The sequence below is a fragment of the Erinaceus europaeus genome, chromosome 12 (genome assembly GCF_950295315.1).
Source record: "Erinaceus europaeus chromosome 12, mEriEur2.1, whole genome shotgun sequence".
NCBI classification, from domain to species: domain Eukaryota; kingdom Metazoa; phylum Chordata; class Mammalia; order Eulipotyphla; family Erinaceidae; genus Erinaceus; species Erinaceus europaeus.
This window is the reverse complement of record NC_080173.1, coordinates 51,931,469-52,001,612: the sequence shown is the minus strand read 5'-3', so window position 1 is coordinate 52,001,612 and position 70,144 is coordinate 51,931,469. Positions and strand designations below refer to the sequence as shown.

Here is a 70,144-nt window from a genome sequence, read left to right as displayed (position 1 = left end):
TTTATTTGCACACACTGACTCTCACCATAGTTTGCTTCCTGAGTAAGGGGATCAAAACCAAAACCACCACCACCACCCCAGGTAATTCTTAATAGTTCTTCATGCCTCAGACCCTGAACCCTGGTCTGGCCTCAGCCTTCCTCCCCCCCTACAGACCCATCTTCTCTATTGTGACTTTTTTTTTAATTATTTATTAATGAGAGAAGGAGAAAGAGAGGAAAAGCCAGGGCACCTCACGCAGGTGATACTGGGGATCAAACTCCAGACCTCATGTGTGAAGGGTCATCACACCACCTCCAGTGTAGCTCTACTGTGACTTTCACAGCAACAACACACTCCTGTCCCAATGCACCAGCCCTCTGAGGCCCTTCTTGCCCCAGCCTCCAGGGTAGCCTGCTCCACTCCTAGACTTTGAGAGTAGTTGTAGATGGACAGGAGCTTCCCATCTACTTAAAAGAGAACTCTAGGGTGGTGGCGGCAGGGGAGTGGGGTGGTCGATAGTATACTGGATATGCAGAGACTCATGCCCAAGGCTCCAAAGTCCCAAGTTCAGTCCCCCACATTACCATAAACCAGAGCAGAGCAGAGCTCTGTATAAAATAATAATAATAATAAAGTGTAAAGATCTGTGGATCCAGGCAGAAACACACCTGGTTAAACGTACTACAGTGTGTAAGGACCTGGGTTCAAACCCCTGGTCCTCACCTGCAGGGGGAAAGCTTCAGGAGTGGTGAAGCAGCACTACAGGTGTCTCTCTGTCTCTCTCCTCCACCCTCTCAATTTCTCTTTGTATCTAGCCAATAATAAATAAACTTTTATTTTAAAGAGAACTCTATCAAATCAGCCCTCATGCTCAAAGTCCTGGTTCCCAGGGACAGTGGAGAAAGCTGGAGGTAGGATGTTGTACTGTCCCCACTGTGTCATCGATTCAGAGAAAGAAGCACACCCACACCACGACCATGTCCACCGCCTCCACCACCTCCACCAGCACCTTCACCACCACCACCCTCATCATCTGTCACCACAAGCATCCCCTCCACCATCACAACTACCACCGACACGAATAGCCACCATCTCCACTGTCACCAGTACTGTCACAGTCCCTAGCAGCACAGCCAGCACCAGAGCCATCACCATCACTTATGGTGGTTCTACTAACCCAATAATTGAAAGCAGAGCTTTTCAGGATGGCAAAATCAAACCCTCATCCGAATCATTCTTCATTCCCACACATTACTCCCCTCCTCCTTTGAGAAGTCCTGAAAAATAGAGGGGAAAAAAGGAGGGAAGGAAGGAAGGAAGGAAGGAAGGAAAGAAAGAAAGAAAGAAAGAAAGAAAGAAAGAAAGAAAGAAAGAAAGAAAGAAAAAAAAAAAAGAGAGAAAGCCACTGCTCCGTGGGAAGGGAGGGTTCCAGGAGCCTATCAACACTTTTGAATGGACCCTAGTCCCAAGAAGATTCCAGAGCAGCACCCTTGGGAAGGTCTCCTGGGCCTTCTGCCACATTCCTGTCTTTCCCAAGCTTCTATGCATGGTACAGTGGTGCCATGGGATTCTCCTCTCTATATATCTGTCTCTCCCTCTTTCTCTCTCTTTCTGCCTCAAAAAGATAGAAGGAATGCAAAAGTTGGGACAGGAAAGCTGCTTAACAGTGGAGTAGTATCCTGAATATCTGAGGTCTTGGTTTCATTATTATGCTGCATACGTTTTTTTCTTTTTTTCCAAATATTTATTTATTTATTCCCTTTTGTTGCCCTTGTTTTATTGATGTAGTTATTATTGTTGTTGTTATTGATGTCGTCATTGTTGAATAGGACAGAGAAAAATCAAGGGAGGAGGGGAAGACAGAGAGGGAGGGAGAAAGACAGACACCTGCAGACCTGCTTCACCGCCTGTGAAGTGACTCCCCTGCAGGTGGGGAGCCGGGGGCTCGAACCGGGATCCTTATGCTGGTCCTTGGGCTTTGCGCCACCTGCATTTAACCCGCTGCGCTACTGCCTGACTCCCAAGTTTTTCCTACAAGATGTGAAACTTAGTCCCATCTTCTCTCAGGCCCAAAGCTGTCCATGGGCTTTGAACTGGCTGATGCACCCTGAGCAAGAGTCTAGAACTTTACTTCCCAGGGGCTGAGCAAGCCAGTTGGCTTGAGAAATCAAACATTAGCAATGAGGCCTCCAGCACTTAACGGCAGGAAAATATTTTCAACTTGTGTCTACCGTGAAATCACTCTACAGCGGAGATCAGGTAACTAATACTTCCTATGTTGTAGCCAGTTCCTCTCAAAACTTGTAAGAACGAAGGAGAAAAGATCGTTATGAATCTTTGCATAGGCAGCAGCCAGTCCATCGAGCCAGCCCTCTGAGATATAAAATACTGTTTTCAGTTTTATATTTGAAGAATCTGAGACTTGGAGATGTTTGGAGGTAGCTCCTAGGTGGGGAAGCAGATGAGGTCAGAGCACCTGCTGTGATCTCCAGCTCTGTTTTTATTGCTGGCAGAGGGACTTTTTACCTTAAAAGTCTAGAATCACCATCAGCTGGATACCCCAAATAGTCCCTGATTAACATGACACTTTGCTGGGGAGAGACAAGGCGTAGAGATGGGTCTGGCCCCCAAAGACGACTGACCACTCTAGCCTCAGAGGATAAGGTTCACAACTCCAAATTCTTCTGCTGCTCCTAACATCCAACCCTGATATATATTTATTTATTTATTTATTTATTTATTTATTTATTTATTGCCTCCAGGGTTATTGCTGGGGCTCAGTGCCTGCACTATAAATCCACTGCTCCTTGAAATCATTTTTTCCCCATTTTTTGTTGCCCTTGTTGTAGCTATTATTGTTGTTGTTATTACTGTTGTTGTTGGATAGGACAAAGAGAAATGGAGAGAGGAAGGGAAGACAGAGGGGGAGAGAAAGATAGACACCTGCAGACCTGCTTCACTGCCTGTGAAGCAACCCCTCTGCAGGTGGAGAGCCGGGGACTCAAACCAGGATCCTTATTCAGGTCCTTGCATTTCATACCATGTGCACTTAACCTACTGCACTACCGCCTCGCCCTCTATTTTTATTTATTTTATTGGTGCCAGGGTTATTGTTGGGGCTCAGTGCTTGCTCAGTGAATTCACCACTCTCGGTAGCTTCCTTTCTCTCTCTCTCTCTCTCTCTCTCTCTCTCTGTTTCTTTCTTTTTTGCCTCCAGGGATATCACTAGGGGTGCCAACAACTGCAAATCCACTGCTCCTGGGGCCATTTTTTCCCCATTTTTATTGGATAGAAGAGAGAATTGAGAGAGGAGGGGAGAGATAGGGAGGAGAGAAAAAGATAGTCGCCTGCAAACCTGCTTCACTGCTTATGAAGCATCCCCCCTGCAGGTGGGGAGCCGGGGACTCAAACCTGGATCCTTGCTCTGGTCCTTGCACTTAGTATTTATTATGTGTGCTTAAGGTGTGCCAGAGCCCAGACCCCTTCTTCCTCCTTCCTTCCTTCCTTCCTTCCTTCCTTCCTTCCTTCCTTCCTTCCTTCCTTCCTTCCTTCGTACCTTTATTTATTCCTCTCTCCTGTTTTTTCTTTTGCCACCAGGGTTACTTCTGTAGCTTGGTGCTGGCACTACAAATGCACCAGTCCCGAGTCCATTTTTTCCTTGTTTTTTTTTCTTTCTGTTTTGATAGTACAGTGAGAAATTGGGGAAGAGGGATAAGGAGCGAGGCAGAGAGACACCTGCTTCACTACTTATGAAGTGTCCCCCCATTGGTGAGGTTTGTGTAAGTCCACTGCTCCCAGCGGACCCTTCTTCTACTTTTTTTTCCTTTTTCCAGATCAAGGGTGAAAGACATCTAGAGAAGGAGAGAGAGGTGCCACAGCCCTATTTCACTGCTCATGAAGCTTCCCCTTTGCATGGTGCTCTCATGCAAGGACTGAAAACTGAAATCTCTCGCCCGCCCCCCGACCCCACCTCAGCACACCCACCATGAATTGAGTTTCACCCTCAGCATGTACAAACTAAAAGGAAATGGTTTTGCCAGTCAGTTGGCAAGACCTTGAAAGATTATTAATACCTAATACCGACGAACCTGTGGGCCAACAGGCCCTCTCAGACCTGATTGGTGGGCATCACCAAGATTGGTACCACCTTGAGAAGAGGACTCTACCCATCAGAATGCAAGATACTTGCCGACACCTGGGGTTCTCCACCGCCACCCCACCCCCATCCCTGCCAAGCTCAGATCCACTTCATAGAAAGCGGACACGCACAAACAGCTGAACAGAAAGTACAGCTTCCCCAAGAGAGGAAGCCCATCATCCTCAGTCAAACTCAAAATCGTCAGCTAGAACTCCAAAATGTTTGGGGCCAGGAACATGGAGAGGAATGGCTGTGAGGCCAGCACACAAGGGTGAGCATACAGGACTGAAACTGTTTTGTCAACCCCCAATGTCACAACGCTAATAGAGCCACTTAACAACACAGCTACCCAAAGTTAACTTAATTATAATAATCAACTAATCACACCCAGAAAAGTGGGGATTGCCAGCAATGAATGCACACCCACACATCCAGACACCCAGACACAGTCTCGCTCTTCCTCTACTGAGAACATCCACCACCAGTGGCTACATGCTCCCCAGCACACCCGGGGCTGTCTCTCTCTCTCTCACACACACACACAGGCACACAGAAATACAAATCAGGGGTGGGCACCTCAAGTCTCCATTCTTGGTGCACCAAGAATCTCTAGTAGGTGAACTGTGCCTTCGTCCTCAACTTCCCCTCCCCGCCCATCAGTCTCTGGGCCTGATAATCACTCCACTACCCGTCCCATTCTTGTGTTGGGATCAGCACCATGGTCCACCCTGACAGGTGGGTCCAGGGTGTGAAGGAGAGGAGAGTGCAGGAGGCAGTGAGTCAGACCAGGGTGAAAGGCTGCGAGACCATGTGTGGGCTTAGGGTGGAAGGATTTTTCAAAAAGGAAGAAGGAAGTGGGTGATGAAGTAGTGCCTGACAGGTCACTCGATGCCACAGAGGGACAGGCCAGCTCTCCAGAGGAGGAGGTTAGAGATAGAGCTGTCCTCTGAGCCCAAGTCTGGCTTTTCAGAAGTCAGCAGTGAAGGCCAAGCTAATCTATCATGGTGATCAAAATGGGGACAAGTATCCTCTGTCCCTTTCACCCCACTCCGAAGATCTGTTCCAAGGGGGGCATCAAAGAAAGTGGTGAGTAGTCACTACTCCTCCCGACAAAGCTCCGAGGTGGGTGAAGCAGTCCCTTAGATGGATGGAAAGTGGAAAAATTGTAACACACATGTACTCAGGCTAGGGAGACAGCATAATAATTATATGTAAGACTTTCATGCCTAAAGTTCCAAAGTCCCAGGTTTAATTCCCACTACGACCACTACCATAAGCCTTAGCTGTGCAGTGTTCTGGGGAAAAAAAAAAAGAACAGGGGGTAGGGCGGTAGAGCAGGAGGTTAAGTGCACCTGGCGTGAAGCACAAGGACTGGCATAAGGATCCCAGTTCAAGCCCCCAGCTCCCCACCTGCAGGGGGATCTCTTCACGAGCAGTGAAGCAGGTCTGCAGGTGTCTATCTTTCTCTCCCCTCTCTGTCTTCCCCTCCTCTCTCCATTTCTCTCTGTCCTGTCCAACAATGACGACAGCAACAACAACAACAATAATAATAATAACAATGATAAAACAAAAAGGGGGGGAGTCTCCAGGAGCAGTGGCGCAGGTACTGAGCCCCAGCAATAACCCCGGAAGCAAAAAAAAAAAAATAGACTAGAATAGAATAGGTAACACATGTACACACTTACAAAGCAGGGAAATTTGGATAACAGAGGTTACTTTTCACATTTATCTTTAAAGTCATTTTTAGAACTAAATAGAGAAATAAGGGTGAAATAACATAGTGCCTAGAATTTGTCTACTAATTACTTATAACTAAAAATCAATACTGAACCCTTTTGCCTTCAGCAGGTAGAGTGAGGATAGGAAGAAATAAGACTGTACCAGCATGCGGTCCCAAGTTTGAGCCTTGGCACTGCATATGCCAAAGTGATGCTCTGGCTTACTCTTTCTCACTTGTTAGTAAACTTGAATGGCTGGGAGCTCGCTTATGGGTTAGGTGAGTGCTTGCCTTGAATGAGGCCCAAGGTTGAGCCCTGGTACCACATGGGACGTACTCTGCTACTGGAAGAAGCTCTAGTGCTGTGGAATTTCTCTGTCTCTGTCTCTCTCTCTCTCTCAATGAGAAAAGTGGCCTGGGAGCAGTGAAACTGAGACCCTAACTCCACCAAAAACAAATAAACTTTAAAATAAAAGAAAGAAGACTATTGAAGTTGAATGAAGGTAGATGGAGGCACATTGCACTTTTCTCTTTACTTGTATGTGTGTTGGAATTTTTCATAGTAAAAGTAAGTAAGTATATGATTCTAAAAAGAAATGGCAAATTTGCCTAGAGAGGGTTAGGTGGATAATAGTGGTTATGCAAGAAGACCTTCATGCCTGAGGCTCCAAAGGCCTTGGATTCAATTCCCAGAACTACCAGAAGACAGAGCTGTTAAGTGCTCTGGAAATTTTTTTTTCCTCAGAGAGAATTACTCAGCAGGAATGAAAGAGGCCCAGGGGTAGGGGCAACAACCTCCCCCCACCCCACCCACCTTGCCCCACCCACCCACTCAGAGCCCCAGACCCCTGAGTCACCTCCCAGCTGTGAGGACAAACCCACAGCACCAGGCACTGGCAGAAGCTGAAGTTCTGACTAGTGCTCCATGCACCCCCTCACTCAACACAGGAGAGGTGGAGAGGCAGGGGCTGGCAGCAAGATATGTGGGAGAGCCTACTCAAACCCCAGGCTGGAAGGCTTCCTGGCCACACAACAGAGGAGAGGGTTGAGTTCACATCCATAGGGTGGTAGAGGGCAGGTTATGAGCTAACCCTGTACTTCATTGTCCTCAGCTGTAAAATGGAGAGAGCACTTGACCTGTCTTGAATGCAGAGAAATACTAGAAGTGAAAGCACTCTGAATGCATCGAGGCCTTCGGTCAGTGTGGGCGGCTGTTTTTACCCCTGGCTGGGGGCAGTGTGTGTATGGGGGGGGGCAGAGAAGGAAACCCAAGCAGATACCACGTCGGTTCTGGTACCACTTCTGTCAGCGGTAGGTGTGTTGTGTGACTTCAGGAAAGTCTTCTACTATCTCTGGGCTAGTTTCCCTATCTGCAGAAAGAAGACTGGGCAGGAACTTTTGGGTCCCCTCCGAGTCATTCACAGTGGGACTAGTAGCCTGAGTTGTACCTGAGAGCACTGAGGGGGGGTCTCTGCTGGGAGAGGGGTTGGTCAGAGAAAAATTTGCAGCAGGCTTAGAAGATGAAGACTGAGTCTTAAATAAAACACCAACGGTTTACCCCAGGGATAAATTGTGATTGGTGAACAGGTCCTTCACTGCAGACCACCCTACTGAAATCATCAAGAAGGAAGAATGATCCAGCAGTATCCAAACTGAATGCCAACTCCCAAGCCCACCTTGGCATCTTCTCCCTCCCTGAACCTGCACCTGTTATCTGCTCTTCAAAGCCTCCTAGATGCAGTGATGACAAATCAACAGCCCCCCAACCAACCCCCCCCACATAGACGTCCTCCCTGGTCCCCTACCCACATGGGCTGCCCCCTCCCCAGAAGGTTGGGTGCAACATCCCACACGCCAGACACAGAGCAGGCCCGCTCAGTGGTTCTTAACTAAACAAACAGCGTACAGGCTACAAGTTTCTCTTTCCCCCATGAAGGAGGCTCTCTCCAGAAGCAGCAGTCTCAAAGCCTGTCCCTTACACGGTGGGGGAGGGGGGATGGGCAAGCTTTTGGGGACAGATCTCAAAGGCCACTGGGTGTAGGTCTGGTTGCCAGCTAGGACCCATGGGTGAGGTTTACTTGTTCAAACCCATGGGCACTGGTGCCCTGGAGCAGGGCCCTGTGGCTGCAACAGGTCTGTGCCCACATACACTTTACCAGCCTACACACACACACACACACACACACACACACACACACACACCAGACATATGATCTCAAAGTACTACCGGAAAGGAAACTTGGCGACTGCTACTCCATGTCACTGAATCCCAGTTTTACGCCTCCCCCCCCCCCAGCTGACCTGGGCTCCATAGCAGCAAGGGGACTGCAAGAGGTGGGTACAGGGCAGGGGTGGTGGTGAGGACTAGGGTAAGACTGAAGGCAGGGGAGTGAGGCATCAGACCCACCCATGCCAGCCTCCTCTGCCCATCACAACACCGTCGCCAGTTGAAAGCAAATAGTGACGCAGGCCAAAAAGATTAGTTTTCTTAGCTCTGGTTGATAGCGGTGCTGGGAATTGAACCTGGGATCTCAGAGCCTCAGACATGAAGGTCTTTTACATAATCATTGTGCTCTCTCCTCAGCCCTTCCATACCAATTCCACCTGACACTACAGGCACCTTCCCCTAAATCAACATCAACCTCTCTCTGCACCTACTCTGCTCCACCTCCCTTGCGAATCCTCTGCCTGTTGCTGTAAGGCCTTAAGAGCCAACGCTGCCCCCCCCCCGCCCCCCCCCACCCCGGCTGCCTAGTCCTCACTACAACTCCCTCCTGCTCCTCCTCCCAGCCCGCCCACCCCTCACCCCCAAAGCTGAACCCCAAACCGTGAGGGAGACACTAGCAGTCTAGACAGAAAGAAAAACCTGGTGCTTGTTCCGGCGCGGGCAGGACCGAGCCGCTCCTCCGCTCAGCTCGCCCGCGCCCGACTCACCGGCCCTGCTTGGTGATGATCATCTCCGTCTGGTGCTGGTTGAACTTGGACCACAACAGGTGGTTGTTGAGCGCGACTCTCAGCTTCCCCGACACCTCGAGCCCGGCGGGCAGCGCGTAGTCCTCGCGCGGCCCCGCGTAGAGCCCGGCCCGCGGGTCGGGGGCGGCGAAGCTGTCGGCGGCCGGGTAGCCCTCGGCGCCCGCGGCGGGCGGGAAGGGCTCGGCCGGGCCGGGGAAGCCGGCCGCCTGTGGCCGCGGCGGGTAGCTGTAGGCTCCGAGGAAGCGGCCGGGCGCGGCGGGCACCAGGGCGCCCCCGGTGTAGGGCGCCCCCAGGCCCGCGGCCCCGCGACGGTCGTCCTGCGCGCCGGGCTCCGGGTAGAAGTAGCGGTTGTGCGGGTCGGCGCCCGGCGCCCGGCCCTCGTCGCTCGCCGGCATCGGCTCGGTGCCCGTCAGCATGTCTCCGCAGTCCGGCTCCACGATGCCCATCCGGGGAGGGCTGGCACCTTCCAGCAGCCGTCGAGGACCGGCCTCTGTCCGCGCGGGGTCGGGCGGGGTGGAGGGGCGGCGGGGGGGCTGGCGGGGGCGGGAGGGCGCCGGGGCGGGGGCCCCTCAGTGCGGGGACGCCTGGGTCCTGCGCGGCTCCCGGGTTCCCTTTCCAGCCGGCCGCTGTCACTAGCCTCGCGGCGCCTTTGCTGTGGTTTTATGAAGCTCGCCAAATCGCGCCCCCCTCCCACCTCCCGGCACCTCGGCCCCGCCCCGCCTCACCCCGCCCCCTCGTGGCTAATACTCTACAAATTCTGTGCGGTCGGTGCGGACTGGAGGGCCCCACTCTGTAGAGAGGTAGAGATCGGGGAGTCCCCATGCGGCTCCCACTTGGCGCATAAAAACTGCCTTCTGGAGAGCCAGCTTTCCACCTGAAACTTCATCCTGTTCTCTGGACCCTCCTGGAAATCCCATCCGTCCTTGAAGACTCAGTTCCAAAGGCCCCCTCCTACCGGAAGCCTTCAGAGATATCCCAGAAGAGACTCACAGGGCCTTCTTGCATCAGTAACAGACTGGGAGAACAGACAGGGCTGTAGTCACTTCAACCCTGAGCATTCAACAGGTATTGAGTGATGCCCCCCTGTCTCCAGGCATTCTTCTAGTGGTTTTGCAAAGAGTCTGTGCTTGCTCCTGACCAGAGGCACAGGTAGGCTGTGGATGCATCTTGTACCCCCAGGCCCAGGGCAGATCTGGCACCCAGAGGGCAGCAGTTGTGATTTGCAGGACGAGGATCCAGGTGGGGCCCACATAAGCTCCCCCCTCACCTTGAGGACAGGCAGCCAGGCTCCCTGGAAATCTCACCCGGTTGCCAGTGCTCAGAGTCCCAGGGCTGTTCGTGCTTCAGGTACGTGTGACCTAGCAAGTCACACACTTCCCCTGCCTGAAAAGTCAGCTTTGAGTGTTTACAGACTGGAGGCATTGCCCTGCTTTCTAAAGGCTGTGTGCAAGGGTGAGCCCAAATTGAGCTTCCTAGTGGTACACCTGCATGGAGAAGCTGCTGAGACAGACAAGAGTGGGCTGCTAGGAAGGAGCCCACCACATGCTCTGAAGGGCCGTCTGAGCCATAGAGCTCTGGAGGCCTTTTTCTTTCTACCTTTCCTGGTGACTGATGTCTCTAGACACGATGATGGGAACAACCCTCCCCAATGAAAACTGCATCCTTAGGAGTGGTCCTATGTATAAAGATCAAATGGACTCAGAGAAAATTTAAGCAGGACAGAAAAGTAGAAATCCGACTTGTAGCCTGAGAAGTGGCTCAGTGGATGGGGCCTTAGACTCTCAAGCATGAGGCCCAAATTCAATTGCTGGCATTGTATGTGCCACAGTTATGCTCTGGTTTCTCCTCCCACCACCTCCTTATTGATTAATAAATAAGTAAATAAATCTTAAAAGGAAAAATAAAGGGTGGTGGTTGGTAGCACAACAGGGTTAAGTGCACATGGCACAAAGCACAAGGACTAGCTTAAGGATTCCTGCTCAAGGCCCCAGCTCCCCACCTACAGGGGGGTCACCTTACAAGCGGTGAAGCAGTTCTGCAGGTGTCTTTCTCTCCTCCACTCTGACCAGCTTAAGGATCCCGGTTCAAGGCCCCAGCTCCCCACCTGCAGGGGAGTCACTTCACAAGAGGTGAAGCAGGTCTGCAGGTGTCTGTCTTTCTCTCCTCCACTCTGTCTTCCCCTCCTCTCTCCATTTCTCTGTCCTATCCAACCAACAGCAGCAATGGCAACAACAATAACAACGAGGGCAATAAATTGGGAAAAAAATGGCCTCCAGGAGCGGTGGATTTGTAGTGCAGGCACTGAGCCCCAGTGATAACCTTGGAGGCAGAAAAGAAAAGAAGAAAGAAAGAAAGAAAGAAAGAAAGAAAGAAAGAAAGAAAAAAAAAGACACTATAAGACTCACCCCAGAAGCAAACAGAATTAACTTGATGAATATCCTTTCAAACATCACTCTTTGTACACCACCTCTCTATCTTTATTTTTTGCATACACACACACACACACACACACAATTTTATATAAATAACACATGAATTACTTTTTTTTTATTCAACAAAATGTCATGGAGGCTTTTGCATATCAATAATATAAATAAAATTCTACACTTTCAGAGCATTTTGAGACAACACTTATACATTTCTGTCTTGCTTAAGGTTAACCTCTCCTCTCTGGCTCCTTCTTGAGTCCTCCCCTGGGGGCTGGCCCCATCTCTCCCTCTCTGTGCCAGCCTGACAGGGCTTTACCCTTAGGGCCCCAAGGGGACTCTCTGCTCCCAAATAGAGCTGAACCAAGAGGCAGAGTGGCAGGAGGGTGAAGCTGGAGACCCCAGGAGGCAGGCATGAGCCAGGGAGGGTATGGGAGGGAGGATCAGTGCATTCCTCTCCTCCCACCATTGAAGATGGCACACAGGTACATGGCAGCCAGAACAGGCACTGTCCTAGCACCCCTGGATCCACCATAGCCCCAAGTCTTCAGGAAAGAGGATGTTTCTATCTGTGCTTTCCAAGAGGGTCAGCACTGCTTGAAAGAAAGGATGGTCTTGGAGAACCTTCACAACTCTGGGGGGAAGCATGAGAAATTTCAGTTAAGGCTTCTCTGTTGTTTCCCAGGAGACATGAGATTATTTAATGCTGACACCTCTTTAAGGGGACATTTTTGTTAAGTGTTTGGTTGTGGAAGGCCAAATGGAGTCTTGGTCCTCTTTTTCTCTTTCTTCTTTTCCACACTAATTCTCAGGTCAAGCAATCCATCCTCCTGCCTGTGAACAGGATGATCTAAGCTCCGAAGCAGCTTTCTGGAGCAGGAGGGACTGTGAATCTAGAAACCAATGGGCTTGGGGACATGTCTGTGCAGGCAAACAGTCACTGGGGCAGCACTCTATAACCTGATAGCTGTTCTAGGGTCTTATAGTCTGCCTCACCAACCCAGATTCCTCACCTACCCCACCTCCCTCCAGTTTCTTCCACCCAAAAAAGAAAGTGCTTGTGAAAAAGTGGGGGCTGAGTGGCCCTGCCAGTCCCGCCCCTCTGCCAGCTTGGGTGAGAAGAAGAACCCTGGCAGTGACACCTCCTCCTTCTGTTGTCACTTCACCCTCTTCCCAGACCTCAGGGCTGGAGAGGTGGGAAAGGAGTAAGAGACAGGCCTCCTGGGATCCCCTCATTTCCCATCACTGCTCCCCCAACCCCTCTCACAGTTCATCAACACACTAAGCATCCAGAAGGCTGGTGAGGCCCAGACAAAAACACACAGGTTATGTGTTCAGGACGGAAGGGACACACCTTCTGGTGGCTGGGCCAGGAATCAGGCCTCTTGATAATCGGTCTAGCGCTCTTCCCACAAGTACTTGCCTTCCCTTTTTGAGGGAGAGCAGTAATAAATTTAAAAGTGAGATGGTAACAGAGATGGTAACATTAAAATGGATGTGGCAAACAGGAAAGAAAAAAACTGTCCTGTGGTTGGGAGGCGGCACGGTGGATAGAGCACGGAACTCTCAAGATCGAGGTCCTCAGTTCAGTCCCTGGTAGCACATGTGCCAGAGTGATAGCTGGTTCTTTCACTCTCTCTCTCTCTCTCCTCCTTTCTTCTTCATGAACAAATAAAATCTTTCTAAAAAGAAAAAGAAAATTTCCCTTAACATACCAGTCTCGATACTAGTTGTTTAAGATTCATCTACTTAGGGGCTGGGGAGACAGCCTAATAGCTACGCATTTCTTAATGGTTTATTTTTAAAGAGAGACTAGAGCACTGCTTCATCTCTGCAGCACCAGGGACTGACCCACGGACTTCAAGCCAGCAAGGCATGTGCTTTACCTGCGGAGCTCTGCCCAACTCCCCAGCAGCTGAACATGGCTTTTCTTTTTTTAAAATATTTTTTAAATATTGATCTTTATTTATTTATTATTGCATAGAGACAGACAGTAATTGAGAAGGGAGATTGAAAGAAAGAGAGACAGAGAGACACCTGCAACCCTGCTTCACCACTCATGAAGCTTCCCCCTACAGGTGGGAGCTAGGGGTTTGAACCCAGGTCCTTGTGCACTGTAATATGTGTACCTAACTAGGTGCACCACTACTGTCTGGCCCAACACTGCTTGCTTCATTCTCTTCTCTGCACATACTCAAGCCTTATAAAATTTTCTTTCTTTCTTTCTAATATTTTATTTTCATACTTTTATTTATTATTGGATAGAGACAGAGACATATTGGAAGGGGGGAGGGAAAGAGGCAGAGAGACACCTGCAGCCCTGCTTCAGCACTTGTGAAGCTTTCCCCCTGAAGGTGGGTACCAGAGGCTTGAACCTGGGTCTTTATGCACTGTAATGTGAGTGCTTAACCAGGTACACCACTGCCTGGCCCTAAATTTCTTTTTTAAATATATATATATATATATATATTTGTTTGTTTATTATTGGATAAAGACAGTGAGAAACTAAGAAGAGCAGTGGAAATAGAGAGGAAAAGAGACACCTGAAGACCTGCTTTACTAGTCATGAAACTTCCCTCCTACAGGAGGGGACCAGGGACTTGAGCCTGAGTCCTTATGCACTGTAACGTGCGCTTAACCGGATGAACCACCATCTGGCCCCCTTTTTAAATTTCTTTATTGGGGGATTAATATTTTACAGTCAACAGTAAATACAGTAGTTTGTACATGCATAACACTTCCCAGTATTCCACATAACAATACAACCCCCACTAGGTCCTCTGCCATCCTGTTCCAGGACCCGAACCCTCCCCCGACACAAACACCCCTAAGTCTTTTACTTTGGAGCAATATACCAATTCCAGTCCAGGTTCTGCTTAGTATTCTCTCTTCTGATCTTGGTTTTCAACTTCTGCCTATGAGTGAGATCATCCCATACTCATCCTTCTGCTTCCGACTTATCTCACTTAACATGATTCTTTTTTTGTATGTCTTTTTTTTCCTTACTAGGGGATTAATGTTTTACATTTGACAGTAAATATAATAGTTTGTACATGCATAACATTTCTCAGTTTTCCACATAACAATACATACCCTACTAGGTCCTCTGCCAGCCTTTTTGGACCTGTACTTTCCCCCACCACCCACCCCAGAGTCTTTTACTTAGACGCCAACTCCAGTTCAGGTTCTACTTGTGTTTTCTCTTCTTATCTTGCTTTTCAACTTCTACCTGAGAGTGAGATCATCCCATACTCATCCTTTTGTTTCTGACTTATTTCATTTAACATGATTCTTTAAGTTCCATCCAAGATGGGCTGAAAATGGTGAAATTACCATTTTTTATTTTTATTTATTTGTTTATTTTTATTTGTAAAAAGGAAAAGTTGACAAAACCATAGGATAAGAAGGGTACATCTCCACTCAATTCCCACCATCAGAACTCTGCATCTCATCCCCTCCCCTGAAAGGTTCCCTATTCTTTAACTCTCTGGGAGTATGGGCAATGGGTCATTATGGGATGCAGATGGTGGAAGGTCTGGCTTCTGTAATTGCTTCCCCACTGAACATGGGTGTTGACAGGTCAATTCATACTCCCAACCTGTCTCTCTCTTTCCCTAGTGGGGCAAGGTTCTGGGGAAGCAAGGCTCTAGGACACACTAGTGGGTTTGTCTGTCCAGGGAAGTCTGGTTGGCATCATGGTATCTGGAACCTGGTGGCTGAAAAGAGAGTTAACATATAAAGCCAAACAAGTTGTTGATTAATCATGAACCTAAAGGCTGGAATAGTGCAGATGAAGAGTTGGGGGGTCTCTGTTTTGTAGATAGCTAGTAGGCCTATTTTAGTTCTATTCGAAAGGGCCTGTGACTATACTAGTTTGTTTGTTTTTTTCCGAGCTTGAAATCTGATATGCAGGTGAATCCAAGTTATTTTCTGGGGAGATGATGTCATGGCTGGAAAAGGACCAGAAAGCTGTATCAGGCAAGAGAGTAGCTCCCAAATATGGGAGAGGGGTATAAATATTATTGACTGTAAACCCCATTGATTTGATCTGATCTGGGGCCCATATTCAGTTTAAGATCCTATGTGTTAGGCATTTTTCAAAATTAACTCAATTGCCAAACAGTATGATTATTGCAATAGCTATCTATTGTCTTCTTAAACCCTAAGACAACAGGAATCTCCCACTTCCTCTATAGAGCCTATGTTTCTCCCAATCCTGGAACCTCTGGGGTGGGGCTCACTTCCCTGCATGCTTCTCTCAAGTCAGGCCAAATGATATTGCATCTGCTGATTCCAACCTAATCAGTGCAATGAGTACCATCTCAGCATGCTTCACCTCAGACTGTGTAAAGACTTCAAGCATGGATTGCCAACCCTTTACCCTCATCTCTCGGGTAAGACCTTTCCTTTCATGGAAAAAAAAAAAAGAGCCTATGTGACCTCTGCATCCCTATAGATCTGAGCTCACATTCTGTGGTCATGAGTAGGAACGTTCCAAGCTGCCCCGATTTCAGGACCCTTCTTCCTCAGGTTTAGCATAGAGTATGTTGTTTATCCTCCCTTCAGAGGATAGAACATTCTCTACCATTGTTGATCCAAGTTGAAGGCAAGGTCCTGTGGGGGTCCAGAAATCACCATTTTTAATAACTGAGTAGTATTTCATGGAAGCCTTTTTGTTTTTAACCAAAGTATCAAATCCTTATGTATTCGAGTCTTTTTGCATAAAAACTGCTATCTCCCCCAGCCATATATATATCTATATAATTTATTTTGGAGACGAAGAAAAATCAAGAAGGAAAGGGGAGATAGAGAGAATGAGAACCTGCAACACTGCTTATGAAGTTTCTCCCCTCAGGTGGGGACTGGGAGCTTGAACCCAGATCCTTGTGCACTGTAACATGTGCACTCAACCAGGTTCCCCCCACCCATGTGGCCCCCTCCAAGGCTCCTTTACAAGCTGTTCCTCATCAAGACTCAATGAGCAAGGCTGGCCTGATGTCACACAGCACCTGCCACACCTATAGGTTGTAGGCCACCAGGAAGCTATCACAATATAGAGTACTAGAAACACTCTAAATTGTGGTTCCCCAGGCCTTTGGCTGGTCTCCAGAAACTGCACTTAAGAAGGACTCCGGGTGACGCTATGCCTTAGGGAATTAATGCATCCACTCTCAGGCCCCCTCTCAGTGCTCTTCCATCTCCAAGTCATACCCCAGCCTAAAGTCAGTGCAGCAGTCAGAAGGTAGCTCAATGTCTAGAGCACTGGACCCTTTGAAGTATGAAGTCCTGGGTTTAATCCCTGGCCATTGCATGTGCCAGGGTGATGCTCTCATTTTCCCTATCATTCTCTCTGATGTAAATAAATACATTTTGGGCTTGGGTGGTGGCGCACCTGGTTGAGCGCACATATTACAATGAGCAAGCACCCGGGTTCAATCCCCTGGTCTGTCTGCAAGGGGGAAGCTTTGTGAGTGGTAAAGCAGGGCTGTAGGTGTCTCTCTGTCTCTCTCCCTATCTATCACCCCCTCCCTTCTAGATTTCTCTCTGTCTTTATCCAAAAAATAAAGATAATGAAAAATTTAAATAAATAAATACATTTTGTTTGAATAAGGTTAGTATAACATGGCCTTGCTTCACATGCCCTTCTTGGGGCATGGGAGGAGCTTTGCTGTGCAAGGAGGGCTGCTATGGGCAGGGCACAAAAAAGAAAATCTTTTCTCTATTTTTCCTCCAGGGTTATGGCTGGGGCTCAGTGTCTACACTATGAATCCACTGCTCCTGGTGGCCATCTTTTTTCCATTGTTGTTGCTGCTGCTATTGTTGTTGGATAGGACAGAGAGAAATTGAGAGAGGGGAGAAGACAGAGAAGGGGAGAGAAAGATGCACACCTGCACACTTGCTTCACCACTTGTGAAGTGACCCCCTGTAGCTGGGGAGCCAGGGGCTTGAACTGGGATCCTTGTGCCAGTCCCTGTGCTTCGCATTATGTGCACTTAACCTGCTGCACTACCACCCAGCCCCCCAGAAGATTTTTTTTTTCTAACCAGAGCACTGCTCAGCTCTGGCTTATGGTGGTGCAGCGGATTGAACCTGGGACTTCAGAGCCTCAGGTATCAAAGTCTTTTTGCATAGCCATTATGTTATATACCCTTGTTTTGATTTTTTTTTTAAGAGAAGATACACTTATCAGAACTCTAGGACCAGGCAGCTCTCAGCCCTCAACCTGACAGCAATCTGCATCCTCTCCTTAAAATTATGTGGAGGGAGTCGGGCGGTAGCACAGCGGGTTAAGCGCAGGTGGCACTAAGCACAAGGACCAGTGTAAGGATCCCGGTTCGTGCCCCCGGCTCCCCACCTGCAGGGGAATCGCTTCACAAGCGGTGAAACAGGACTGCAGGTGTCTATCTTTCTCTCCCCTTCTTTGTCTTCCCCTCCTCTCTCCATTTCTGTCTGTCCTATCCAACAACAACAAGATCAATAACAACTACAACAATAAAACAACAAGGGCAACAAAAAAGGGAATAAATAAAAAATAAATAAATAAAAAATAAAATTATGTGGAGTAAGTAGCCCAGGAGGTGGTGAAGTAGATAAAACATTCAGCTCTCAAGTATGAGGCCCCAAGTTTGATCCCCAGCATCACATATAACATATTGATTATCTAGTTCTCTCTCTTTCTCATTAATAAATGAATAAATCTTTTTTCCCCCTCTAATGCTGTGCTCACCCAGGGGTCTGGAAGGTTCTGGGAAGCATTGATCCTGTACAGACCATGCTGGGGAGGGGGATCTGTAAGAACAGCCTCAGAGCACAGGGGCTGCAAGACCCAGAATTTCTGCCCTCTTATTGGAGGACACCACCTGAGAGGCTGGCAGAGGGGAAGTGAGGGAAAGAATGGGGATGCTATAGGGGAGCCATGAAATGAAAGAACAAAGTGTGGGGCCTGGGATGCTTTTTTGAAAGTCTCAGTGAATGGGGCAGGGACACAAGGTCAGACACCCAGGATGTAGCTCAGGGAGAGTCTGTGAATGGCAGGTTGGTGGGTTCTACAGAAAGGAAAGGGAAGGGAAGGGAAGGGAAGGGAAGGGAAGGGAAGGGAAGGGAAGGGAAGGGAAGGGAAGGGAAGGGAAGGGAAGGAAAGGAAAGGAAAGGAAAGGAAAGGAAAGGAAAGGAAAGGAAAGGAAAGGAAAGGAAAGGAAAGGAAAGGAAAGGAGAAGGAGATGGATGGGCATGCAGGAAGACTAACAGATGTGGAGTGCTGGAAGCTGGGGCAGAGGGTAACTGGGTAGTTGACTTGGAACCTCAATCCCAAACCTTCCCCCCTCCCGCAACCCCAGCTGTGTGGTCTCCCAACTCTGTATAGCCTCTTCAAGGATCTTAAACTCTCTGGCTTCCTTGCTAGCCAATGGAGTTAACAGACCTTATGTCATGACCAACCATCTCAGGTGAAGTCAGGAAGAGTCCAAAGGGTATTTTCTCAAAGTGAGAACAATGTAGAAGCACAAGCAATCCTGAAACTCCCCTCTCCCTTTCCTCTCTTCCAAGCTGCCAGTACCTTCTCTCTCCTCTTTCTGCTGCCCAACTAAAGGGAACTTTATCCACTGCAGCACTTCCCACTGCTACAACTATAGGGATCTTAAACCTGTCCCCAACTAGGGTCAAAAGAGAGCCTTTCCTTTCATCTGTCAAAGTCCACCTTAGCAAGGCCACTCTCCCTCTAGAGTCTCAGTCTCGATGCCTGTTGCCTTTCCTTGGGGACTTGGGAAGGGTTGAGGGACAGACAGACCCTGGCAACTCCTCGCTGGCCTGAGCCCACACACACTGCCCACAGAGCCATGTCACAAGCATCACTAACACCCGTATCCACGCCCCTTTCTCATCCCACATCTAGTCTTCCTGCACTCCTTGGGCACCCAACTCTGCCCACACCATTTGTCCTGAACCCCACCCTGTCTTAGGCCAGTTCCTCAGAAAGCATGGCCGGAACTATAGGCTTAGCGGTCAGAGAGGGCAGAGGGAGAATGAGGGCACCTGGGTAGCCCGTGACAGCTGCAAGAGCTCCCAATCCCCAGCACCCAGTACGCAGCACCCAGCACCAGGTGGTCACTGTGGGTTCCTTCCAAGGTCAAGGCTAGGTCACCCTTCCAAGGGCTGGGTTGCCCTTACATTTTGGCTCCAGGCCACATGGGGCCCTTCTGCCTGTTAGTGTGTCTTCCTCAGTGGGCATCCTGGGTCAGATTGTGTCTTTTTTCTGGGTTTCTAACAGCTCTCACTCCTCCCAGCTCTACACATAAGACACACACACACACACACACACACACACACACACACACACACGCATTCCCTTCTTGTGCTAGTTTCTGTGTCCTCTTAAAGAGACATTAAGATGGTGAGTACTTGAGCCACTCTGCCATGATGGGAACATGCCAAGTTTGGGCTGGACAGACTTCAGGGAGGCCCTGGGGAGAGGTGGTGCCCCCTCCCTCCTGGGGAATCTCAGTGGACAGGCCCTTAATCTCAGGCAGGAAGCAGGGTCAGGTTACCAGGACTTGGCGGGGAGGGGTCGATACCCAGGGCTTTGGGTAAAGGGAGCTGGGGGAGGAGGGAAGAAAAAGAAGAGCTGAGTGAGCTAAAGGCCAAAGTCTTAACCCTTCCTTAGCCAGGTGTCCCCTGCCTCCCATCCTACCCTCCTGGAGGCTCCTTAGAACTGGCAGGCCTATCGTGTTAGGGTGCCCACCCCAGTCCCTGCTCACAAACCCCCCCACCACACACACACACCCTCTCCTGACTGCCTATGAGCCTTGTATATCCCTGATTGCCCTTTGACTCTGCCACTCTCTGGGGCCTGAGTCTCTGACTAGCTCCATTAGATTTAGCATCTGTTTGGGCCAGGGTGTGTGTGTGTGTGTGGGGGTATCTTTATGCCATTTCTATCTCTGAGCCTTGTAAGATCTCTGTGTGCTGGTCCTGAGTGGAGATTCTGTACCTATTTCTCTGCCTATCTGCCTGCTATCTCTATATGTCCCTGTTATCAGTGCCCTGAGGACTCTCTAGGTCTCAGTGTGCCTGCTGTTTGTCTGTCTGTCTGGGGGCTGGGACTCCATCTGTGAGTTTTTCCATCTAGTTAACTCCATCCTCTGGTTTTTCTATCTAGTTAACATGAGGTAGGGACAAGAAGGGGCAGATTTTTTTTATTATTATTATTCTGTTTGTTTATTCACTTACTTATTAGATAGAGACAGACAGAAATTGAGAGGGAAAGGGGAGACAAAGGGATGAGAAAGAAAGACACCTGCAGCACTGCTTCATCACTCATAAAAATATTCCCCCTTGGGAGTTGGGTGGTAGTGTAGTGGGTTAAGCGCATGTGGCGCAAAGCGCAAGGACTGGCATAAGGATCTCGGTTTGAGCCCCCGGCTCCCCACCTGCAGGGAAGTTGTTTCACAGGCGGTGAAGCAGGTCTACACGTGTCTATCTTTCTCTCCCCCCTGTCTTGCCCTCCTCTCTCTATTTCTCTCTGTCCTAACAATGATGACAACAATAACAACAATAAAAAAGCAACAAGAGCAACAAGAGGGAAAATAAATACAGTATAAAAAAAAGATATATAAAAAACAGCTATTCCCCCTTACAGGTGGGGATTGAGGGCTTGAACCCAGTTCTTTGTGCACTGTAATACATTTGCTCTTCTAGATGTACCACTACCCAGCCCCTGGAATAGAGGGGGGAAAAAAAACCCACTATATTGGGGAAAATAATGACTTAAAGTTGTTGTCACATGAGCACTGACTCTTACATCCCCTTAATACATGTCTGCATACCACAGTCACCACCAGTGGAAGCTTCTTCTACCATGTGCACTGAGTCCCCAATGCCCTCTCAACCCTCTCTTGCCTTCTCCTGCTAATCCTTGGCTCTACTCCCATTTATTATAGCTCAGGGCTGGGTGAGAAAGGATGTGGGGAGGGGGCGGGAGGGAGATGAGGGATAAATCTTATTCCTGAGTGATAAGGACAGGACAGGCCGAAACTCTGCCAGGCATGGCAGGTAACAGGCCTAGTCAGAGGCAAAGGGACACAGAAACTGAAACAAAGACCAAATGAGGAGGACCCCAAAGTCAGTGGAGAAGCAGGCAGGGAGCTAGGATTCTGATGCTGGCTCCAACACTCATGGCTGCTGCTCACAATGCCTCAGTGTTCCGCTCTGTAAAATGAGAACGTTGGCAGAGGCCATTCCCTGGGACTCTGTGAGACAGCTAGGGCACCAACCATCATCTCTAGACCTAGGATGGGACTGGCTGCCCCTTCCAGTTCTTTTATGGGGTGTCCCAAAGTCCCTTCCAATATCCTCTGTGTCTGCAGTTCAGCTGGGACAGGACAGAAGGAGGAAGAGAGGTTCGATAGCAGGAGGGAGAGGAGGCCCCAGATTCTCTTGCCAGCAGTCCAGGGATACCACTGTGGGGCCTGGGGGAGGAGCACGGTGGGGCAGGGGGTTCAGCAGCTGGGTAATTAGCCATCGCTCTCAGGCCCTGGGGGAGGGGCCGGCTGGCCCAAGAAACCAACACAAAGTGACAGGGCCAGTTTTGACACGTGGGAGAGTTGACGGGCCCAGGGGGCCAGGGCTTTGGTTTGGGGGGTGTAGGATCCCATCAGATGATTAAAAAATAGGTCAGAGGGAAGAAGCGGCAGCCGGCACTGGGTTCGTGGTGAGAACGCCATGTAGTTTCCACAGGGCTTCGGGCCAAAATGGGGTGGGGGAAGCTGATGAGTGATTGCAGGAGGCGGGGGAGCCAGAGTGGGGACAAGAAGGCTGCAGGGCCAGCAGCTGACCGTTGGCCTCCCTCAGCCCTGTCTCATGGGGACTCTGGAATCTACCTTCTAGTCACCCTGCTAGAACATCTTTCTCCCCAAATGCAGGCAGAAGCAGGACCACCTCTGTCCACCTGGACCCCATATGTTCAAGTTCAATTCCAGAACACTGAGTGTATTGCCCATTCTGGGTCTTCAGACACACAAACTGGTTCCGTACACAGCTGACTACTTACTGTCCAATCTAGGCAACTTCCCAGTCTCTCTCCTCACCTTTTAGCTCCAGAATGTGGTGCTGCAAAGGCAGCTGTCTAGAGTTCTTGCCCGTCTGAACAAACTCACCCACCCCTGCATTCCCCTTTTCGCCCTGCCAACTCTGCATCCTGTTTGGAGTTCATCTTGTCCCTCCAGCTTGTTGTCAGAGCTTCTTTTTTCCCTCCTTCCCAAGTCAATAAACACAGCAGTAACCTGGGAAAAGCACAAGGCAGAGAACAAGGAGTAGAGTAAAAGATCCAAGAAGCTGGAACACACTGATGACTTCCAGACATTTAATAGATGGAGGCGAAGTTGCTGTATTGTGTGTCATGCTGAAATGCTTGGTAGTGTTCCTTACATTTAAGCAATTGAGAGCTATGTCCCCCCCCCCTTAATTAAAGTTGAGAGTTCTTTCTGTTGTCTTCCCATAGCCCCTCATACTACAGCTCAATTTCATTTCCTTTATGGAGATCCCTGAAACCCACGGAGAGATTAGCACCTGCAAGTTGGAAGTGAAATGGAGTCCTAGGATCCACATACCACACCTCCCTTCCTCATAAGTCCCAGAGCAGGCAGAGTTCAGACCAGCGAAAAGCATGCAGCACCAAGGGACGAGTCAGGCACTAGCAGTGCCGTCTCCAGCTGAGCAGGCACGTGGGCCCCAGCCAATAATGTGGAGGGCACCCAAGGCCATGTTGGCTCAGAGATGGGTTGGCTTGGCTTGACCTTGAGTTTAACCCCAGTTACAACCCCAGACACAGATCAGCTCTGACACAAGTCTGCGATTCCCCCAGGAGCCTGTTGTCTGCTGCCCACCCCCTTCAGTCACCCAGGAAGTGTCACAAGGCTTCTTGCCAACCTCTTTCCACCAGGGCTATGGGCAGCAGGCACCGTGAGACAGCCCCTGCACCTGCCTCTCCAGCCACAGGGGGCACAAGACTGGCCTGGCTGCCCATCACAGTTCTTCTCCCCATGCCTACCTCTATTTCTTTCCAGTCACTGATGCTGGAGTCTGACAAAGTCTGTGGGTTGGGAGGGGATGGCTATAGTCAAGCAAATTCTTAGTAATTGGACCAATGACTTGGATTCAGGATACTGGAACCTCGCTGGTTTCCCACATACTCATGCACACAGTTATACACACACACACACACACACACACACACACACACACACACACACACACACACACACACACACACACTGACCTAGGATCACCAGCCAAGGCTGGGGATCCCAGGAGTGGGCTGTGTACCGGGCCTCCCAGGTTTCTGCTCCATTTGACATACTGCTGAGTCCAGCTCCTACTTTGTCTCATCGCTTGACTCCAAAATGAGTTTGGGCATGGGAAAAGTCCATTTCTTCCTTGCCAACCCACTCCCCACACTACACTGAGGTAGGGGAGATGAGATAAGGAAACACCCCCAGGGGTCTAGAGATAGTGCATCCAGCAGAGCACGTGCCTTACCACACATGTGGGTCCAAACTCAAGCCTCCCAGCACCACATGGGCCTCCCATTCAAAAGGGAAACTTAATGAACAGTGGGGCAGTGCTGTGATATTGCTCCTTCTCGCTCTGTCTCTCAGCATCCATCTGGAAAAAAGGGGGGGGAGAGAAAGAAAGTCTGCCAGAGTATAAGTGCAAAGACCCTAGTGAAGGCCTGGAAGGAGAGAGAGTGAGAAAGAGAGAGGGAATTCTCAGACAACTCCTACCTTTGTTTTCTTTCTACTTTACAACTCTGTGAAGTCAGTTGTGCAGGGACCCTTGACCCACTTCACAGATAAGGAAGCTGAGCCTGGAGAGATTAAAGGCTTTCTTTGCTCATGTCCCACAGTCAGGGGACCCAATGCTGAGCCCTTCTGCTGGCATGGAGCTCTTGCCATGACCCCATCTGCAAGGAAGACGCTACTGCTCCTCCCACTTATAGGCGAGGAGACTGACATTCGGGGGGTGAACGATTTCCCTAGGAGCTCAGTTTCCTCCTTTTCCTTCACACCTCACAAGGAAGCCTCCTGAACCCCACTCCAGCTTGGGGCCCTTTCTCTTCTTCTGATGACTGGCCAGACTATAAGGTCACCCTTAGGTCACCTGGTGAGTGTTCTTATATTTTCTTTTCTTTTTTTAATATTTATTTATTTATTCCCTTTTTTGCCCTTGTTGTTTTATTGTTGTAGTTATTATTGTTGTTATTATTGATGTCATCATTGTTGGCTAGGACAGAGAGAAATGGAGAGAGGAGGGGAAGACAGAGAGGGGGAGAGAAAGATAGGCACCTGCAGACCTGCTTCACCCACCTGTGAAGTCACTCCCCTGCAGGTGGGGAGCTGGGGACTCAAACCGGGATCCTTACGTAGGTCCTTGCTCTTTGTGCCACCTGCGCTTAAATTGCTGCACTACCACCCAATTCTCTTTATTTTCTTTTTTAATATTTTATTTATTTATTTTTGATAGAAATAAATTGAGAGAGAAGGGGAAATAGAGACACCTGCAGCACTGTTTCACTGGTTGCGAAGCTTTCCCTTGCAGGTGGGATTGAACTTGGGACCTTGCACATTGTAATATGTGTGTTCAACCAGCTGTGCCACCACCGAGCCCCTTTTCCCATATTTTCTGAGTCATCATTCCTGGTGTCCTTTTTAAATGCAGTGGTCCTACATCTATGCCTCATTATACAAGTATTCCCATTCCATTGCTGGGGCAGAAGGGGTGGGAATGAGGCCTGAAGCATTCAGTATTCCCATTCCATTGCTGGGGCAGAAGGGGTGGGAATGAGGCCTGAAGCATTCAGAGCCATGGCCTGGGTGTCTGGTAGCAGTGGAGAAAAGTGGGTCCAGGGGGATCGGGCGGTAGCACAGCGGGTTAAGTGCACTTGGCACAAATCGCAAGGACTGGCATAAGGATCCCGGTACAAGCTCTCGGCTCCCCACCTATAGGGGAGTCGCTTCACAGGCAGTGAAGCAGGTCTGCAGGTGTCTATCTTTCTCTCCCCCTCTCCGTCTTTCCCTCCTCTCTCCATTTCTCTCTGTCCTATCCCCAAACCAACAACAACAATAATAACCACAACAAGGCTACAACAACAAGGGCAACAAAGCAGGTGGGTGGGGGTGGGAATGGCCTCCAGGAGCAGTGGATTCATGGTGCAGGCACTGAGCCCCAGCAATAACCCTGGAGGCAAAAAAAAAAAAAAAAAAAGTGGATCCAGACAGGAATACTGATGGTACTGGTTCTTGGGTGCCAGGCTCTTAGGTGCTTCTGTCTGAGCAGGAGGGGGTCTGAGTAGCTCCTAGAAATGGGATAAGGTGGCCACGGGGCAGCTCCTCACCAGCAGTGTTGCCTCTCGCTCTTGAGTTTCCTCACACCTTTACCTCTGCCTTTCTGAAAGAATCTGGAGTTGCCCTCCCTCTTGCTTCTCACCTTGGCATCTGTGAGTCAGTAGCCAAGGGCTGGAGCTACAACTACCCTACCCCTCTCCAGGCTGAGCTGACATGCCTGCCTGTGATTCTAGATCCTTGAATGTCCCGACTGCAGGGACAGGATGTGGGACTTAAGAGCTCCTGTTCTAGACTGGGAGTGAGAAGTGGGCCTGCTTTGACAACTTGTCTGAGGAGGATCATGGACCCCACCTTCCGGCCCCGGAAATACGCCCTCCTTTTCTTAACAAAACTGGGGAAGATTTCCAGAAAGATCATCTGAGACCCTTCTTGGGCTGTCAGTTCTTCCTTGAGACTGACCTTGATCCCTTGCAGAGGAGTGGAAGGGGGCAGAGATGAATCGCAGTTTCTTATAAACCTAGTGGCTTCTTGTTCCCCGACGGCAATATAGCGGAGGAGCTCTGTGGTTCTGGCTCTGAGTCAGGCCCCAGCGCTTGGGCGTCCCCAGTGCCATCTCCCTCTGCCCCGCCCCACACTGGAAAATCAAACTCATGTCTCTGCCCCAGTCAGTGCTTCCCCTGCTTCCCCTCACGATCTCGCTTTCCCCTAAAGGGAGGCATTTCCTCGAAGCTGGGAAAAGTCAAGGGGGCAGAGACCTCGCCAGCTGCGGGGAGGCAGATGGTGGGCAAGGGGCATGAGGTGGAGGTGGGGCCACCCTGCCTTCCTGTTCCACCCCCTCCCCCATTCAGTTCAGCTTCGCAGTCCTGCGCTTCTAGCTCATTGAATGTGTGCTAGCACAAGACAGAGGGAGAGAGTGTGTGTGCATGTGTGTGTGCATGTGCATGTGTGTGTGTTAACACATGATGTCTATGACTGATATGGGGGTGGGTGCCCAAAGGTGAGTGTGCAGTGGGAAAAGGGAAGTGTCCTGCTCTGGTGTGCCTATGGGTGATGAGAATTTTCTCCACACATGTCCTCCATCTGTTTCCTGTCTACATGCACCCTCCATCCCTCCCAGATGGCAAGTCTGAGTGCCCATCTCCCCCCACCCCACCCCCCACCCCCTGAAACCTAGGGCATTAAATAAATTCTATACCTTTTTTTTAGTTTTCCCAAAGACTGGGAGAATTTAGAAATCACTGAGGAAGTAGACACTGTCCATCTCAGAAAACTGACTTTTCTTTCTCTCAAGGACCTCCTAGATGGGGGTGGGCTAGGCCACAGAGAAGTCATACAGACAGTCTTCCTCATTCATCCAAAGACAGGAGCCCAGGCATCAGAAATCCACTATCAGACCCTGGATGAGGGCAGGAGAGTTGGGACAGGGGAACCCTGAGGATGGGGAGGACAGAAGATCAGAGTCTTTTCAGCCACCGGGTTCCAGATGCTAACATGATGCTGACCAGACTTCTCTGGACAGACAACCCCACCAATGTGTCCTGGAGCTCTGATTCCCCAAAGCCCTTCCCCACTAGGGAAAGAGAGAGGCAGACTAGGAGTATGAATCGACCTGTCAACGCCCATGTTCATCGGGGAAGCAATTACAGAAGCCAGACCTTCCACCTTCTGCATCCCACAATGACCTTGGGGTCCATATTCCCAGAGGGTTAAAGAATAGGAAAGCTATCAGGGGAGGGGATGGGATACAGAGTCCCATGGTGGTGGGAACTGTGTGAAGTTGTACCCTTCTTACCCTATGGTTTAGTCAATGGTTTTATAAATAAAAAATAAAATAAAAATAGAATAAAAAAAGAAGAAGAAGAAGATCAGAGTCACTCACATGAGCCACTCTCCACCCTTGGGGGAGGAGTGGAGAATGAGAGAGCTGAAACAGAAAGAAAGAAAGAAAGAAAGAAAGAAAGAAAGAAAGAGAATGAATGAATGAAAGCAGGAAAAAGAGAGAGAAACTGAGACAATGGACAGTCAGAAAGAGAGCAAGGGCAGAACTGGGACTTAGGGTCAATTGAAGAATCCAAGTCTTTCATCTCAAGAAGGGGAAAGCAAGGCTTAGTGAGAGCAAGAACCAGCTTAGAATCACCAAAATATGAAAATTGGCAAGGGGGCAGCAGGGTGGAGGGAATGGAGCCCCTCAGACTAGGCTCTTCTCAGCCCAGAAGGAATCAGAAAGACTAGGCAGCTGGGTGCTCTGACAGGGCCATGAGGTGGTGCATCTGGTTGAACACATGTTACTGGGAGTCGGGCGGTAGTGCAGCGGGTTAAGCGCACGTGGCGTGAAGCGGCAAGGACCGGCATAAGGATCCCAATTAGAGCCCCCGGCCCCCCACCTGCAGGGGAGTCACTTCACAGGTGGTGAAGCAGGTCTGCAGGTGTCTGTCTTTCTCTCCCCCTTTCTGTCTTCCCCTCCTCTCTCCATTTCTTTCTGTCCTATCCAATGACAACAACAATAATAATAACCACAACAATGACAAAAAAAATAAATAAGGGCAACAAAAAGGTGAAAAGGAGCAGTGGATTCATGGTGCAGGCACCGAGCCCCAGCAATAACCCTGGGGGCAAAAAAAAAAAAAAAAAAAAAGAACACACGTTACTATGCGTGAAGACCCAGGTACAAACTCCCAGTCTTCGCCTCCAGGTGGAAAGCTTCATCAGCAGTGTAGAAGTGCTGCAGGTGTCTGCCCTTTTCTCTTTTTCTATCCCACTCTCTCTATTTCTACCTCCCTTTTTTAAAAATAAAATAATTAATTGATTTTATTTTATATGACAGAGCATAGAGAAGTTAACAGAGGGGGAGCCAGAGAGAGAGAAAGAGGCAGAGAGATAACTGCAACACTGCTTCACTGCTCATGAAGCCTTCCCCCCCTCTAGGTAGGGATTGGAGGCGTGAAGCTGGGTCCTTGTGCATGGTAGAACATGCGCTTAACCAGGTATGCCACTGCCTGGCCCCTCTATCTCTATCATAAAAAAGAGGCACCAGATCCCAGTGATAACCCTCGTGGCAACAAATAGATATGTAGTGGGCTGGAGAGATAACATAATGGTCATGCAAATACCTATGGGCTAGATGGTGGGCCACCTAACAGAACGTACATGTTACAATGGCAAGAGCCCAGGTTCAAGCTGCTGGTTCTCCATGAAGTGGGGAAGCTTCATTAGCAATGAAGCAGTGGTGCAGATGTCTCTCTTTCTCTCTCTATCTCCCTTTCCCTCCCAATTCTCTTCGTCCTATCAAATGAATTAATTAAAAAATAATAAACACATAAATAAAAAATAAAGTGGGGGCTGGGTGGTGGCACACCCCATTAAGCACACATAGTACTGTGCACAAGTGCCTATGCAGGGACCTACATTCAAGCCCTGGCTCCCCACCTGTAGGGATCCACTTCATGGGTGGTGAAACAAGTCTGCAGGTGTCTATCTTCCTCTCTCCCTTCCCCCCCTCCCCTCTCAATTTCTCCTGTTCTATCAAATGAAAAAAAATAATAATAATGCCCTCCAGGAGCAGTGGATTCATAATGACAACACCAAACCCCAGTGACTGAGGCAATAAATAAATAAATAAAGTCACAACTTTTTTTTTAAAGATTTTTAAATATTTATTTATTTCCTTTTGTTGCCCTTGTTGTTTTATTGTTGTAGTTATTAGTGTTGTTGTTATTGATGTTGTCGTTGTTGGATAGCACAGAGAGAAATGGAGAGAGGAGGGGAAGACACAGAGGGGGAGAGAAAGATAGACACCTGCAGACCTGCTTGACCACTTGTGAAGCGACTCCCCTGTAGTTGGGGAGCTGGGGGCTCGAACCGGGATCCTTATGCCGGTCCTTGCCGCTTTGCGCCACGTGCACTTAAGCTGCTGCGCTACTGCCTGACTCCCCTAAGCCACAACTTTTTTTTTTAAATTTCTTTACTGGGAGATTAATGTTTTACAGTCGACAGTAAATACAATAGTTTGTACATGCATAACATTTCTCAGTTTTCCACATGACGATACAACCCCCACTAGGTCCTCTGTCAACTTTCTTGGATCTGTATTCTCCCCCTCCACCCACCCCAGAGTCTTTTACTTTGGTGCAATACTCCAATTCCAGTTCAGGTTCTACTTGTGTTTTCTCTTCAGAAGAGAAAACCAAAGCCACAACTTTCTTTTTTGTTTTGTTTTGTTTTTTGTTTGTTTGTTTATTTGTGTGTTGTTGTTGTTGTTGTTGTTTGCACCTCCAGGGTTATTGCTGGAGCTCAGTACCTGCACTACGAATCCACTGCTCCTGGAGGCCATTTTTCTTCTTTTGTTGCTCCTACTGTCTATCATTGTTGTGGTTATTACTGTTGTTGTTGTTATTGTTGTCATTGTTGGATAGGACAGAAAGAAATGGAGAGGGGAGGGGAAGACAGAGAGGGAGAAGAGAAAGACAGACACCTGAAGACCTGCTTCACCGCTTGTGAAGCTACCCCCTGCAGGTAGGCAACCGGAGGCTTGAACCAGGATCCCTACTTTGGTCCTTGTGCTTTGCGCCATGTGGGCTTAACCCGCTGCGCTACCTGCCTGGCCCCCTAGCCACAACTTTCTAAAGTTGCCTTTATTCTGCTTTTGTACTGTTGAGATGAGGGAATAAAACCTCCTCCCTTGGCATATGTTGTCCCTGGAAAAAAGACCAAGACAGTATGACTCGGGTGATTTCAGCTGATCCTTTCGCTTAGCGCCACGTGCGCTTAATCCGCTGTGCTACCACCCGACTCCCGACTCAGGTGATTTCACCCTGACTTTGAAAGGTGGACAGGTAGAGGCTGTCAAGAACTGCTCAGAACTGTCAAACTTTGAACGGTGCAGACGCTGGGGGTTGAGGGATAGCTTCTATCTACACATGAAAGACTGCCAGTGGAACATGGTGAAGAGAGGAAAGGAACTATCTCCAGGTCACACAGCCATGAAGATGGACAGTGGTGGAATTCCAGTGGAGGACTTCTGTCTCTGGCGTAGGCACAAAGTGGGCTTCCAGGCTGATTCCTGGACCCTGCCAGTGGCATCTACCATGCTCCATTCTATTCTCAGCAGCAGTCTGGACACTGCCCAGCTCCCTGGACAACTGAAGCTGGAAGAGGCACCTGGGAAGGACACTCTTTGTGGTACCCAAATATGCTCATCCTCAGCCCCTCCCTACTCTCAGCAGCAGAGTAAAGTAGCCCAGAACAATGCTACCCCTGCTTCAGTGGTCGCTGAAGCTCCTGGGCCCACACACTCTGGGATATGTTGCCTGCAATTCTGCCATCTGAGAGCTTGGACTCCAACAAAAACCTCCAAGAAAAATCACTTTTCAGGGGTCAGGCTGTGGCTCACTTGGCAGAACAGATATGTTAACATGCACAAAGACCCAAGTTCAAGCCCCTGGTCCCTACCTGCAGTAGGGAAGCTTTATGAACTGTGAAGCAGTGCTGCAGGTATCTCTCTTCCTCTCCTTTTCTATCGTTCCTTCTCCTGTCTCTATCCAATAAATAAATATGAGACAGAGAAAAGAGAAACCTGTTCTTACCTCTGTATCTGATTCCGCTGAAATTTGGGGGCAGGGGGAGCTAATAGGAGGGGCTTCCAACTCCCTTAGTCATCCTAGGAAGCCAAACTGAATAGCAGTGACTGATATTCGTCCAACCACAAGTCAATTTTGTGGTTTCAGTTGTTTTCAGGAGTAGCAATGCAGGAAGCCCTGGGCACAGGGTGTGGAGGCCAGCTCCCAGACTCCTGCCCCGAAAGGGCTCCTACAGGGCAGGAAGGAGGCCTCCAACCCTTTAGCTCAAGATCAGGGAGGCCAGAAGTGTTCCCACTTGACCAGATCAGAAGGGAGGTTTGTAAAATTAAGAACACCCTCTCCTACATCTCTGTCTTCCACCAGCAATTTTGCAGATTGGGTTGGCTTCTTCCTGGATCTAGAATGTACTTTCTTCTTTTTTTTTTAATTTAATTTATTTATTACTGGATAGACACAGAGAGAAATTGAGAAGGGAGAGAGACAGAGAGACACCTACAGCTCTACTTCACCACTTATGAAACTTTCCCCCTGCAGGTGGGGACCAGGGGCTTGAACCTGGGTCCTTGCACATTGTAATGTGCATGCTTAACCAGGTGTGCCACCGCCTGGCCCCTGGAATGTACTTTCTTTTTTTTTTTTTTTCTCCAGGGTTATTGCTGGTGCTCGGTGCCTGCACCATGAATCCACTGCTCCTGGAGGCCTTTTTTTTTTTTCCTTATTTGTTGTGGTTATTATTGTTGTTGTTATTGATGTCATTGTTGTTGGATAGGACAGAGAGAAATGGAGAGAGGAGGGGAAGACAGAGAAAGGGAGAGAAAGATAGACACCTGGCGACCTGCCTTAGCGCTAGTGAATCGACGCCCCTGCAGGTGGGGAGCCAGGGGCTCGAACCGGGATCCTTATGCCGGTCCTTGCGCTTTGCTAGAATGTACTTTCTTCCCATCCCCTTCCTCCTTCCTACCTGCCTGCCTTTTTGTATTTTTTCTTTCCCTTCCTTCTCTTATTCTTTCTTCCCTTTCTTTTCTTCTTCTGTCTTACCTCCTCCATCTTCTTCCCCCACCTTTTCCCCTTTATATTAGCATGTAGCAGAATAATTAAGGAGCCACATAAAGATAACAAAGGCTGCTGGAAGGCTCCCCACGTGTACATGATCTGCCAGACTCCCCACGGCAAGCACTCCAACCCAGCCCCGTCTCCTCTGGCTGTGGCATTTGCTGTTTCCCAGTCCCCAAACCAAACCTACTCATGAGCTAGGAAAAGATCAGAATTAGCAATATGGGATACTTTCAACAGTGTAAATTTTAGAAGAACCTCAGAATACAGAATGCCAAAATATGAGGGCCAAGAAGGAAGTTAATACCAACGAATCCAGTGCCCCCCTTCCTTCCCTTCCACCCTCCCTTTCTTCCTCCCTCCTCCTCTCCCTTCCTCCTTCCTTGCTTTCCTTTTTTTCTTTCTTTCTCCAAATTGAGGTACAGAAGTTCAGAAAAGTTATGCAAAGTCCCTAGGGCATGGTGAGAGCAGAAGTCCTCATTCTCAGAACAGGCTCTACCTCCCCTCACTGTCCCCACAAAGTGTAAGTTCTTTTCCCCTGCACAGTTTTCAGTGCTAAACAGATGCCTTGTTCTGATGGGCGGGGAGAAAAATAAGGCAACCAGTGGTGGGCTGGACCCCAGGAGGCAGACATAGGACATCAACAGCTGACCAGTGAAAAGTTTAGAGGTGCCTTGATATCTTCCTCCCATAAACCTGCCTGGATTAGCTGTGGGCATGTCACCATCCACACCTGGTAGAGGTGGTCATGACTGAAAAAGGAGGGAGTGAGGTAGAGAAGCCTGTGAAGGACTAATCACAGCTCCCAGTCCCAGGTGACAGGGAAAGAGGAAGAGAAGCGAGAGGGGCAGGAAGTGGGGTCTGAAGCTAGGGAAGGAGAGGCACCCCTTGGGGAAAGAAGGTACCCTAATGAGTCACTGGCGCCCAGGTGCAACTCTTCTAGAGGCCCCATCTGCATTTAAGTTTTGTCATGTGATTTCTACAATCATGGAGAAGTCAGCTGAGATGGGAGAATCAAATGGGTAAAAGTTGACCAGCTCACTGCTGGGTAACTGGGTCACCTTCAAAGTCAGCAGCATATGCTTGTGTGTACACATGGGACTTCACACATGTGTTGATGTGCACTATTCCTGAGGCCCATGTGAAGTTGAGTCGGGATGCATAGCCCTGCATGCCTGTGGCCCTGTGGCACCTGGGACATATCTGTGTGGCCCCACACTTCTGTGAGAGTCTCTGTGTTGGGAAGAATGTGTCTCTGTGGGAGGCGTCAGCGGGTAGATCCTATGTGTCTGGCTGACAGATGCGTCTGGCTGTGACAGTGAATCTGGAAGGTGGTGAGGAGGGGTCACACACATCTGTCATGGAAGAGTAGGCCAGTTCTCGAGACCAGAATCCCCACTCCCTGTGTTCTACAGACCCATGGTGGTGGTAGCTGTGTCCCTGTGCCAGGTCCTGCCCAGCACTTCCTCTCTCCTGGGGCTTAACCAGCCACCAGTGTGAGGAAGAGTGGGATGCCAACACACACCCCCGGTCCTGGGCATCTCTGACCCCTAGGTGAGTTCTCTGTGTATGCTGGGCACACCAGAAAGACCAGCACCAGGATCAGGGGAAGGGGGCACAGTCTTCTTCCCTACCCCTCACCGATGCTTCAGAGTGAACTATCTCATTCACACCATCTCAGAGTCCTCCCCTTACTTCCCATTCACAGTTTGCTTTTGCTGTTGGGGGGTGGGGGACTGGGGAGGAAGGTTTAGGTCTAGGATGGGGTGGGGGAGACATGGCCGTCATCGACCAGCCCCTCCTAGGCCAGGGGATACACAGCAGTAGTGCACTAGACTTACATGTGAGCGGTTCCAGGTTCAGTCTCTGGCACCACCATGTGCCAGAGCTGAGTGGTGCTCTAACCAAAAACTGTCTATTCATCTACTCACCTATGGGCCCAGGGCTGGGGATGGGAGACCCTCTGAAGCAAGCAGATCAAACGACATGGGTTTCCCGCAAGACCCTGCTCCTTTTTTGACCCCCACAACCTTTCAGGGAAATCTAGTCCACTCACTACCCCATTTCTCCCCACCAAGTTCTGCCAGCCTCTGGTTCTAGACCTTAGGGAAAGGAGTCACCCAAGGTCTTCCCTGCACCCAAGCTGCTTCCTCCTCCAATCTCCCCTCCCTGGTCATCAAGGTCAGAAGAATATGCAGATAGGACAGTAGACACGAGACTGAGGAGAGATGGATCTTTTTACCTGTGGCCTTCTAACTCACATGCCATACCCTTAGTCTGGCTGGGGGACATGTCTTCTGACTCCTGAATGTCCCCCCTTCCCTCCTCCCTGGAGCCTCAGACCCCACCATCTGCAGTGGTCAGTCTGCTCATCTCTCTGCCTTTGCCTCCACAGCCCCAAGTTCCACAGGGTTTAAAGGACAGAGAGACCCAGGGTGGGAAAGACTCAGGTGTGGGGTCCCTCAGCTCATCTAGGAAATGTGTCTTAGTGTCTCATAGGAAGTCTGTACCTGACACCCCTTCTGCTGCAGTGCTGCTCAGTCCCTCCCTTTCCACTCAGCCTACCTCACTCTTTCAGGTGGGGCTGAACTCCCAGGTAGAATAAAAACACTCAGCTCCAAAAACGAAAACAAAAGTCTCCACTCATTTCCAGCACACTGCCTCTCTACATACCCTGCTCCCCTTGCCCTGGTCACCACAGAAACCCACAGGGCATTGGAGCCTTCATCCCAAAATGAGTCAGAGTCCCTCTGAGGGGCTGAGCTAGGGTACAGGAATTCCCCTTCATGCCAAGCAAGGAATCTGCTTCACGCTGCCCTCTGTCCAGCCTCTTCAGCCTAAAGGCGCAAGGCCAGCTTCCCCACCAGGAGTGCTATGGACCCTGACTGGAAGTACTTTCTATCCTGGTCTCTTTTTGACATGAACTTGGATGCTAAAGTAGGCAGAGTGGCCTAAGAGTGGCAGGCAAGATGTGCTCATGCCTGCTGGCACCTGATTCACCCCACCCCGTGACCCACACGAAGCCCCTGCCATGTTTTCACTCCAAGGAAGCAATGGAAAAATAGAAGCCTCTGCTTAGTTCTGAGGTCCCAGAGGATGCTTCAAGGGGGTTGCCAAAAGGCCAGCTATGAATCCCTCAGCTTGTTCTTTCTTCTCTTGAGAGGGAGATTTTCCCAGTAGGGCAGAGGCTCTGCGGCAGGGGGTCTAAGGAAGGCTTAGGAGAGTGGAGGCAGCAGGTGGCCCAGCTGACCCTGGGGAAGCGGCCTGCCTCACTCTGCCCCCTGCACTGCATATATTCTCTCCCTCCAAAATAGCATCTGGGGAGGGAGTTCTCAGCTCATCATTCGCTCCTTCCACAGTGTGTTCACAGCTCTCTTGGCTGTCTCTCGCGACCTGGTTTCCCTGCCATGCCACTCTGCTCTGCCTCCACCCTCCCCACCTCACTCAGGGCCCAGGGACTCTTTGATCAAAGGGAGCCTCCTTCTCCTTGGCCCAGCCTGGCCACCATTTCTGACCTCCATGCAGAGTTCCACATCACTCCTCTTCTCCCTGGGATAGAACCAAATTCACTGCACACAAAGTAAGCACCAAATGTACCTGTGGGGTCTAGGCAGCAGTCACTGGGGTAAGGGATTGAAAAGGTCAAAATGAAGCTGACCTGCCCTTTTCCCCCTATGGAGCTTACAAGGAAGCAGCCTCACACCTGGGACCTGCCTCCAAGGAAAGATGGGCCCAAAGCCCCAGACCACTGGCAGCCCCCTCTCCTTCGCACCCCACAGCCCCAGGGCCATGGTCTCACACTGGACCCTGAGCCTCATGCCCTTCGGGAACCTACTCACATGTACCCCCACTAATACTTCGCCAGCTCTCACGTAGGATGTTCCCTTGAGCAGCTCCCAGGTTACAGGGGAGTTCGGTGCCTGCCCTGGAAATGTCCACCTGAGCAGAGCTGGGGTCACCATGTTTTGACCCAGAAGGGGGGGGTTCCCAGAAGAAAAGGGAAGGGGGGTGGAGTCAACTCAGAAAAGGAAGAGTGTCTCAACCCAGGGAAGGCTGAGTGGGGTGTCTGCCCAGTCCAAGGAGGAAGGAGCAACACTGGCTGCATCTCCCCACACAGGAGGTCACCAAGTCATGAGCCTAGTGCCATGGACATGCTGGAGGCAAGGAGAGAGCCTCAAAGTCTTCCCCCCCAATCCCCCTTGGGAACCACCTCCCCCTCCCCTTGTTATTTCTGGCTCCATTTTCTTGGTCAAGAAGGGTGACAGTGGTAATGCAAATTAGGAGGTGTTGGAGGTGCTGGCCGACACCCATCCTGTCCCCCCTCCCCCCCATGCCACATTCACACAGCCAGCTGGAACATCTGTGAAGTGCGCTCAGAGCCCTTGCCCTTGGCTGAGTTGGCACGGAGGGTGGAGGAAGCTGCAGGTTCTCAGGAGCTTCTGCCTCTGCCCAGGGAACAGGGCAGGCATGAGAGGGTCTCCAGCTGACACCCAGTCCCACTCCTGCCCCAGGCAAGCTGGGTTCCCTGGGTCATTAACATCTGCAGGGTCAACACCCCCAAAGCAGAGCCTTCTCTCCAGGCTGCAGATGGCAGGGCACTAGGGCTTCTCAGCAACACCTCCAAGCCCCTCTACAGATGTTGGTTAGATTACAAAAGGCATTTGACAAGCAAGGAAAGCTGCCTGAAGTGCCAAGAATTCCTCTGGAGTCAACACAGAGAAATTAGGGGAAAGGCAGATGCAGGAGGGTCTGTCCTTCAGTCTGTCCTCTGAAGGAGGGTCTATCCTCTGCCCACCCCCACCCCCACTGGTGCTTAGTCCCAGTCCTTCTAAGTCAGGACCCCCTCGCCCTGGACATGTCATGCTTGTGTCTGGCCTCAGTTCTTCTAGTGGAAAGCTGCTCTGTTCTTGTCCTTGCTGATGGAGCAATGGAACGGGGCCGGGGGGGGGGGGTGGACTGCTCTGCTACCCCCTACTCTACAAGGCTACCACTGAATAGAACCCCCACTCTCTTTTTCATTAGTCCTAATCAGCGGGGTGAGGAGCTTCTCATTAGCACAACTGACTCACCCACACACCCTCCCTTTTGTCAGAAATTAGCTTTGACACACACACACACACACACACACACACACACCAGTTTCTCACAGGAGCTGCTGCTCTCCTCTGCTGTCTCAACAGTTACATAGTGAGTGACCCAGGAGAGTGAGGTAGGGGTGTCCCCTAGTGCTGACTGGGGAAATCCTAGTGGTGGTCAGGGCGGTGGGTTCCCCTAAGGTGAGGCAGGAAGGCCCAAGGACTGCTGGTGATTGAAGAAGCAAGAAGAGCAGACTAGCCCGAATTGGAGGAAATGTTGGGCACTGACTTTTCACTGGACACTTGGCCATAGGCCCTGGGTGGGCTCTGCCTCGATCAAGTGTCCCCCACCATGTGGGCTCTGGGTGGGCACTTGTGAGAGTGAGCAGCCCCTCCCCAAAGAGATAGAAGGAGAAAGAAAATCAGACATTACTCTGGTACATATGATGCTGGGGATTGAACTCGGGACATCATACTTGAGGATCCAACACTATCCACTGTGCCACCTCCTGGACTGCCCCATGGATCTTTTCCAGCATCAGTGGGGAGCTTCCCTCTACCTGGCTCCTGTGAATGTGCCCCCACCCTCCTCCTTTCCAAGAACCTAGACATCTAGATCCCACTGCCCCATTCTCTCAGGCCATGCACCCCATCTTCCTCCCATAGAGTCTCTACATCTGATCATGGTCCTGCTAGAGAGAATGAGTGATGACAAGGATCCCCAGCCCCTCCTCTAGCTCCTGCACCCATGATGGCCTCTCCTTTTGTGGGGAACACTCAGAAGACGGTGAAAGACCACAGGTGGCTTAGGAGACAGAGCACGGGACTTGCACGGGATTTGCTGTGTGAGGCCCATCCAAAGTATTGCATATGCCAGAGTAGAGCAGGGCTTTCTCTCTTGTTAAATAAAAAATCTTAAAAAATAAAAAGGGGGGCCAGGTAGTAGTGCACTTGGTAGAGCAGATATATTATCATGCACAAGGGTCCAGGTTCACAACCCTAGTCCCCACAAGTAGGGGGAAAGCTTCACAAGCCATGAAGCAACGCTGCAGGTATCTCTCTTTCCTCTCTCCATCTCTATCTCCTCTTCCCTCTCACCTTCTCTTTCTCCATCCAGTAAATATTAAGCAAAAAAAGAGCAGGAAAAAAATGTCATTTGTTACCTAAAAAGTCAAATACATAAGTGAAAGATGGGACAGAAATAGTTCACCACACTGGGCATTACACCTTGCCATGCATGAAACCCTAAATTAAAAACTTGCAACCATATGGGAACACCATGGCACCAGGTGAAGCCCCACTGATGGTGAAACAGTGCTAAGTTTTTTCTCCCTCTCTCGCTGTTTCTATATTTTGGAGTTTTTTGTTGTTGTTTTTGCCTCCAGGATTATCATTGGCTCAGTGCTGGCACTACGAACCCACTGCTCCTGGAGGCCATTTTTTCCCTTTTGTTGCCGTTGTTTATCATTGTTGTTATTATTATTGTTATTGCTCTCATTATTGTTGGATAAACAGAAAGAAATCAAGAGAGGAGGGGAAGACAGAGAGGGGAAAGATAGACACCTGCAGACCTGCTTCACCGCTTGTGAAGTGACCCCCCTGCAGGTGGGGAGCCGGGGACTCAAACTGGGATCCTCATGCAGGTCCTTGAGCTTTCCGCCATGTATGCTTAACCCACTGCACTACCGCCCAGGCCCCCATTTTTTTCTTTTTATTGGATAGGACAGAAAGAACTTGAGAGAGGAGGGGGAGATAGAGAGACACCTGCATACCTGCTTCACTGCTCATTAAGTGGATCCCCTGCAGGTGGAGAGCTGGGGCTCAAACCCTGGTCCTTGCATGTATCCTTGCTCATAGTACTATGTTGGTTTAATTGGGTGCACCACCACCTAGTTTCCTCTCCATATATATTTGAAATGAAAAGTATGAAAAAAAATCAGCCTGGAGCAGTGGATTCCACAAGGTCCTGGTGCCATAGAAATAATTTAAGTCTACATTAAATCAAAGTTTTGGAGGAGCTGAACTAACATACAGTCTGCCTTCCTCCCAAGCCCCTACCAGCTTTCCACCTTCTGACTAAGCCCTTTCCTGGGTCCCCAGAAATCAAGAAGACAAGCCACTAGAGTCTGCATTCTATATCCCTGTGCCCTCCTCACCCCAGTGATAGAATGTTCAATTTGTAGAATACCTGCATTCCGGGCAGGGGTAGACAGCATAATGGTTACGCAGAGACCTCATGCCTAAGGCTCTGAAGTCCCAGGTTCAATCCCCTGCACTACCACAAGCCAGAGCTAACCAGTGCTCTGGTGTTAAAAAAAAAATGGGGGGGCTGGGTGGTGGTGCACCTAGTTGAGTGCATGTATTATAATGCACAAGGACGTGGGTTCGAGACCCCGGTCCCCACCTGCAGGGGGAAAGCTTTGCGAGTGGTGAAGCAGTGCTGCAGGTGTCTCTGTTTCTCTCCCTATCACCCCCTTCCCTCTTGATTTCTGGCTGTCCTTATCCAATAAATAAAATTTTTTTAAAAAGTACCTGCATTCCCACCTGCCTCTAGACATGTTCAAGGACCAAGAGTGCTCACCTGGGTCATGCCTCTGCCTCTCTTCTCATCCCTCAGCCACCCACTGTCCCTGTTCTCAAAATCTAAGAGTTCTCTTTGCCCAGCACCCCTGTACCACTTCTGGGTCAATTATAAAAGTTGGGTGTTGGCTTCTTCCATAGGCGTTGAGTGAGGTGGGGGAGACCCAAGAAACACTGAGCATCCATGAGGTTCCAGAAACTTCTTTTCCCAGCTTGTGAAGTCGTGCCGATAGGGATAGCTGTGTTGGCTTTTCCTGGCACTCGGGGCTTGGCTGCAGGTGGAATCAGGCTGGGCGCACTCTCAGTTGTGGTTGTTAGGTTAACTGCCACAGAGAAGCGGGGGGCTGTGCAGCCTCAGCGCTATATCATGGCACTGAACGGAGAGGGATGTGTGCTCTGGGACTGGAGCTGAACCTCATGCCCTCGGTGAGTTGCACCTCTGGTTTTTAAATGGGGCCTTGGTCCAAATGGGTCACATGGAAGTAAAACACACCTAGAAGTGTTGGATGAGTAGCTCAGGTCCTTCCTCAGAGAGAAGGCACTGTGTTGAGGCAGAAGTCACAGGTTCATGACCTGGCTCTGACCTCCCTGGCTGCGTGACTTCTGAGGCAGCTGCCAAGCCTGGAGGCCAGCCCCTCCCCTGACCTCACACTCATGAGGACATGGAACACGGATGTTCTTCCTTTTTGAGGCCCCAGCCTGGTTCCTGGAAGGCAGAAATCATCTGATGAAGAAACAACTGCCACATGAACCCTCAAGACTTTAGGACCTCTCCCTGCTAGAACTTGGAGAAAACATGGATGACTACCTTCCTGATACCTACACAGGTCACCAAGGACACTCTCTGCTGCTCGCTCCTTATATGTTATAAACAAACTCTACAACATAAGTTATCTGTGGCCACTCCTCAGTCCATGTCTCCAGAATCACCCGGGAACCCAGATATCCCATGCAGCATCCTGTGCCCAGTGCCTATGCTGGTGGCTCCTTGAGGCACAGGTCCGACGACCACCTGCTGCCAAGGGTCTCCTCCCCATGCAGGCCACGGAGGGCACAGACGGAGAGCAGATGGAACAGGTAAGTTTTATTTGGACTTCCAACTCGTTCAGAGGACTCAGCCCCCACCCCCACTGCCCCTCTCCAGTCCCCCTGCCCCATTTCCCCTTCCTGGGGGAACACTCAAAGTACAATTAATTCCATGTGTCTCTGGAGTCCTTGGCCCCTTCCCTGCCTGTCACACTCCTTTCCCCTGTAACGAGGAGGGAAGGAGTGTGAGAGGTGGGAGGCCTGGAAGAGTTGGGTCAGAATGGTACATGCACTGACAGTATCGCCCACTGGTACCCACCTGGGGCTGAGACCCCAGAGAGGGTGGCAGTGGAGGGGGTTGGATTCATCGTGGGGCAGCAGGCTCTTGCCATAGGAAGCTCCCCACCTCAGCCCTGGGAACCCCCTGGCTTCCTGCTTACCCGTCCTTCTGAGGGTACGACTCTGAGGTAGATTTCACAGAGGGAATGTGGGTTGCTGGGGTATGGGAAGGGGGTTAGCTCTTTTGAAGTTAATCTCCACAGCACCCTGGGCTCATTCTCAGGTTCTGGCCTGGGAGGCAGGGGTGATGACACCCACCCAGCTAACGGAGGCTGAGGCATACACATGCTCCAGGGCTGGAGTATGGGGGGAGGGGTGTATCTGCCTTAACAATCTGTGTCTCATGCCAGAGGCTCCAGGAGGAGGGCACGGGCCTGGGAGGCTGGCATGGACAAATAGCTAGATAATCCCCTGATTAGAGGCCCTTAGGACAGCCCCTTTAAACTGGATCCTCTCAGTCCTCCCTCTCTTCTCCCACCCATCCTATTCCCCACTGAGGGGGGCGGTGTTTGAGGGGGCAGAGGGAGTACAAAATTGGCCTGTATAAGGAATGGCAAGAAACAAGATGCCTTATTTCCCCAACTGGAGGGGGGGGCACAGGGGCTACCATGAGCCCCAAGCTGGCCAAGGATAGAGGAACTGGCATTAGTGCAGGGCAGGCTCTGGACCCACTGGAAGGTGGTCCCACAACAGGGCACAGCCTGAGACAGAGAGACATCACAGAGAGACAGAGGAGATAGGGGAACTCCTGGAGTCCTCTGATACCCTCTCCCTTTCCCCCCAAGCCCAAGCACTAAACATTTCCTTAGATCCAACCCTGTTTGGGAACATAAAGGCAGAGGGAGAGAGAGAGAGGCTAGGTGGAATATGGCCCTCCCCCAGCCCAGAGCCCCACCTCCCCAGCACAAACCCGCTGGGGAGAGCCTTCGCCAACCTCCTGGGAAGAGTCGGGGTTGAGTGGTGCCTGGGCCAGGGAAGACGGCACACATTGACTTGGTAGCTTGTGGAGGTATCTGGGGGTCTCAAGGGGCAGGAGCCCCCCACAAGATTCATGCAGCATTCAGTGAGTGAGTGTTTGAGGGTGGTGAGAGAGGGTGGAGAGTCAACCACTGGGTGAATGAGGCACCCTAGATCTTGCTGTTCTCCAGGTGGGAGTCAATATGTTTGATGAGGGCATCATCCGGGTACCCAACAGGGAAACCTAGCTGGCAGAGGGGGCAACTGCGGATGTCAGAGCCCACGGTCTCCATCAGCAGCTGTGGGGAGAGAGGGGGAGGGTTACATACAGCTCCTAATCCCCGATCATGGCCACCACTGCCCTGCCCTCCTCCCTGCCCACTTTCCATCAGTCATGGCCACTCCCCCAAACCAAGACACAGCCCCCAGAATATGCATGTGCTCAGCCTGCCAGGACATCTGTAGTAATTAGGGAAGCTGAGACCCAGACAAGCCCCCAGAGCACTTAAGACACAGCGCCTGGATATCTCAAGGCATGGGCTAACACCAAACAATGCACAACCCGAAAATAATTTTGTCTGGCTCTGGAATATATTTTGTTCCATCCAGGTGGCCAGGAGCGGCTCTGACATTCAGGAAACATTATTTCACTGACACGATAGAGCCCTGAGGTAGGGAGTCTTCTCAGACAGGCAGGAAAAAGCAGAGGCTCTGAGATTCCAGCACAACAGCAGATCGCTGACAACTGAGCGAGGGCACTGTGACAGCTTTAGGCTCACTGCTTCCCTCTCCAGAACCCTCTGGTGGACTCAGATAATACAATCATTGTCTTTGTTTGTAGATGAGAAAACCGAAGATCAGGACAGTAAGTCACTTGTCCAAAGGGCCAAGCTGCTAAGTAGCAGAGTCTGGAATCAATGCAAAAACTGCTGCCACCATAAGGGCTGTGCTGACCTTCAGGCCCCATTCACACCGGCAAATGGTCACTGGACGGGGTTCGGGCAGGGGGCAAGCCCAGGGATGCGGGGGTGGGATGAAACCATGCGGAGCCCTGCCCATGGATGGGGGGTTGCTTGCAGGCACAGGGAGGGTGGCCACCCCACTCACGTTGATGGACGGCCAGGACTGCGCGTGCTCAGCGTGGGTGTAGGCGGCAGGCGCCTCGGGGATGGGGAATCCCGCGCAGAAAGAGGCGCAGCGGATGGTGCCCGCCTCGGAGCTGGGCGGACTGGCGGCCACGGCCCACTCCTCCTCCTCCGACGGCTGCTTCTCGAAGCGCAGGCGGATGCCCTCGAAGGCGCGCCGCGGGCTGAGCGGCCGGCCGGGCCCATAGAGCTCGCCATAGGCCCGTGGTTTGGGGAGCGTGGCCGCCTCTGCCTGCAGCCAGGCCGGCGAGGGGCCCGCGTAGGCCGCGCCCTCCACCAGCTCCGAGTAGCTGCGGCGGCCCTGGAAGCCGGCCTTCGCGTGGTGGCTGGCTGGCTTGGCGTAGGCGCGCTCGGCCAGCGTCCTCTCCGCGGGTGGCTGCGTGGCCGGGCCTGCTGGGGGCCCTGGGGAGCGGCGCTGCGGGCTGGGGGTCTGGCACGTTGGCACTGGCGAGCGGCGCTGCGACGCGGGCGACGGGCAGGAGGGGGAGGCGGGCGAGCGGCGCTGCTGGGGCGAGGGGCACGGGGGCCCCGGGGAGCGGCGCTGGGGCGCAGGGGACTGGCACGGGGCGCAGGGGGGCGCTGCTCGCGACGGCGGCGACGGCGGGGGGCACTGGGGGGACGGGGAGTGACGCTGCGACAGGGGCGAGTGCCTCTGGCCTGGAAGAGAAACAGGGCCGGTCAGTGGGCAGCGCTGCGGAGGGAAGACGGCAAAACTGGGGAGTCAACGCTGGGGAGGCAGCATAATGGTTATGAGAGACTCCCATGCCTGAGGCTCCAAGGTCCCAGGCTCTGTGTCCTGCATCACCTTGAGCCAGAGTGAGCAGTGCTCTGGTGAAAGCAAACAAACAAAAACTAAGGGGTTGGGAGTTGGACGGTGCCCACTGTCCTCCCTACACAAAGGACCTGGCACAGGGAAGAGCGGGAGGGTGGGCCCAGGGCCCAGGGCCCAGAAAGGCCACCTCCAAATGGTGCTGCGTCTCCCTGCAGGGCCCATCTCACCTCCACTGTGCGTCTGTTCCTGCAGCAGAGTCCTCAGGATCCTCCCCTGTAGGGAACTCAGCTCCCGCAGCCGGCCCAGCTCCTCTGTCAGCTCCGTGTAAGCCAGTGCCAAATTCACCCTGAAGGACACCCCAAGAGCCCAGAGTCAAGACCCCTGCCTGCCCTGATCCTGAGGTCAGAGGAGGTGGTGGGGAAGAAGAGGAAAGTGGGTCTGCTGTCCCAGCCTGGAGACAGGCCTGGCTCTGCCCCAGCTTCCAGCTGGCCCTTCCCTCCAGGTCTCTCCTTCCCAACTGCAGAAATGCTACCTCAAATGCCACCTCTCCCAGGGAACTTTACCTGGGACTAGGGCAGTGGTTTCCCAGCTATAGGGTTTGAGCAGCCTAGTAATTCCTAGGGAGTCCATGAATCAGTGTGCTCTCCCCACACTGCTGTGGCCTGAACACATCTCATACAGGTCTGTGTGAATGAATGCTTTTCTAATCTATGCAGATGCTGTGGTAATAAATAAAATACAGACTCATCGAACCGCTGTACTGGCTGGGAGATAGCTCACTAGGTAGAGCCTGCACCTTACCATGGGCAAGGCCCTGGGTTTAAACCCTAATACCACATGGGAGTTGCATGGCAGAGGGGCAATCTCCATAGATGGTGGGATGATACTACAATGTCTTTTCCTCTCTCTGTCTTTCTCTCCCTCTATTTATCTGAAATAGAAAAGATAAAAATGTTTCCCCAGGAGCAGGAGAATTACACTTGCATGGCGATTAGCGTGGTGTGTGTGTGTGTGTGTGTGTGTGTGTGTGTGTGTGTGTGTTGGGGGTGGCAGCACTGCATTTCAAATAGCTTTTTTCAATGTGAATTTTCTCAAGAGCACAAACTAAAAGCATAAATGCAATCTGTGTGTTGAGGGAAGGAGCCCCACCAACAGTCCTCAGCTTTGAAAGATTGGAGGTCATGGTAGTACAGCCTAGGAAAAGCTTCATTCTCTTATGTGAAGATATGGTCTACTGGCTTGGCAGAGGTGCCAGCTGATAAGCTTGACCCCATGTCTGTCCGGTGCTAAGTCCACTGCTCTTGCTTCTGCCTCAAAGTTTCTTTCAACCTGAGTCATTTATGTGAAGATCTTTGTGAACAGCTGCTATTCACTGCACACCTCCAGGGGGCACTACCCACACTCAATGCTTGTGAAAGGCTGCTTTGTTCTAGAACTTCACTGGGAGTTCCTTGGAAGTGGGGATTATATCACTTCATTTATATTCCCAGCCCCTGGGATATTACCCAGTACTCAGCAGATATTGTCAGTGGATAATGCATTGAGCCTTTCCACCCAACTCTTTCATCTCTTTCTTCTTCCCTGCTTCCTGTTCAAGCAGCTACCCTCCTAAACCTGGAAGAGACTCTGAGCTTATCGAAGGTTTTCCCCACTTCCTTTTCTCCTCCCTTCTTTGGAGTCACTTTGATCCAGAACTACAAAAGGTTATGGCACTGAGCATTTCCTCTCCCTTCTGGCCCATCCTAGCCTGCACACCTCACATGAGGCTCTTCCTTGGCCTTGGGTCACATTGCCTTTATCTCTGATCTGGACCTGGGCAGAGCCTGGAATGCAGGGAGTTGGGGTTCCTTGGCTCTCTCCCCTTCATCAAATCCATACTGGGCTCTTGAACTGTGTGGACATTGGCTCTGGAAGGAAGTGGCAGGCAGAGGGTCAACCACTCCAGAACATCTCTTATTGCCCCAGGAGCCAAAGCAGAAATGTCTCCAGACCTTATGGGCATGGTCTCTAGCCTGAGGTAACAGACACATGTGTGTGGATGGGAAGAGTGAAGGGAGGTGTGAGGCCAGTTTGAATGTGAAGAACAGTGTGTGTGCGTGTGTGTGTGTGTCCTCTGTATCTGACCCTGGAGGAGAAAGGAGGGGAGTTGTGGGGTTAGGGCTTCAGAGGACAGCAACAGTCTTGGTGTAGATATTGCCTGGCTCTGCTCTCACTGGGTCTCACTAACCAACACAGGGAAGACAAGCCTTCACCCCACCGCCACATCAAAACTTTGTTTAACCTATTTGCCAAAACCAAATTACAGCAAACAAGTAAGGATTCTGAAGGAAAAAGTTATTCCCATTGTTTTCTTTTTTTCTTCTTTCTTTCTTTTTCTTCTTCTTTTTTTCCCCTTAACCAGAGCACAGCACTGTTCAGTTCTGGCTCATTGGCTCATTGTGGTGGTAGTGGCAGGGGGGACTGAACTTGGGATCTTGGAGCCTCAGGCATGAGAGTCTGGATTTGCATAACCATTATGCTATCTAACCCCATTTTTTCATTTCATTTTTTATTATCTTTATTTACTTACTGGATAGAGGCAGAAATCAAGAGGGAAAGGGGAGACAGGAGAGAGAGAGAAAGAGTCTGCAGCACTGCCTCAACACGTGAGAAGCTTTCCTCTGCAAGTGGGGACTGGGGACTTGAACCTGGTCCTTGAGCACTGTAACCTGTTTGCTTAAGCAGGTTTTCCACCTCCCAGCCCCTCGGTTTATTTTTTGTTTGTTCTTGCCCAATTTCATTGCTTCAGCCCCCCCTTTTTTTTCATTAAGATAAGAGAGAGAAAGGTAGAGACACCACTGCACTGAAGCTTCCTCTGTTGCCATAGCACCTCTCACATGACCCAAAAGCCCATTTCTTAGGGAGACAGAGTAGAGTGCTCACTACCTGTGAGGATGGGAGCTGAGAGGAAGGAGTCCTTTGGGGAACCTTTGCTGAGGTGCAGCAGCACTGAACTCCTCTGCACCTCAGCCGTTGCATTTGCTACATGTGTCCTGTGTTCCCTTACCCTCCTCTCATAGATCTGTGGGTAGAGAGGGCATGTCCCCCACCAAACTGGGAGATTCAGTCTGTGTGTCCCTCATATAATCTAGAGGAGTGTATCTCCTCCAACAGACTGGGGGCTTCCAGAGGCTCTCACCAGTCCCTTAGTAGTGAGGGGGTCTCTGAGCAGGGTGCTGCGGGAGCATCCTAATCTAGCAGCCAGCTTCTCTCCCCATCTGCTTTCACTGCTGAATCTCAGGTGACAGATACAGGTCGTCGCCTTCACACTCTGCCTGGGAGATCTCACCTGCCACATCAGTTCCCAGGTCCCTATCTCTCCCCTGCTTGCCTTCCACTTCTTGTCAGGAGTTACCCTAGTTTCCGCTGCCCAGCTTCTGGCATCCTCTTTGCAACAAAGGCAGACAAGGGAACAAGAACTGGAAGGAAGAGGACCCTAGCCAGAATGCACAGGCCTGCCCCTAGGGCCAGGTGCAGCCGGTCCTGTCCTGCTGGAGCCCCAGGCAGCCCTCACAAAGACCTCTGGGCCCTGGGCAAGATGGTGGAACCTGACCTTCCAATGTGATGGCTTTTGGGGACCTCGCCTGTTCTTGGGCCATCTCCCCCCACCTCAAGATGTACACACCTGGGAATCAGACAGTAGCACAGTGGGTGAAGCGCAAGTGGTGCCAAGTGCAAGGACCAGCATAAAGATCCCGGTTCAAGCCCCCGCCTCCCCACCTGCAGGGGAGTCGCTTCACAGGCGGTGAAGCAGGTCTGCAGGTGTCTCTCTCCCCTCCTCTATCTTCCCCTCCTCTCTCCACTTCTCTTTGTCCTATCCAACAACGATGATATCATCAACAACAACAATAATAACTACAATAATAAAACACGGGCAACTAAAGGGAATACATAAATAAATAAATATTTTTTTAAAAATGTACAGACCTTAGCTCTAAATACACCAAGGACCTGAATGACTCACAACAGAGAAAACACTGCCAGTTCAGTGGAAAAAAAAATCTCAACTTCACAACACAACTAAGAGTTGCACACGTGCACCTAAATACACATTCCATTTCCTGGCTTCCTGGCCCACACCTGAGAGCTATTTTCCACTACCATGACTGTTTGGGAAGGATGGGTCAGGTGGTCGGCAGCAGACGGCAGCATTTAGGTGCTTCTCCGTTACTTATATGATAAGGGAAAGTTGCTTTCCCAGAACCCGGGAAGGGACCCAGGAAGAAAAGAACCCTTAGATCATCTATATATAGAACACTCGTCAGGGACCAGAACTTGATCTTCACAACAACCCTACAACTGTTGCTGCCACTATCCTTAACGTCCATTTTACAGATGTTACCACTGAGGCTTATGGAGGTTCAGTCACTTGATCAAAGTCGTAAAGCCTAGCTGTAGGGGAGTTGTGGACATGGGGCCTGTGGCCTCCTGGCCTCCAAAGTTCAGGCTTCTGACTGCTTCACTATACACTGCCTTCCAAAAGAACTGGGAAAGGGAGGAGGCAACAGAAGGAAAAGACAGTGAGAGTCTGAGGAGACACCATAATGGCTATGCAAAAAGCTCTCATTCCTGAGGCTCTGAGGTCCCAGGTTCAACTCCCAGCACCATCACAAGCCTGAGCTGAGCAGTGCTGTGGTCTTTCTCTCTGTATCTCTCATTAATATAAAATATATTTAAAAAGAAAGAAAAGAAGAGAAGAGAAAAGAAAAGAAAGACAATGAGGAGGAGGAAGAAGAAGGACCTGGGAGTCCTGGGCATTACAAACCCTGCCCTGGGAAGGAAGTGAAAGGTGCTAGACACACCTGGAAATGGAAGATTAGAACTGTCAAGAGGCTGGCCCAAGGTCACAGGGCAGCAGTGGCACAGAGCAGAGATCAAACATACTCTTGGCACCTTAGCCTGCTGAACTGGCACCTTCACCGGAGCCAGAATGCAAATGGTAGAGCTGGCAGGAACAAGGGCTCCCTCCACTGCAAATTTTTCTGTCTTTCATCAACTATCTTCTTATTCATTCCTTCCACGAATAATTCAGGGATCTTAACAATTCACGAGAGACCATCATCTTAGCTATTACTGATAAAGCAACTGAGATGAGAAAAGTTAGAGAGCTAAGTGTTCTTCCTCTGAAAAAAACCTCTTTCTGCTCCAAACCAGCTGGAAGACATATGGGCTCCTGAGTGCAGATTCTTCCCCAAGATAACCCATTGGGTCACTAGGCAGATGGTATAAAGGGATTAGAAATAGGCATGAACTTAAGGTCAACTGGGGTCAAGGTTACATCAGGGCGGGGCTGACAGCTTACTTTCAATCAGGATAGTGGATAGGGTGAAGATTGAGGGAGTCAGGGATGGTGCTAGGATTAGTGCTAGGACTGGGGGCAGGGTCAGAGCTTGTCAAGTGGTCACACTCCCCTGCCCACTCAAGATGGGAAAGAGCACAGAAATCCAGGACTCCTGGACCATCTGTTCTTTTCCCCAACCCCCAGCTACCTCACTTCTGTGGGGGAATTTAGGGACCAAACTTTCCACCACCCCCAGGCACACCCAGCATCAATCTTCCCGCCAGACCCTTGGGGAGGGGACCACAGGCACCAGGCCGTGGAGCAGAGCGGACTTGAGGTTGGGCGAGGGGGGGGGGGGAGGAAGTTGCTTGCAACAACCCAGTGCTCCACCACTTCCTTTCAGGCGTCTTGAGCCCCTTCAGTCTCCTCGACCAGCTATGACTTGCGGTCCGCAGAACCTGGCCCTCCATGGCAGCCCCTGCCATGCCTTCAGCCCAGATGTTCGCTGTGTCTAGAAAGTCAGGTGCAGCTAGGATGGGCCTCCTAGAGGGCCTCATATTCCAGTTTGTTGGGACTGCCCTGCCTCACACTGGTTGCCCCGGCATGATTATTAATAGTGCCCCCTTTCACTTTCAAAAGTGATCCTATTAGGTCAACAAATCATATGGTAGCTCATGCTGGAAGGCCCACCTACCTGACAAAAAACCTGAACCAGGAAAACACACACACACACATACACACACACACACACACACACACACACACACCTACCTAGGAGGTGCTACTGCCTCATGTGCACAGGACGTGCCTGGTATCTGCATTTGACTTATCTGACTAGTTCACTTCTTTGTACCTCAGTTTGCTCAGCTGTAAAAGGGGGGGTGCTACCTTTATCATGTGTTAGAATCAAATGAAGCTCTGTAATGAAACTGTCTCAGTAGTACCTAGAGTGGACTAAGAATCAGAGCAGTGACTAGGAGATGGAGAAAAAGGGGAAAGGGATCTGACTGATACTTTTTTTTTGGTGGGGGTGGGGGGGAACGGCACTGGCTAAGAGACTTTGATTTAAGGACAAGGGACTGCGAATGTGGAGTTTTTCTGCCAGGGAATGAGCACAGGGAGGGTTTCCCTCTGCCCTCCTGGCAGGGAAAAGAGTCAGACACAGGATCAAAGCCCACCAACCTCTTGGGCCATAATGATCAGGTGGCTCCTGATTCAGAGCCTTCCCCCATCTATGCCTGGTGGGCCCCCATGGTTGCAAATGCTCAGAGGTTAATTCCTGTGAGCTCTGGTGCCCTGGCTGAAGATTTGAAAGAGAGGAAGTCAGGAGGGTGAGAAGTGTGAAGGGGGGGCCTGGACTTGCTAGTTCTGGGCTGTGAGGCTAAGTTCATGTTACATGGGGGTCTCCGACTTCCGTCCTGACCCACCCCACACTGCCCTTGACCTCTGTGCAGAGTTTCCATCCTCTCTCTCTCTGAGTTCACACTTCTCCCCCACTGCTAACCGCAGCCCACGCAAAGGCTTGTGGGCGGAGAGAGGGGTAAGGAGGTGGGCGGAAAGGAACCCAGGCTGCAAAACTGAGCCCCCCACTTTGGGAGAAAAAAAGAAAAGCCTATAGTTTTCCCCCCTTCACTCATACTGAGCCCCTCTCTCACCACAACCCCTCACTAGTGGATAACTCAGGGTGAGTCCCCTTTCTCAGCAGACCCTCACTGAGCCCTCTGCCCACTCAGAGTACCCCCTAACAATCTCCTCTCTGCTCTTTGCTCTTGCCACACCCTTAGAAAGACGACACTCAGGAACCCTGTCACTTTGAGCTGGGTCCAGAGTAGGGGGCAATGTGTTCTGTACCTTCCACCTCAGCTGAGACACTCTTGGGGTCCTTCCTCACCTCCTTGTGCCTCCGCAGAAGCAGGGTGGTGCCCAGTCCCATCATTTTTTGTCCTCTGAGTGACTCCCAGCAGCTCTTCTTCTGGGACTATCTGACTCCTTCACACTAGCCGCCAACTTCCAGGCTGACCAACAGCAAAGAAACACGACCCCGAGGTAAAAGCTGGGGGTGGCAGTCTGATCTAGAGTGTGTGGGCCAGGGGCTGGAAGGGAAGTCAGGGGCTGCACCGTCAGCACAGGTAGGACCCATGGAAGGGAGTGCATAGAGAAGGGGTCATGTGAAGGAAGGCCTCTCACCAAGAAACCACTGCCTTGGAGACATCCACACTGAGACCCTGTCTACACTGAGGCAGGAACCAGGAGATTCCCACATAGGGGCCAACAGGAGCAGGCTGGGCTTAGTGTCTGCTGTGGCTCCCTCTCTGGCTTTGTTTGCTTTTTTTTTTTTTTTTTAATTTTCCCTTTTGTTGCCCTTTTGTTTAACATTGTTGTGGTTATTGATGTCATCATTGTTGTTGGCTAGGACAGAGAGAAATGGAGAGAGGAGGGGAAGACAGAGAGGGGGAGAGAAAGATAAGACACCTGCAGACCTGCTTCACCGCCTGTGAAGCGACCCCCCTGCAGGTGGGGAGCCGGGGGCTCGAACCGGGATCCTTACGCCGGTCCTTGCGTTTTGCGCCACGTGCGCTTAACCCGCTGCGCTACCGCCTGACTCCCTTTGTTTCATTTTTTAAGGGTTATTTTATTGATGACATATGAGAGAAGGTCTTGCATGAGGTAGACAGAGAGAGAGAAGCCAGAGTGCCACTATGGCATATGCAGTACTAGGGATCAAACCCGAAACCTCAGCATGAAAGTCTGACGCTCTACAGCTGAACCACCTCCCTTCTTCAGCTTTCACACCCCCTGGGTCCTGTTCATGCAAAGTGCATGGGGCCTCCTGGATAACTCAGGCCCTGGACTTCTCTCCTGGGATTCTGGCAGAGCCCACAGGTAAGATTCCTGTTAACCTGGGAGAGGGGGAGTGGTATCAGGCAGAAATGAATGGAAGAGGGGGTGATTAAGGCCTCCTCAGGTGGGAAGACAGGGAAGGGAGCACTCGGGAGCACCCTATTACAAAGAGGAGCTGAGTTTTTAAGAAAATAAAGCTGCTGGGGTCTGGGTGGTGGTGCACTCAGCTGAGCACGTTTCCATACGCAAGGACATGGGTTTCTCAAGCCCTGGTACCCACTAACGGGGGGGGGGGGGGGGGAGTTTCACAAGCGGTGAAGCAGTGCTGAAGGTGTCTCTCTATCTCCTCTTCCCATTTCAGTTTCTCTCAGTCTCTATCCAGTAGATGAATAAAAAAGCACTAAGAAATTAAATTAAAAAAAAGAAAAGAAAACTACTAGGGGAATGAGGACTTCCTCTAGGAATTAACTCTTTTTTTAAATATTTATTTATTTATTTATTCCCTTTTGTTGCTCTTGTTATATTGTTGTATTTTTTTTTTAAATATATTTTTTTATTTTCCCTTTTTGTTACCCTTTTTTATTGTAGTTATTATTGTTGATGTTGTCGTTGCTAGATAGGACAGAGAGAAATGGAGAGAGGAGGAGAAGACAGAGGGGGAGAGAAAGATAGACACCTGCAGACCTGCTTCACCGCCTGTGAAGTGACTCCCCGCAGGTGGGGAGTGGGGGCTCGAACCAGGATTCTTACGCTGGTCCTTGCACTTGGCACCACGTGCGCTTAACCTGCTGCGCCACCGCCTGACTCCCTGTTGTAGTTTTTATTGTTGTTGTTATTGAAGTCGTCATTGTTGGATAGGGCAGAGAGAAATGGAGAGAGAAGGGGAAGACAGAGAGGGGGAGAGAAAGATAGACACTTGCAGACCTGCTTCACCACCTGTGAAGTGACTCCCCTGCAGGTGGGGAGCCGGGGGGTTGAACCTGGATCCTTACGGGGAATTAACTCTTGCCAAGCTGGGGCTTCCCAGAGATTCTCAGAGTGAATGCCAGCATCAGGCTCAGCACACAGGACCTGTTGGCTCCAGAGACAGAGATCCAGACCTGAGGTAGAGTAGGACTAGCATCTGAAGGGGAGGAGCTGGGAACTCACCCAGGGTAAGACCTGCTTAGCTCAGGCCAGACCCTGGACAGAGTCCATCTCTCACTCTGGCCAAAGGGACTGAGAGGGGTAGGTACCCAGGGTGGGAAAGGAATGGGCTGTCCCGGCCAGGAGTCAAGCTGCATAAAGGACACCACCCTACGGGAGAAAGTCTCCTCATTCACACACTTTGGCCACTTGGGACCCACCGTCACCTCCACTTCTCTGCCTGCCCCCCTTCCTTTTACACCTTCCTCTCATATCTCTCAGCAATGACTGACCTCTGAGCCATGAGAGCCACCTCAGCTCAGAGACAGGAAGTCAGGAAAACAGAGACACAGAATCCCAAGAAGGCTCCCTGGGCTTTGAAAGGTTGTGGTCTGGGAGGTGGCGCAGTGGATAAAGACTCTCAAGCATGAGGTCTTGAGTTCGATCCCCGGCAGCATATGCGCCAGAGTGATGTTTGGTTCTTTCTCTCTCCTCCTATCTTTCTCATTAATAAATAAACTAGGGAGTTGGGCGGTAGCACAACAGGTTAAGTGCACAGTGACACAAAGTGCAAGGACCAGAGTAAGGATCCCAGTTCGAGCCCGTGGCTCCCCACCTGCAGGGGAGTCCCTTCACAGGGGGTGAAGCAGGTCAGCAAGGTGTCTACCTTTCTCTCCCCCTCCCTGTCTTCCCCTCCTCTCTCCATTTCCCTCTGTCTTATCCAACAGTGACACCAACAATAATAACTACAACAATAAAACAAGGGCAACAAAATATTTTTTAAAAACTTTTTAAATTAATTAATTAATTAATTAACTAACTATAAAGAAAAAAAAGAAAGAGTTGTTCACAGACTCCAGTCCTGCCAGATAGTTCAGCCAATTGGGTGAGCCCTCACTGCTGTTCTTCCCAGAGGGAGTTGGACGTACTGATCCATAAAGGATGCTATGCTGTGACTCTGGAGGCAAGCTGGGATTCTAGAACCCAGGCACATGGGCTAGGGTGGGCTGAGTCCCAGCCACAAACTAGTGCGGACTCAATCCACAAAGGCCTCCAGCACCCTCCCACACAACCTAGTTAAGGGGTCCCACCCACCATCCCACAAACTGGGTTCTTACTCCCCAGAAGTCACAGCTCCACCCAGGCTCTCACCCAGAGTGTGTGTGTACACGTGGAGGGGTGGGGGAGAAGGAGCAACACTTCCCAGCTGGTCAGAAGCTGGGAGGAAGACAAGGAGTTCGCTAGGAAGAGGGCCCCTGGAGCCTCACAGCTGGATATGCTGTGTGACAGAGGGTCCATTCCCACTTTGTATGGGCCTTGGTCTTCCCCTCCAGTCAAAGCAGGGAGAGTCTGTGCCACATGCTGCCTCTTCTCAAGGGACAGAGCTGAAGCGGAAGTTAGTTTGCACCCTATTTCTCAGAAAGTAGGAGAAGATGAGTCTGGCTTAGATGTGAAAGGCAAGACAGCAGGCTCACTGATGCCAGGTTGTCACTCATCTCCTCCCTTGCTGCCCAGCACTCTCCCAGAGGCTGCCGTGCCCTCCTGACTTCCTGCTGCCCCTCTTTCCTGGCAGAATCCCAAAGGGCACCATAGCAGAGTATGTTCTAACTCCCCTGCCTGCTGTTGAGATTAGAGAAGAAGGAGACTGTCCCCTTCCTCCTCACTGAGGAGCAGAGGGTTAACTGAACTGGCTGGGTCTTGTTAATGGGATGGAAAGTGGGACTCCCAAGAGGCCCCAGAATTCACCAGAGGACACAAAACACAAAAAAGCAGCGAAGCAGCTGAGGAAATGTCTTTCAACCACTGACACACTGAGAAGAGATGGTCTAGGGTGCCAGAGAGAAGCAAGGGGAATGTTCTAGAAGCTGGGCACCCCAGAACCTTGCCTCTTTCTTATAAAGAACACAGACAAACACAAACACCATGGCCCTGACAACTCGGAAGGAAGGACACTTAAGCTACACTGAGTAGGAGGGAGGTGAACCAAATGGGTGCAGAGGTGAAGAAGGAAAGAATTAGAGGGGTGACTTACTGATCGTCCCCAACTCTTTTCACCCACGCCATGTCCCGCTCTGACAGGTTGGAGGCCAGATCCTGTGGAAGAAGATTCAGAGGTCAGATGCCAACTTCCTTTGTCTGATCCCCCTTCTCTGCCATTGTCAGTCTGTACTCAGTGAGGAAGACATGGTGTTTGTTTTTGTTTTTGTTTTTGTTTTTTTTTAAATCAATTTATGGGAGAGGAGTAACAGTACAGTTGTTGACATATGGGTAAAATTTCCCATCTCCCTATGATAGGTGTCTGCAAAACACTCTCGTCCTCATCTTAGGTCCATTTCTACCATCGTGCATCAGGACCCCAACCCTGCCCCCCCCCTTCCAGTTGCTCCCAACTCTTCCCAGAATCATGTCAAGTGAGATAAGCCAAAAAGAAAAGGATGTCCTGGACTTCTAAGGTTGTTCCCAGCGCTGCCCCCCGCCCCCACCTCCACAGAGGTCTGGACATGTCAGAGTATAGGTTGAGGGCAAGGCATTTACCTGTGCTCGGGTCTCCTGAAGCTGCTTCAGTTCCCCCTGGAGCCGCTCACACTCAGCCTGGAGCTGCTCCTCCCGAAGCTGAGCCCCCCGAGCCTCTCCCTGGGCGGCCTCCAGAGCCTCCTCCAGCCGCCTCCGCTCCAACTCACTCACACTTGGTGTGGGGCCTGGCCAGCCTGCTGTCAGGGGAAAGAACAATGTCAGACCAGCACTGGCTGCTGAGGACTCTCTGCTGACTCCCAGGTCACACAAAACAGGTGCAGGCTACATACAGCATGAGGGATTCAAAAGAGCAGCCAAGGAACCCAGGAGGAGAATCCCCTTTACAGAGGATGGATGGGCTGAACTACTCTCCCTGATTTTCCCGGAGGTCAGTGAAAAAAACAAGAGGACTTTTTGAAGGACTTCCCAGGCCAAACTCCAAACACTTTCAAAGGCCTCCCCAACCAAAACCTTACATGATGGGGACTCTGGGTGGGGGCACCCTCTGCTGGCAAATGTAAGGATTACATGGGGGTAGCTCAGGAATGGGAGGGAGCAGAAAAATGCAGTGTGATAGTGTATGAGGGATGAAGTGATTGTGGGAGAAATCTCAACTATTAGAGTGAGTTTTTTTACTAAGTCCAAGAAGTTGGCTGGAGATGAGTCTTAGGGACTTTTGGATAGGGAAACCAGGACTCACTGATCTCACCGTGACTCAAGCCAGACCCCCCTCTCATTGCCAAGTAGTGCAGGTCCAGGTCAGCACAAAGAGGGGCGGGGGCAGGTGGTGGGCTGAGGCTGGGGAAGGAGGCATCCCGAAGGCCTTGCTGCTGCCGTAGCTGCTGCTCCAAACCACAAATCTGCCGCAGGTGGGTCTCCACCAGGGCGCGCTGCAGGGGGGTGGAGGAGAGATGAGGGGGAGAGGATTTGTGAGGGCCAGAGCACCCCAGTGGGCCACCCAAACCCAGGGCTTTCCCATGTGTGCATAGCATCACCCCCAAGCCAGAGCGAGGTCACAGGTTACATATCCCAAGTCCACGCTACAAGCAGCCCTCCCAGTAACTGCAATGCAGATGTTTCTGGCTACTGCCCTGTGCAAGGTCAGAGTTGATGCCTCTACCCTCAGAAGGACACTCATAAGAACACTCAGTCCCGAGAGTCGAGAGTCAGGCAGTAGCACAGCAGGTTAAGTGCATGTGGTGCAAAGAGCAAGGACCAAGTAAGGATCCCGGTTCAAATCCCTGGTTCCCCACCTGCAGGGGAGTTGCTTCACAGGCAGTGAAGAAGGTCTGCAGGTGTCTATCTTTCGCTCCCCCTCTGCCTTCCCCTCCTCTCTCCATTACTCTCTGTCCTATCCAATAATGACAACAACAACAACAATAATAACTATAACAATAAAAATTTTTTAAAAAAAGAATTTTTCTTTTTTTAAATATTTTATTTTATTTATTTATTCAAATATTTATTTATATTATTTTTTATTTTATTTATTTATTAATAATATTTTATTTTATTTATATTATTTTGTTGCCCTTGTTGTTTTATTGTTGTAGTTATTATTGTTATTGTCGTCGTTGTTGGATAGGACAGAGAGAAATGGAGAGAGGAGGGGAAGACAGAGAGGAGGAGAGAAAGACAGACACCTGCAGACCTGCTTCACCTGCAGGTGGGGAGCCGGGGTTCGAGCCGGGATCCTTATGCCGGTCCTTGTGCTTTGCACCACCTGCGCTTAACCCGCTGCGCTACAGCCTGACTCCCAAGAATTTCTTAAAAATAAAAGAACACTCAGTCCCCTGTCCAGACAACACTACCACCTCAGGAATATTATCATATTTGCTAATTGCTTAAGTCACACTCCAGGCTCTATCTACCTACCTTGTGTATTAAGTGGGGATAACCACATGTCCCTCTTAGAACTGTCCTGGGAATTAAAATGTGTAAATACATCTAAGGAAACAAGAATGGCTCCTGCCACATGGTAATACCATACAAGTGCTTCTTATTATTCTAGCAAAGCATCTTTATGCCAATGTCCCACTATCCTACAACAGCTCAGTGAAGTTATTAATTACCTCACTTTCCAGAAGAGGGTCAGAGACCAAGTGACTTGACCTGGGTCACAGGCAGGTGTCAGCAGAGATTACATCTCCTGATTCTAACACGACGTAACCTGCTCACATGCATGACTGTCCCCACACTTAGAATCACACACACCAAGACCCATCCCAGTTTTCACTTATACTTCTGGTCACCTCTGCTCTCACCTATGTAACCTTCCAAATACAGTGCTACAGACAGAGGGCCAACCCAGAGTGAGACCCAAACATACATGTGGGGATAATGTCCTACAGACTCATACAGTCACCTCTTGCCACTGTCTAATCAGGATGTTCAGAGTAACTCTCACAGACATGCATGGGGTTGTATACAAACATGCAGCCAGAGTCCCCACTTCCTGGGCCTCACCATCTCCCCTAGCTCCGTTTCCAGGTCATTCTTCTCCACGCAGAGCTTCTCATAAGCCTGGATCATCTCCCCGAGTTGTTCCTCCTGCTCCTTATTCTTTTGCAACTAGATGGGGTCCGAGAGGGTGGGGCGTGCACCACAGTCAGACCCAATCTTAACTTTGGGACCTCCCACCCTGACTCAGCACCCAGAGCAAGGATAAGAGGAGCTGTAACATGGTCTAGGGAAACCCATGATCACCTGTGATCAAGGAGACAGAAGCCAGAGGCTAGGGAAGTGTCGGAAACAAAGAGCTCTTGGAACATAACCCAGGCCAGGAGGCTTAGGAGGGGGCTCACCTCATGCTGGAACTGGTTGAGTCGCTGCTGCAGGCTGACTTTCTCCACCTCCAGCAAGGAGCCATCCTTGATTTCATACAGAGAGAAACCGTGCTCCTCTCCAAATTCATTGATCAATGGGTACTGTGGGCAATACGGGCCTTCAGGGAAGCTGGCACCTGGCCTCCCAGTCCTCACTTCTCCCTCCCCTTCTGTAGTGGGACCCGTAAATCCCACTTTACTACAGGCATCTCTCACCAACCAGATTTATTTTATTTATTGCCACCAGGGTTATCACTGGGGCTTGGTGCTGGCACTATGAATCCACTGCTCCCAGTGGCCTTCCCCCCCCCCCCATTTTTTTTATTAGATAGGCCAGAGAGAAATTAACAGGTGAGGGGGAGATAGAGAGAAAGAAAAACAACATGCAGACCTGCTTCACCGCTAATGAAGTATACCCCCTGCAAATAGGAAGCAGGGGATCGAATTGGGTCCTTACACTTGATAATATGTGCCACTGACTGCACTGACTGGCCTCCCAACCAAATCTTTAGATCTGAGGTCCCACAACACTTAAGTGAACCCCTCTAGATGGTCAAGGGACTTTCCAGAGTTCCTATCCAGATTGGCTACATCCCGCATGATGGGGGGAGGGCCTCTCTCAAGTTCCCAAGAATATTATCCCTTTTTTGGATCCCAGGGATCTCTGCTGGGCCCCCAGTTCTTGGCACCCCAGCATGGCCCCCACACACACACAGCCATACAAACACCCCACACACAGTCATACACACCCGTACCCCATCATCTCCAGTTTCTGACCTTGATTTCGTAGACTTTTAGTCGTCTGCGTAGGGTTGCATTCTCCCTCTCCAGCCCCCCTAATCGCTCCTTGATGTCACCGTAGGCCGTGATGAGGGCAAAGTGGGAGGCAGAGCACATGTCCCCACCCAGAGAGGGGTCCTCAGGGGCATCCAGCCACGCTTCACTGGGCCCCAGGGCCTCCTGGGTCAGGATGCTGATGTCATCCTCAAACATGGATTCCATGTCCAGGGCCCGAGCTGTGGCCCCTCCTGGGCCTCCTAGAAGAGCAGGAACAGCAGTGAGAGGCCTGGGGCTGGTGCCTTACACCCTCTCATCCCGGCCCTAGGAACCCTGTGCCAGCTGAGATGCAGCCTTGAAACCCCCTGGCTTCATCTCCCACAGCCCCCTCCCAAAGTGAACTCCATCATCTTGCTGCTTTTAAAAGTCTGAGAGCAGAAGACTGGCAAATGAGGATGACAAGCCAGGCCAGAGGGAGGGGAGAGATCCTTCCCAGAGCCCAGGCATATGCATGGACAGGAGGGGCCAGCCTTTCCTGCCAGGGCCAAGAAAGGGTCTGCCCTGGCTCACTCTTCAGCTTCCCCAGGCCCTGCTTCCCCAAATATCGATACCTCTCTGCCAAGCTCCTCATCCCAGGCCTCTGGCGCCCCAGCTCCTCCCTAATGAAGGCTCAGTGCTTCTGGAAGGGTGAGCCCCACGGTCAACACAGCTCGTCCTTAGGCCCCCGCCCAACTGTCCAACTTCCTCCTGCAGGATCCCAGAGTTCAGGAAAAGGAAGCGCCTCCCCCACTCTCACAGGGGCTGTGGCAGCCCTCCAGGCCCTCCACACCCCTGACCCGGGCCCTACAGGAAGTCCTCGGCTGGGTGTCCCAGGGAGCGCGAAGGGAAGGGGGCTTGGGAGAGGGCGAGGCTCCGGCAGGCAGTCCTCCCAGCCAAGCCCGCTGTGTCTGCACCCGGGAAAATGGGGAGACCTGGGAGGGGGCAGGAATGACTCAGGGCTCCCGCAAGAGTAGGCGAGGGGGTGCGTGTGTATACTTCTCCGGGCTGTTTATGAATGTGTGCCTGTGTGGGGGCAGTGTGTCTGTGAATGGGTGTAGGTGTGTCAGTCAATGAGCGCCTCCTCGGCCTGCCGGAGCTGCGGATGGGGTCGCGGATGGAGTTGGAAGTGGCCGCAGGCGCCGTGTTTGTGTGTGCGCGTGTGAGCACGCGTGCGTGAGCGTGTGTGAAGGCTGGGCAGGGCACGTTCGGGGCCGGGTCACGTGGGGCACTATGGGAATGTCCGAGGTGCGCGCGCGCGGAGCGGGAGCTCGGCGGGAGGTGCGAGTCGGGCCGCGGGGTCCACGACCTCCCGGGCCGGCGGGTCAGCGGACTCCTGGGGGGCGGGGTGAAGAGGGACGAAGGCCCAGGTCCCTCCACCCCCACCCGCTAAGTGCGGGAGAAACGCGTGAGACCGGGTCCGAGTAAGGAGGGTGTGCGCGTGTTTGTAAGGCTGGCCCCACCTTTAACCCGTTGCGCCCCGGCCCCGGCCCCCCGCCACAGCTCCGCTCAGCGCTCGCACACCCCCCGCCCCCCAGGCCCCGAGCCCACTGGCGGGACCCCGTCCCCCTCGACCGCCCCGACAAATGGTTCCTTCCTCTGCGTTCTTCCCACGGCCCCGCAGCCCCGGCTGAGTGCCGGGAGAGCGAGTGGGGAGGGGGCGCCCCGTCGGCCGGGTCCCTTCTGCGGCCCCTTTAAAAGCCGCCCTTTAAACCCCTGCAGCTCGGCCGACGGAACATGTCGCCCCTCCCCCACACATGGCGGGGCCCAGGGCCCCGAGACCGCGTCCCCCGAGGAAGGGGCTCCGGATGGACGCGGTGCGGCCTGAGGACCGACGGAGCGGAGGGCGGGAGGATGCGGGCGACTGAGGCCGGACCCTCCCCTCCCCTCCCGCGCAGCCCCGGCCAAGTGCCGGACAGTCCCCCGCCCCGGGCGGCCCCGCGACCCCCGGGAGGTGGCCCCGGGCCCGCTCCCCTTCCCCGCCCTCGCCCAAGCCGGGAACTCACTGCTGCTGCCGTTCCTGCTTGCAATCGCAGCTTACCCCCTCCGCATGCTCCCTCCCCAGCCGGGCACCGGTGCCCCCACCCCCCTGGCACCGCGCTCCGCTCTCGCCCTGTCGCCGCCGCCGGGTCTCTCCCTACCCCCTTCCCTCCCCTCCCCCATTCCCCCATCCCCCCTCCCGCCCGGCCGCCCGCCCCGTTCCTCCTCCTCCTCCTCCGCCGCCGCCTCCTCCCGGCTGCTCCCGCGCGGATGGCGCCCGGGACCCAGCGGCCGCCGACACCACATGGCGAGGGGCGCCCAGCCCCCGCGGTGCGGCCCTGCCTGGTCTGGCCGCGCGCCCGGCGCCCACCGGCTCCCGCAGCGCCCCCTCCCCGCCGCCTCCCGCCGCAGCGGGGCGGCTGCTGGGAGCATCTGCGGACCGCGCGGGGCTCAGGTGGTGCTTTGATTTTTGTTTGGGGACTGGACATTTGCGGGGCAGGGAATGGGCTATTTATTGGGATTGTTTGGATCTTGGCCCTTCTGAGAAGGAAATATTAGACCTACTCTTCCTTTTTCTTAGGGAAGGGAACATTGCTTACTGATAATGACTACACGGATCACAGGGTCCAGTCAGAGGCTATAGAGTTCAATCAGCTAAATGTTTCGGAAGTGACACTGAACTAAGGAGGTCAAAGGCTAATTTAAGAAGACAGCTTGTCTCCCCCACAATAATCCCCTCCCCAACGCACAGAACCCATAAACCAACGAAATAAAGAAACAACAGATTTCACCCTTTCTACAAAGAGTAAGCATCTGCCAAACTGCTGGTATTTTTTTTCCCTCTCACCACTTTCCCACTGTATAACCTTGGGCAAGTTACTGGACCTTTCTGCATTAATCTAGAGATAATCCCCAACCCTGCAAGAATAGGGATCAGACCTAAAGGTGCTTGGCGATTCCTCAGGAGGTGTTAATGACTCATATTGATGATTACTGATGGGTTTTTAAATGTGGGCGGAGGCATGGTCAGCCTGGAAGCTAGTAGGGAATGATCAGGGGAAACTGGAGGACTCTGGCTAAGCCTGGACAATCCAACCATTGAAGCAGGATATAGGCTAAGGAGGGGGTTTCTGGTAGGGTCAGCATTTAGTTGTCAAGTCTCCTATCTAAAGGGAGGCTCTTGGAACCTGAACCATCTATCTGGTTCCTGGGGCTTGGGGTAGGAGGAAAGAAAAGATTTTTTTCTTGTTGGGAGCTTTGAGAAACAATAGCAGATGCCATTTCGCCCCAATGTAGGGGCAAGATTGAGCTTCTCCCATGAGAGCCAGCAATGGCTGTGGATTCTTTTTCTTCAGTGAGGGATATTCTACTGCTCTCCTTCCTCCTGCTGCTGAGTTCCTTTTCAGTCTTTCCAGCTAGCACCTGTTCTCTTTTACAGTACGGAACACTAGCTTCCTCTGAGCCTTGTGGGACAGCCCACCTTCCCTCTAGTTATGAAAGCTACCGAGGTGGGGACATTCATCAGCCCACTAATCCCAAGGGCTGAGTAGGTGTCACCTTCCTTAATGCTGAACAAATTCTCTTCCTAAACAGAAGATTGGGAGTTAGACTTAAAGGCTGTTGTTAAGGCATGGCCTTTGCCAACAGCTGGACCTGTGAAACTGACTGGCAAGACTTCGCTTACCAGAGAAAGAAATGAGTTCTTGTACCATCTGAATACACTGGCTGAAAGATGAGTGGTCAGCTAGTGGACTGCTCAGAGTTACAGGCTGGAGTCACCCAGGAGGGGGCAGATGATTTATCCTGAGGTCTAGCCAGCTGGTGTCAAATGCCCAGCAGAGATTAGACCTACTGTAGGTGTCCCCCAAAAGCCTCCCCACCCCATCTGGACCTGAACTCATCACATTTTTTTAAAATGTAAGATTTTTTCTTTGACATTATATATTATAGAGACAAACTGAGAAGGGAAGGAAAGAGACACTTGCAGCACTGCTTCCCCATTTGTGAAGCTTCCCCCTTGCAGATGGGGACCATGGGCTTGAACCTGGGTCCTTACACACTGTAACGTGTACTCAACTAGGTACACCACAACCAGACTCCCACTCATCACATTCTTCATTTCTGGTTCTGTTGCTCATATTGGGCAGAGAGTTCTGACAGCAAGAACCATTGATATATCCCATCTGTATTCATGTCCCAGGTGCCATGATGGTACTGCTCACCATATACTTGTTCAGTAATTTTTTCTCATTTTTTAAAATTTTTTCCCTTTTGTTGCCCTTGTTTTTTTTTATTATTGTTGTAGTTATTATCATTGTTGTTAGTGATGTCATCATTGTTAGATAAGGAGAGAAATGGTGAGAGGAGGGGAAGACAGAGAGGGGGAGTGAAAGACACCTGCAGACCTGCTTCACCACCTGTGAAGGGACTCCCCTGCAGGTGGGGAGCCGGGGGCTCGAACCGGGATCCTTATGCTGGTCCCTGTGCTTTGTGCCAAGTGCACTTAACCCACTGAGCTACCGCCCGACTCCCTCATTTCTTTATTAATATATTTTTTAAATATATCAATGAGAGGTATAGGACGAAAGAGGGAAAGAACCAGATATCGCTCTGGTACATGTGCTGCCGGGGATTGAACTCAGGACCTCATGCTTGGGAGTCCAGTGCTTTATCCACTGCGCCACCTCCTGGACCACATATTAATATTTTTTGAGCCAGGTGACATGAACCTGCATGATTCCACTACTCTCAGGTTATTCTTTCATTATTATTATTATCGTTGTTATTATATTATTTTTGTAGTTATTACCACCAGAGAGTACTGCTTAGCCCTGGCTTATAGTAGAGCTGTCAAACTGGTCAAGTCACTTTTTCATTCAGATAGAAAAGTGACAGGGGGAGATACCACATCACTGGAGCTTCCTGCAGTGCAGCAACACCATATGGTGTCAGGCTTCAAACCCAAGCTGTGCAGAGGGAATACAGACGCCCCACCCAGTAAGTTATCTCTCCAACCCAGCAAAGATTTCTTGAGTATCTCTTGTGTGCTGGATGCTGAGGATATTATGAAGAGCATGCGTCTGAAAAACAAACACATTTCTCCTACTCGCATGGAATTTATATTCTAGTCAGAGACTTACAAGAAAAAAAAAGATTAATAATACATTACAAATCATGATAAGGGGGCCAGGCGGTGGTGCACCTGGTTAAACACTCACATTACAGTGCACAAGGACCCAGGTTCAAGCCCCTGGGACCCAACTACAGAGGGAAAGCTTCACAAGTGGTGAAGCAGGGCTGCAGGTGTCCCCTGTCTCTCTTTTTTTTTTTTTTTGCCTCCAGGGTTATTGCTGGGGCTCAGTACCTGCACTAACGAAACGATTGCACTGCTCCTAGAGGCCTTTTTTTTTTTTTTTTTCCATTTTTGTTGCCCTTTTATTGTTATTGTCACTGCTGTTGTTGGGTAGGACAAAGAAATCAAGAGAGGGGAAGACAGGGGAGAGACAGACAGACACCTGCAGACCCGCTTCACCACTTGTAAAGCAACTCCCATCCCCACCCCCTTAGGCTGGGAGCCAGGGGCTCGAACCCATATCTTTGAGCTTCACACCTTGTGCACTTAATCTGCTACGCTACCACCTGACCCCTCTCTATCTCTTCCTCCCCTTTCAATTTCTGTCTCTAATAATAAATAAGTAAGTAAATAATCATGATAAAGGGACCGTGGGGGAGTTCACCCAGTATTTGTACATTTTACCATGTGTGAAGCCCCTAGTCACCACATGGGAACACCATGCAAAGGGGAAGCTGTCTATCTCCCTTATAGGTTCTCTCCCTGTTTCTGCCTCTCACACTCTATCTGGGAGAGTGTTAGAATCATGCAGGCGTGAAGCCCTGGTGGCAAGAAAAAGTAATCATGAGAGGGAGCCAGGCACACTCTGTTGAGCACACACATTACCATGTGCCTCAGTTCCTCATTTGCAGGTGTCTTTATTTCTCCCTGTCTATCTGTCCCCTCCCCCTAACTTTTTTTCTGTCCTATTAAATATAAGAAAGAAAAAAGGGGTTAGGTGGTGGTGTACCTGGTATTATAATGTGCAAGGACCCAGGTTCAAGCCCCCAGTCCACACCCCACCTGCAGGGGGAAAGCTTCCTAAGTGGTAATGTCTCTCTGTCTTTCTCCCTTCCTCTCTATTTCTGGCAGTCTCTATCCAATAAATAAAGATAATGAAAAAAAAAAAGAGGGAAAAATGTCCACCAGGAGTAGTGGATTCATTTTATAGGCACTGAGCCCCAGCAATAGCCCTAATGAAAATTAAATAAAAAGGGGGGAGGGGCCAGTGGTGATGCACCTGATTAAGTGCATGTATTACCATGCACAAGGACCCAGGTTCAAACCCCCAGTTAGCCCCTTGCAGGGGAAAAGCATCATAAGTAGTGAAGCAGTGCTGCAGGTGTCTGTCTTTCTCTCCCGCTCTATCCTCCCCCCCCCAAAAAAAAAATTTTCTCTGTTCTATCAGATAAAATAAAGTTTAAAAAGAAAAGAGTCGTGAGTCTGGGGGTAGCGCAGTGGGTTAAGCACACGTGGCACAAAGCACAAGGACCGGCATAAGGATCCCTATTCGATCCCCTGGCTCCCCACCTGCAGGAGAGTCACTTCACAAGCGGTGAAGCAGGTCTGCAGGTGTCTATCTTTCTCTCCCCCTCTCTGTCTTCCTCTCCTCTCTACATTCTCTCTGTCCTATCCAACAGCAACGACATCAGTAACAACAACAATAACTACAACAATAAAACAAAGGCAACAAAAGGAAATAAATACATATTAAAAGAAAAAACTTTAAACTGCACAGTGGGTTAAGCACACGTGGTGCGAAGCACAAGGACCGACCGGTGTAAGGATCATGGTTCGAGCCCCCAACTCCCCACCTGCAGGGGGATCGCTTCACAGGCAGTGAAGCAAGTCTGGAGGTGTCTATCTTTCTCTCCCCCTCTCTGTCTTCCCCTCCTCTCTCCATTTCTCTCTGTCCTATCTAACGACGACAACAATAATAACTACAATAACAATAAAAACTAAGGGCAACAAAAGGGAAAATAAATAAAATCTTTAAAAAAAAGAGTCATAATAAAAGACAAAAAACATTGGGAGTAGAGAGGAATGGGAGGTAGCATCTGATTTACAGAAAGTAGAAGGCCTGGCTGATGAGGTGATAGTTTTTTTCTTTTCCTTTTTTTTTTTTTTGCCTCCAGGGTTATCACTGGGGCTCGGTGCCAGCACTACGAATCCACTGCTCTTGGAGGCTGTTTTTCCCATTGTTGCCCTTGTTGTGGTTGTTACTGTTATAGTTGTTATAGCTGTTGTTGTTGTTGATAGGACAGAGAAATCGAGAGAGGAGGGGAAGACAGAGTAGGAGAGATAGATACCTGTAGACCTGCTTCACCGCTTGTGAGGTGACCCCTCTGCAGGTGGGAAGCTGGGGGCTGATCCTTGTGCTTTGCATCATGTGCGTTTAACCCACTGCGCTCCACCCAGCCTCCTATTGTTATTTTTCAAAGGTTTATTTATTGTGCCAATGAAATAGCTCACTTGGATAGTGTGTTGCTTTGCCTTGAGCATATAACCCAGGTTGGAGCCTGGCCACCACTGCACTGAAGGAAACTTCAATCTGTATCTCACAGTCTCTTTCAATCTCTATCTCACAGTCTCTTATGTTAAAAAAATAGGGGCCAGGCAGAGGCACACCTGGTTAAGCATACATGTTACCATGTACCTGGGCCTGGACTCGAGCCCTCTTCCCATTGGAAGGGGGGAAGCTTTAAGAATGGTGAAACAGTGCAGCAGATGTCTCTCTTACCTCCCCTCTCTCACCCAATTTCTCTGTCTCTATCATAATATTTTAAAAAAATATTTTATTTATTTATGAGAAAGATAGGAGGAGGGAGAAAGAACCAGACATCACTCTGGCACATGTGCTGCTAGGGATCAAACTCGGGACTTCATGCTTGAGTACAAAGCTTTACCACTGCGCCACCTCCCAGACCACTATCATAATATTTTAAATGAGTTATCTATTAGAGAGAACCAAGACATAGGGGATGCTGAGCATCAAACAGACACTCATGCTTGAGAGTCTAACAACTTATACATTGCACCATCTCCCAGGTCCTAAGGTAATATTTAAACCAAGTCTTTAAAAGGGTAAGAAATATTCTTTATTGAATGAATAAATGAATGAAGCAGTGTAACTTTGAACTAGTTACTTGTCTCCTCATCTGAATAAGCTAGAGATTGGTCTCACTTTTTTTCTAAGAATGCATAATAATGTCACAGTCTATGAGGTGGTACAGTAGGTAAAGCATTGAACTTTCAGGCAGAAGGTCTCCAGTTTGATCCCTGGCAATACATATGCTAGAATGATGTTCTAGTTCCCTGTCCTTCTCTCTCAATGAATAAGGCTTTTTAAAGACAATGTATGAAATGGTGGGGAGATACATAATGATTATGCAAAAAGACTATCTTGCCTGAGGCACCAAATATCCCAGGCTCAATTCCCCAGCACCACCATAAGCTAGAGTTGAGCTCTGGTAAAAATAAGTAAATAAATAAATGCATGGGCCAGATGGTGGTGCCTATGTTACAATGTGCAAGGACCTGGGTTTGAGCCCCAAGTCCCCACCTGCAGGGGGAAAGCTTTGCAAATAGTGAAGCAGTGCTGTGTCTCTCTCCCTCTCTACATCTCCCTTCCCTCTCGATTTCTGGCTGCCTCTATCCAATAAATAAATAAAGATAGTAAGTTTTAATAAATAACTAAGATAAGCAAATGCATGAGTGGTGACATAGCTGACTTGGTTAGTGCACCGCTTTGCCATGTCTGCGACCCAAGTTCAAACCCCGACCCCACCACATTGAAGAAAACTTCAGTGCTGTGGTCTCTTTCACTTTCTCTGTTTCTTTTTTTTTTTTTAATGTTTATTTATTTATTGGATAGAGACAGCCAAAAATTGAGAGGAAGAGGGGAGATAGAGAGGAGAGAGACAGAGAGATACCTGCAAACCTGCTTCACCTCTTATAAAGCTTTCCCCCTGCAGGTGGGGACTTGGGGTTCGAACCTGGGTCCTCGTGCACTGTAATATGTGCGCTCAACTAGGTGTGCCGCCACCTGGCCCCCCTTTTTTTAAATAAACAAGTTTTCATTTCTTTTTAATTTTTTTAATTTTTATTTATTTATTGGATAAAGACAGTCAGAAATCAAGGGGGAAGGGGGTAATAGAGAGGGAGACACCTGCAGCACTGCTTCACCACTTGCAAAGCTTTCCCCCAGCAGGTGGGGTCACTTTCTTTGCTTCTATACCTCTCTGCCTCTATCTAAAATAAAATAAATGAAACTTTTTAACTGGATGATATTTTCAGGGCTTATTATGACAGAGGGAGGGAAAGCTAAAAATCAGGGACAATAAAAGGGGAAATGAGGTAGGAGTGAATGCTGGAGGAGATGGGGACATGGCAGAAAAACTGATCAGGCACACAGTATAAAATATCTTTCTCTTTTTCCTTACTATTGGATAGAGAGAAATAGAGAGGGGAGAGATAGGGAGAGAGGGCAGGGGTAGATAGCATAATGGTTATGCAAAGAGACTCTCATGCCTGAGGCTCCAAAGACCCAGGTTCAATCTCCTGCATCACCATAAGCCAGAGCTGAACAGTGCTCTGGGAAAAAGAAAATAAATAAAATAAAAAGAGATAAGGAGAGAGACACCTGCAGCCCTGCTTCACCACTCGTGAAGCTTTCCCCCTGCAGGTGGGGACCAGGGGCTTGAACCTGGGTCCCTGTGCACTGTAATGTGTGCACTTAACCAGGTACACCACCACCTAGCCCCTATATATATATTTTTTTTTTTAAATATTTATTTATTCCCTTTTGTTGCACTTGCTGTTTTATTGTTGTAGTTATTGTTGTGGATAGGACAGAGAGAAATGGAGAGAGGAGGGGAAGACAGAAAGGGGGAGAGAAAGACAGACACCTGCAGACCTGCTTCACTGCCTGTGAAGGGACTCCCCTGCAGGTGGGGACCCGGGGGCCAGAACCGGGATCCTTACGACGGTCCTTGCACTTTGCGCCACCTGCGTTAACCCGCTGAGCTACCGCCCAACTCCCAACACAAAAGCAGGGCCCAAGTCTCATCTCCATGCTTCCTTCTTGGAAGCCATCAGGGAGACTGTCTTATGACTCTTAGGACTCTTGATCTGGATAAAGACTTTGTCTCCTGTCCCATTCTAGCTTGAAAAGAGTAGGAGGTGGCATTAGCAGCCAGCAAAGACTGAATCAAAATAAAACCCAGATGACTCAAATAGAACCAGGCGGGCAGGAAAATTGATTAGACACATGACAATGCAGGATCTGGGTGCCACTCTCATCCTCTAGTTTTAGAACTTAGAAAATTAGGGTTTGGGTGGGGGAAATAGCATAATGGCTATTCAAAAAAACTTTCATGGGGCCAGGCAGTAGCGCAGTGGGTTAAGCACACATGGTGCAAAGCACAAGGACCAGTGTAGGGATCCCCAGTTCGAACCCCCAGTTCCCCACCTGCAGGGGGGGGTCACTTTACAAGCAGTGAAGCAGGTCTGCCTTTGTC

At 50.6% G+C, this 70,144-nt stretch overlaps 2 protein-coding genes and 1 long non-coding RNA gene across 10 annotated transcripts in view; 1 reads left to right on the top strand and 2 right to left on the bottom strand.

The window, feature by feature from the left end:
• Positions 1-9,438, bottom strand: part of TBX21 (T-box transcription factor 21) — a 15,627-nt gene extending 6,189 nt beyond the window's left edge. Inside the window, exon 1 of the mRNA XM_007530011.3 lies at positions 8,772-9,438. Within this exon, the coding sequence (XP_007530073.1) occupies positions 8,772-9,256 (485 nt within the window). The 5' untranslated portion in view covers positions 9,257-9,438. The remainder of the gene's footprint in view (positions 1-8,771) is intronic.
• Positions 9,439-40,927: 31,489 nt separating this feature from the next.
• Positions 40,928-61,695, bottom strand: TBKBP1 (TBK1 binding protein 1). 8 transcript variants are annotated; one of them, XM_060203624.1, is made up of 11 exons: positions 61,540-61,688; positions 60,109-60,244; positions 59,498-59,757; positions 58,700-58,822; positions 58,362-58,466; positions 56,596-56,785; positions 55,917-56,092; positions 55,414-55,475; positions 44,323-44,441; positions 43,286-43,980; positions 40,928-42,477 (listed from the first exon to the last, which is right to left on the bottom strand). In XM_060203624.1, the coding sequence occupies exons 3-11, from the start codon at positions 59,720-59,722 to the stop codon at positions 42,349-42,351; spliced, it is 1,824 nt and encodes a 607-aa protein (XP_060059607.1). In that variant the 5' UTR covers positions 59,723-59,757; positions 60,109-60,244; positions 61,540-61,688; the 3' UTR covers positions 40,928-42,348. The 8 variants fall into 8 exon arrangements, with proteins under 8 accessions (XP_060059607.1, XP_060059608.1, XP_060059609.1 ...); XM_060203625.1 differs by lacking the exon at positions 60,109-60,244 and having other exon boundaries at positions 61,540-61,695; XM_060203626.1 differs by lacking the exon at positions 61,540-61,688 and having other exon boundaries at positions 60,109-61,434.
• Positions 61,696-61,837: 142 nt separating this feature from the next.
• LOC132541722 (uncharacterized) lies at positions 61,838-62,316 on the top strand. The gene is made up of 2 exons (XR_009552820.1): positions 61,838-61,967; positions 62,094-62,316. It is a non-coding gene; the product is annotated as an uncharacterized LOC132541722 (long non-coding RNA).
• The last annotated feature ends 7,828 nt before the right edge of the window (positions 62,317-70,144 follow it).

Excerpts from the sequence above, each read along its gene's own strand:
- TBKBP1 (XM_060203625.1), bottom strand. The coding sequence starts at position 59,722 with ATGGAATCCATGTTTGAGGATGACATCAGCATCCTGACCCAGGAGGCC. Across the intron at positions 44,442-55,413 it reads AAAAGAGTTGGGGACGATCA|GGTGAATTTGGCACTGGCTT; the intron begins GTAAGTCACCCC and ends GGTGTCCTTCAG. Across the intron at positions 43,981-44,322 it reads GGAACAGACGCACAGTGGAG|GCCAGAGGCACTCGCCCCTG; the intron begins GTGAGATGGGCC and ends TTTCTCTTCCAG.